Consider the following 72,089-nt stretch of genomic DNA (forward strand, 5'->3'; position numbering starts at 1 on the left):
CCCACCCTCCGCTCATGCCCATGTCTCTCTCCTGTTGCCCCCCACCCCCCGCTCATGCCCTGTGTCTCCCTGCTGTTGCCCCTCACTCCCTGCTCATGCCCCGTGTCTCTCTCCTGTTACCCCCCACCCCACGCTCATGCCCAGTGTCTCTCTCCTGTTACCCCCACCACCCGCTCATGCCCTGTGTCTCTCTCCTGTTGCCCCCCGCTCATGCCTTGTGTCTCTCTCCTGTTACCCCCCACCCCCTGGTCATGCCCTGTGTCTCCCTGCTGTTGCCCCTCACCCCCCTCTCATGCCCCGTGTCTCTCTCCTGTTACCCCACCCCCCCGCTCATGCCCCGTGTCTCTCTCCTGTTACCCCCACCCCCCGCTCATGCCCTGTGTCTCTCTACTGTTGCCCCCCACCCCACGCTCATGCCCCGTGTCTCCCGCCCCCCCCGCTCATGCCCCATGTCTCCCTGCTGTTGCCCCTCACCCCCCGCTCATGCACCGTGTCTCTCTCCTGTAACCCCCCAACCACCCTCTCATGCCCTGTGTCTCACTTGTGTTCCCCCCACCCCCGCTCATGCCCTGTGTCTCCCTGCTGTTGCCCCCCACCCCTGTTCATGTCCCATGTCTCCCTGCTGTTGCCCCCCACCCCCACTCATGCCCCGTGTCTCTCTCCTGTTACCCCCAACCCCCCTCTCATGCCCTGTGTCTCTCTCCTGTTACCCCCCTCTCATGCCCCGTGTCTCTCTCCTGTTGCCCCCCACACCCAATCATGCCCCGTGTGTCCCTGCTGTTTCCCCCCACCACCCGCTCATGCCCCGTGTCTCTCTCCTGTTACCCCCCACACCCCGGTCTTGCCCCGTGTCTCCCTGCTGTTGCCCCTCACCCTCCGCTCATGCACCGTGTCTCTATCCTGTTACCCCCACCCCCTCTCATGCCCTGTGTCTCTCTCCTGTTACCCCCCACCCCCCTCTCATGCCCTGTGTCTCCGTCCTGTTGCCCCCCCAACCCTCACTCATGCCCCGTGTCTCTCTCCTGTTACCTCCCACCCCCTGCTCATGCTCCGTGTCTCCCTGCTGTTGCCCCCACCCCCCGCTCATGCCCCGTGTCTCCCTGCTGTTGCCCCCACCCCCGCTCATGCCCCGTGTCTCTCTCCTGTTACCCCCCACCCCTGTTCATGCCCCGTGTCTCCCTGCTGTTGCCCCCCACCTCCCGCTCATGCCACGTGTCTCCCTGCTGTTGCCCTCCACCCCCTGCTCATGCCCCCTGTCTCCCTGCTGTTGCCCCCCGCTCATGTCCCGTGTCTCTCTCCTGTTACCCCCACCCCCGCTCATGCCCCGTGTCTCCCTCGTGTTCCCCCACCCCCGCTCATGCCCCGTGTCTCCCTGCTGTTTCCCCCCACCCTCCGCTCATGCCCCGTGTCTCCCTGCTGTTGCCCCTGCTCATGTCCCGTGTCTCTCTCCTGTTACCCCCCACCCCCGCTCATGCCCCGTGTCTCCCTCGTGTTCCCCCACCCCCCGCTCATGCCCCGTGTCTCCCTGCTGTTGCCCCCAACCCCCTTCTCATGCCCTGTGTCTCTCTCCTGTTACCCCCCACGCCCCTCTCATGCCCCGTGTCTCTCTCCTGTTGCCCCCACACCCAATCATGCCCCAGTGTGTCCCTGCTGTTTCCCCCCACCACCCGCTCATGCCCCGTGTCTCTCTCCTGTTACCCCCCACACCCCGGTCATGCCCCGTGTCTCCTGCTGTTGCCCCTCACCCTCCGCTCATGCACCGTGTCTCTATCCTGTTACCCCCACCCCCTCTCATGCCCTGTGTCTCTCTCCTGTTACCCCCACCCCCCTCTCATGCCCCATGTCCTCCGTCCTGTTGCCCCCCCAACCCTCACTCATGCCCGGTGTCTCTCTCCTGTTACCTCCCACCCCCTGCTCATGCTCCGTGTGTCCCTGCTGTTGCCCCCACCCCCCGCTCATGCCCCGTGTCTCCCTGCTGTTGCCCCCACCCCCCGCTCATGCCCCGTGTCTCTCTCCTGTTACCCCCACCCCTGTTCATGCCCCGTGTCTCCCTGCTGTTGCCCCCACCCCCCGCTCATGCCCGTGTCTCCCTGCTGTTGCCCCCACCCCCCGCTCATGCCCGTGTCTCTCTCCTGTTACCCCCCACCCCTGTTCATGCCCCGTGTCTCCTGCTGTTACCCCCCACCCCCTGGTCATGCCCCGTGTCTCCCTGCTGTGCCCTCCACCCACTGCTTATGCCCCGTGTCTATCTCCTGTTGCCCCCCACCCCCCGGTCATGCCCCATGTCTCCCTGCTGTTGCCCCCGCTCATGTCCTTGTCTCTCTCCTGTTACCCCCCACCACCGCTCATGCCCCGTGTCTCCCTCGTGTTCCCCCACCCCCGCTCATGCCCCGTGTCTCCCTGCTGTTTCCCCCCACCCTCCGCTCATGCCCCGTGTCTCCCTGCTGTTGCCCCCGCTCATGTCCCGTGTCTCTCTCCTGTTACCCCCCACCCCCGCTCATGCCCCGTGTCTCCCTCGTGTTCCCCCCCCGCTCATGTCCCTTGTCTCCCTGATGTTTCCCCCACCCTCCGCTCATGCCCCGTGTCTCCCTGCTGTTGCCCTCAACCCCCCTCTCATGCCCTGTGTCTCTCTCCTGTTACCCCCCACGCCCCTCTCATGCCCCGTGTCTCTCTCCTGTTGCCCCCCACACCCAATCATGCCCCGTGTGTCCCTGCTGTTTCCCCCCACCACCCGCTCATGCCCCGTGTCTCTCTCCTGTTACCCCCCACGCCCCGGTCATGCCCCGTGTCTCCCTGCTGTTGCCCCTCACCCTCCGCTCATGCACCGTGTCTCTATCCTGTTACCCCCACCCCCCTCTCATGCCCTGTGTCTCTCTCCTGTTACCCCCACCCCCCCTGCCCCCCTCTCATGCCCCATGTCTCCGTCCTGTTGCCCCCCAACCCTCACTCATGCCCCGTGTCTCTCTCCTGTTACCTCCCACCCCCTGCTCATGCTCCGTGTCTCCCTGCTGTTGCCCCCCGCTCATGCCCCGTGTCTCCCTGCTGTTGCCCCCACCCCCGCTCATGCCCCGTGTCTCTCTCCTGTTACCCCCCACCCCCGTTCATGCCCCGTGTATCCCTGCTGTTGCCCCCCACCTCCCGCTCATGCCACGTGTCTCCCTGCTGTTGCCCTCCACCCCCCGCTCATGCCCCGTGTCTATCTCCTGTTGCCCCCACCCCCGGTCATGCCCCATGTCTCCCTGCTGTTGCCCCCCGCTCATGTCCCGTGTCTCTCTCCTGTTACCCCCCACCACCGCTCATGCCCCGTGTCTCCCTCGTGTTCCACCACCCCCCGCTCATGCCCCGTGTCTCCCTCCTGTTTCCCCCACCCTCTGCTCATGCCCCGTGTCTCCCTGCTGTTGCCCCCCACCCCCTGCTCATGCCCCGTGTCTCTCTCCTGTTACCCTTCAACCCCCTCTGATGCCCTGTGTCTCTCTCCTGTTACCTCCACCCCCTCTCATGCCCCGTGTCTCTCTCCTGTTTCCCCCCACCGCCTGGTCATGCCCCGTGTCTCCGTGCTGTTGCCCCACACCCCCCGCTCATGCCCCGTGTCTCTTTCCTGTTACCCCCCCACCCCCTGCTCATGCCCCATGTCTCTCACCTGTTGCCCCCACCCCCGCTCATGCCCCGTGTCTCCCTGCTGTTGCACCCCACCCCCCGCTCATGCCCCGTGTTTCCCTGCTGTTGCCCCTCACCCCCCACTCATGCCCCGTGTCTCTCTCCTGTTACCCCACAACCATACGATCATGCCCCGTGTCTCTCACCTGTTACCCCCCAAACCCCGGTCATGCCACTTGACTCCCTGCTGTTGCCCCCCACACCCCGCTCATGCCCCGTGTCTACCTGCTGTTGCCCCCACCCCCTGCTCATGCCCCGTGTCTCTCTCCTGTTACCCCATCCCTCTCTCATTCCCCGTGTCTCTCTCCTGTTACCCCCCACAACCCTCTCATGCCCCGTGTCTCTTTCCTGTTGCCCCCCACACCCTGCTCATGCCCCTTGTCTCTCTCCTGTTACCCCCACCCCCCGGTCATGCCCCGTTTCTCCCTGCTGTTGCCCCTCACCCTCCGCTCATGCACCATGTCTCTATCCTGTTACCCCCCACCCCCCTCTCATGCCCTGTGTCTCTCTCCTGTTACCCCCACCCCTCTCTCATGCCCCGTGTCTCTCTCCTGTTGCCCCCCACCCACCGGTCATGCCCTGTGTCTCCCTGCTGTTGCCCCCCACCCACCGCTCATGCCCCGTGTCTCTCTCCTGTTACCCCCACCCCCCGGTCATGCCCTGTGTCTCTCTCCTGTTACCCCCACTCCCCTCTCATGCCCCGTGTCTCCCTCCTGTTGCCCCCCACCCACTGGTCATGCCCTGTGTCTCCCTGCTGTTGCCCCCCACCCCCGCTCATGCCCCGTGTCTCTTTCCTGTTGCCCCCCACCACTCGCTCATGCCCTGTTTCTCTCTCCTGTTACCCCCCACCCCCTGGTCATGCCCTGTGTTTCCCTGCTGTTGCCCCTCACCCCCCGCTCATGCCCCGTGTCTCTCTCCTGTTACCCCACACCCCCCGCTCATGCCCCGTGTCTCTCTCCTGTTACCCTCCCCCCGCTCATGCCCTGTTTCTCTCACCTGTTGCTCCCGACCCCCCGCTCATGCCCCCTGTCCCCCTGCTGTTGCCCATAACCCCCGCTCATGCCCTGTGTCTCCCTGCTGTTGCCCCTCACCCCCCGCTCATGCCCCTGTCTCTCTCCTGTTACCCACCACCCCCCTCTCATGCCCTGTGTCACCCTTGTGTTCCCCCACCCCCGCTCATGCCCCGTGTCTCCCTGCTTTTGCCCCCCACCCCCGTTCATGCCCCATGTCTCCCTGCTGTTGCCCCCACCCCCACTCATGCCCCGTGTCTCTCTCCTGTTACCCACGACCCCCTCTCATGCCCCATGTCTCTCTCCTGTTACCCCCCACGTCCCTCTCATGCCCCGTGTCTCTCTCCTGTTGCCCCCCATCCCCAATCATGCCCCGTGTGCCCCTGCTGTTTCCTCCCACCACCCGCTCATGCCCCGTGTCTCTCTCCTGTTACCCCCCACCCCCCTCTCATGCCCTGTGTCTCTCTCCTGTTACCCCCACCCCCGGTCATGCCCCGTGTCTCCCTGCTGTTGCCCCCACCCCCCTCTCATGCACCGTGTCTCTCTCCTGTTACCCCCACCCCCCTCTCATGCCCCGTGTCTCTCTCCTGTTGTCCCCAACCACCAGTCATGTCCTGTGTCTCCCTGCTGTTGCCCCCCACCCACCGCTCATGCCCCGTGTCTCTCTCCTGTTACCCCCCACCCCCTGGTCATGCTCCGTGTCTCCCTGCTGTTGCTCCTCACCGTCCGCTCATGCACCGTGTCTCTCTCCTGTTACCCCCACCCCCTCTTATGCCCCGTGTCTCTTTCCTGTTGCCCCCCTCGCCCTGGTCATGCCCCGTGTCTCCCTGCTGTTTCCCTCCCCACGCCCAGCTCATGCCACGTGTCTCTCTCCTGTTGCCCCCCACCCCCCGCTCATTCCCCATGTCTCTCTACTGATCCGCTCACCCACCGTTCATGCCCTGTGTCTCCCTGCTTTTGCCCCCCACCCCAGCTCATGCCCCATGTCTCTCTCCTATTACCCCCACCCCCCGCTCATGCCCTGTGTCTCTCTCCTGTCTGTTGACCCCACCCCCAGTCATGCAATGTGTCTCCCTGCTGTTGCCCCCCACCTCCCGCTCATGCCCCATGTCTCTCTCTTCTTACCACCCACCCCCCCGCTCATGCCCCATGTCTCTCTCCTGTTGCCCCCCACCCCCTGCTCATGCCCTGTGTCTCTCTCCTGTTGCCCCCACCCCCCGCTGTTGCCCCCCACCACCCGCTCATGCCCCGTGTTTCCCTGCTGTTGCACCCCACCCCCCGCTCATGCCCCATGTCTCTCTCCTGTTGACCCCCACCCCCCGCTCATGCCCCATGTCTCTCTCCTGTTGCCCCTCCAGCCCCCGCTCATGCCCCGTGTCTCTCTCCTGTTGCCCCCCACCCCCGCTCATGCCCCGTGTCTCTCTCCTGTTGCCCCCACCCCCCGCTCATGCCCTGTTTCTCTCTCCTGTTACCCCCACCCCCTGGTCATGCCCTGTGTCTCCCTGCTGTTACCCCTCACCCCCCGCTCATGCCCCGTGTCTCTCTCCTGTTACCCTCCACCCCCTGGTCATGCCCCGTGTCTCCCTGCTGTTGCCCCTCACTCCCTGCTCATGCCCCATGTCTCTCTCCTGTTACCACCCACCCCACGCTCATGCCCCGTGTCTCTCTCCTGTTACCCCCCACCCCCCGCTCATGCCCCGTGTCTCTTTCCTTTTGCCCCCCACCCCGCGCTTATGCCCTGTTTCTCTCTCCTGTTACCCCCCACCCCCTGGTCATGCCCTGTGTTTCCCTGCTGTTGCCCCTCACCCCCCGCTCATACCCCGTGTCTCTCTCCTGTTACCCCACACCCCCCGCTCATGCCCCGTGTCTCTCTCCTGTTACCCTCCCCCCGCTCATGCCCTGTTTCTCTCTCCTGTTGCTCCCGACCCCCCGCTCATGCCCCCTGTCCCCCTGCTGTTGACCATAACCCCCGCTCATGCCCTGTGTCTCCCTGCTGTTGCCCCTCACCCCCCTCTCATGCACCGTGTCTCTCTCCTGTTACCCCCCACCCCCCTCTCATGCCCTGTGTCTCTCTCCTGTTACCCCCACCCCCCTCTCATGCCCCGTGTCTCTCTCCTGTTGTCCCCAACCACCAGTCATGTCCTGTGTCTCCCTGCTGTTGCCCCCCACCCACCGCTCATGCCCCGTGTCTCTCTCCTGTTACTCCCCACCCCCTGGTCATGCTCCGTGTCTCCCTGCTGTTGCTCCTCACCGTCCGCTCATGCACCGTGTCTCTCTCCTGTTACCCCCACCCCCTCTTATGCCCCGTGTCTCTTTCCTGTTGCCCCCCTCGCCCTGGTCATGCCCGTGTCTCCCTGCTGTTTCCCTCCCCACGCCCAGCTCATGCCACGTGTCTCTCTCCTGTTGCCCCCCACCCCCCGCTCATTCCCCATGTCTCTCTACTGATCCGCTCACCCACCGTTCATGCCCTGTGTCTCCCTGCTTTTGCCCCCCACCCCAGCACATGCCCCATGTCTCTCTCCTGTTACCCCCCACCCGCCGCTCATGCCCCGTGTCTCTCTCCTGTTGCCCCCCAACGCCCGCTCATGCCCCGTGTCTCTCTCCTGTTACCCGCACCCCCCGCTCATGCCCTGTGTCTCTCTCCTGTCTGTTGACCCCCACCCCCAGTCATGCAATGTGTCTCCCTGCTGTTGCCCCCCACCTCCCGCTCATGCCCCATGTCTCTCTCTTCTTACCACCCACCCCCCCGCTCATGCCCCATGTCTCTCTCCTGTTGCCCCCCACCCCCTGCTCATGCCCTGTGTCTCTCTCCTGTTGCCCCCACCCCCCGCTGTTGCCCCCCACCACCCGCTCATGCCCCGTGTCTCCCTGCTGTTGCACCCCACCCCCCGCTCATGCCCCATGTCTCTCTCCTGTTGACCCCCACCCCCCGCTCATGCCCCATGTCTCTCTCCTGTTGCCCCTCCAGCCCCCGCTCATGCCCCGTGTCTCTCTCCTGTTGCCCCCCACCCCCGCTCATGCCCCGTGTCTCTCTCCTGTTGCCCCCCACCCCCCGCTCATGCCCTGTTTCTCTCTCCTGTTACCCCCCACCCCCTGGTCATGCCCTGTGTCTCCCTGCTGTTGCCCCTCACCCCCCGCTCATGCCCCGTGTCTCTCTCCTGTTACCCTCCACCCCCTGGTCATGCCCCGTGTCTCCCTGCTGTTGCCCCTCACTCCCTGCTCATGCCCCATGTCTCTCTCCTGTTACCACCCACCCCACGCTCATGCCCCGTGTCTCTCTCCTGTTACCCCCACCCCCCGCTCATGCCCCGTGTCTCTTTCCTGTTGCCCCCCACCCCCCGCTCATGCCCTGTTTCTCTCTCCTGTTACCCCCCACCCCCTGGTCTTGCCCTGTGTTTCCTGCTGTTGCCCCTCACCCCCCGCTCATGCCCCGTGTCTCTCTCCTGTTACCCCACACCCCCCGCTCATGCCCCGTGTCTCTCTCCTGTTACCCTCTCCCCGCTCATGCCCTGTTTCTCTCTCCTGTTGCTCCCCACCCCCCGCTCATGCCCTGTGTCTCCCTGCTGTTGTCCCTCACCCCCCGCTCATGCCCCTGTCTCTCTCCTGTTACCCACCACCCCCCTCTCATGCCCTGTGTCACCCTTGTGTTCCCCCACCCCCGCTCATGCCCCGTGTCTCCCTGCTTTTGCCCCCACCCCCGTTCATGCCCCATGTCTCCCTGCTGTTGCCCCCACCCCCACTCATGCCCCGTGTCTCTCTCCTGTTACCCACGACCCCCCTCTCATGCCCCATGTCTCTCTCCTGTTACCCACCACGCCCCTCTCATGCCCCGTGTCTCTCTCCTGTTGCCCCCCCATCCCCAATCATGCCCCGTGTGCCCCTGCTGTTTCCCCCCACCACCCGCTCATGCCCCGTGTCTCTCTCCTGTTGCCCCCCACTCATGCCCCCTGTTACCCCCCACCCCCGGTCATGCCCCGTGTCTCCCTGCTGTTGACCCTCACCCTCCGCTCATGCACCGTGTCTCTCTCCTGTTACCCCCCACCCCCTCTCATGCCCTGTGTCTCTCTCCTGTTACCCCCACCCCCCTCTCATGCCCCGTGTCTCTCTCCTGTTTTCCCCAACCACCAGTCATGTCCTGTGTCTCCCTGCTGTTGCCCCCCACCCACCGCTCATGCCCCGTGTCTCTCTCCTGTTACCCCCCACCCCCCGGTCATGCTCCGTGTCTCTCTGCTGTTGCTCCTCACCGTCCGCTCATGCACCGTGTCTCTCTCCTGTTACCCCCACCCCCCTCTCATGCCCTGTGTCTCTCTCCTGTTACCCCCACCCCCTCTTATGCCCCGTGTCTCTTTCCTGTTGCCCCCCTCACCCTGGTCATGCCCCGTGTCTCCCTGCTGTTCCCCCCCCACGCCCAACTCATGCCACGTGTCTCTCTCCTGTTGCCCCCCACCCCCCGCTCATTCCCCATGTCTCTCTACTGATCCGCTCACCCCCCGGTCATGCCCCGTGTCTCCCTGCTGTTGCCCTTCACCCACCGCTCATGCCCCGTGTCTCCCTGCTTTTGCCCCCCACCCCCGCTCATGCCCCTTGTGTCTCTCCTGTAACCCCCCAGCCCCCGCTCATACCCCGTGTCTCTCTCCTGTTGCCCGCACCCCCCGCTCCTGCCCCGTGTCTCTCTCGTGTTACCCCCAACCCCGGTCATGCCCTGTGTCTCCCTGATGTTGCCCCTCACCCACCGCTCATGCCCTGTGTCTCCCTGCTTTTGCCCCCCACCCCCGCTCATGCCCCATGTCTCTCTCCTGTTACCCCCCACCCACCGCTCATGCCCCGTGTCTCTCTCCTGTTGCCCCCAACCCCCGCTCATGCCCCGTGTCTCTCTCCTGTTACCCCCCAGCCCCCGCTCATGCCCTGTGTCTCTCTCCTGTTGACCCCCTCCCCCTGGTCATGCCCCGTGTCTCCCTGCTGTTCCCCCCCACGCCCAGCTCATGCCACGTGTCTCTCTCCTGTTGCTCCCCACCCCCCGCTCATGCCCCATGTCTCTCTCCTGATCCCCTCACCCCCCGGTCATGCCCCGTGTCTCCCTGCTGTTGCCCTTCACCCACTGCTCATGCCCCGTGTCTCCCTGCTTTTGCCCCCCACCCCCGCTCATGCCCCTTGTGTCTCTCCTGTAACCCCCCAGCCCCCGCTCATGCCCCGTGTCTCTCTCCTGTTGCCCCCACCCCCCGCTCCTGCCCCGTGTCTCTCTCGTGTTACCCCCACCCCTGGTCATGCCCTGTGTCTCCCTGATGTTGCCCCTCACCCACCGATCATGCCCTGTGTCTCCCTGCTTTTGCCCCCCACCCCCGCTCATGACCCATGTCTCTCTCCTGTTACCCCCCGCCCACCGCTCATGCCCCGTGTCTCTCTCCTGTTCCCCCAACCCCCGCTCATGCCCTGTGTCTCTCTCCTGTTACCCCCACCACCCGCTCATGCCCTGTGTCTCTCTCCTGTTGACCCCCACCCCCAGTCATGCCCCGTGTCTCTACCCTGTTACCCCCCACTCCACGCTCATGCCCCATGTCTCCCTGCTGTTACCCCCACCCCCCGGTCATGCCCTGTGTCTCCCAGCTGTTGCCACCCACACCCCGGTTATGCCCCGTGTCTCCCAACTGTTGCCCCCACCCCCCACTCATGCCCCGTGTCTCCCTGCTGTTGCCCCCCACCCCCCGCTCATGCCCCGTGTCTCTCCCCTGTTACCCCCCACCCCACGCTCATGCCCCATGTCTCCCTGCTGTTACCCCCACCCCCGGTCATGCCCTGTGTCTCCCAGCTGTTGCCACCCACCCCCCGGTCATGCCCGGTGTCTCCCAGCTGTTGCCCCCACCCCCCACTCATGCCCCGTGTCTCCCTGCTGTTGCCCCCATCCCCGCTCATGCCCCGTGTCTCTCTCCTGTTACTCCCCACCCCGGCTCATGCCCCGTGTCTCCCTGCTGTTGCCCCCAACCCCCCGCTCATGCCCCGTGTCTCCCTCGTGTTCCCTCCAACCCCCGCTCATGCCCCGTGTCTCCCTCATGTTGCCCCCACCCCCTGCTCATGCCCCGTGTCTCTCTCCTGTTACCCCCAACCCTCGCTCATGCCCCGTGTCTCTCTCCTGTTGCCCTCACCCCCCTCTCATGCCCCGTGTCTCCCTCGTGTTCCTCCACCCCCTCAATCCTGCTCTGTGTCTCCCTCTTGTTCGCCCCACCCTCCGCTCATGCCCCATGTCTCCCTGCTGTTGCCACCCACCCCCCGCTCATGCCCCGTGTCTCTCAACTGTTACCCCCCACCCCCTCTTATGCCCCGTGTCTCTATCATGTTGCCCCCGGCCCCCGGTCATGCCCCACATCTCCCTGCTGTTGCCCCCCACCCCTTGCTCATGCCCCGTGTCTCTCTCCTGTTACCCCCCACCCCCTCTCATGCCCGTGTCTCTCTCCTGTTACCCCCCACCCCCTTCTGATGCCCGTGTCTCTCTCCCGTTGCCCCCCACCCCCCGGTCATGCCCCATGTCTCCCTTCTGTTGCCCCCCCCGGTCATGCCCCGTGTCTTCCTGCTGTTGCCCCCCACCCCGCTCTCATGCCCCGTGTCTCCCTCGTGTTCCTCCCATCCCGCGCTCATGCCCCATGTCTCCCTGCTGTTTTCCCCCACCCTTGGTCATGCCCCGTGTCTCCCTGCTGTTGCCCCCCTGCTCATGCCCCGTGTCACCCTTGGGTTCCCCCAACCCCCGCTCATGCCCCAAGTCACCCTGCCGTTGCCCCCCACCCCGCTCTCATGCCCTGTGTCTCCCTCGTGTTCCCCACACACCCCGCTCATGCCCCGTGTCTCCCTGCTGTTTCCCCTCACCCTCCGGTCATGCCCGTGTCACCCTGCTGTTGCCCCCACCCCCTGCTCATGCCCCGTGTCTCCCTACTGTTGCCCACCACCCCCTGCTCATGCCCCGTGTCTCTCTCCTGTTACCCCCACCCCCACTCATGCCCCCGTCTCTCCCTCATGTTCGCCCATCCCCCGCTCACGCCCCGTGTCTCCCTGCTGTTTACAGCCCCGCTCATGACCCGTGTCTCCCTCCTGTTGCCCCCCAACCCTCGCTCATGCCCCGTGTCTCTCTCCTGTTACCTCCCACCCCCTGCTCATGCCCCGTGTCTCCCTGCTGTTGCCACCACCCCCGCTCATGCCCCGTATCTTCTTGCTGTTGCCCCCCAACCCCCTGCTCATGCCCCGTGTCTCTCTCCTGTTACATCTCAACCCCCGTTCATGCCCGTGTCTCCTTGCTGTTGCCCCCCACCACTTGCTCATGCCACGTGTCTCCCTGCTGTTGCCCCCCACCCCCGCTCATGTCTCATGTCATGTGTCTCTCTCCTGTTACCCACCAACCCCCCGCTCATGCCCCGTGTCTCTCTCGTATTCCCCCACCCCCACTCATGCCCCGTGTCTCTCTCCTGTTACCCCCCACCCCCCTCTCATGCCCCGTGTCTCTCTCCTGTTACCCTCCACCCTCCGCTCATGCACCGTGTCTCTCTCCTGTTACCCCCTTCCCCCTCTCATGCCCTGTGTCTCTCTCCTGTTGCCCCCCACCCACCGGTCATGCCCTGTGTCTCCCTGCTGTTGCCCCCCACCCACCGCTCATGCTCCGTGTCTCTCTCCTGTTACCCCCACCCCCCGGTCATGCCCCGTGTCTCCCTGCTGTTGCCCCTCACCCTCCGCTCATGCACCGTGTCTCTCTCATGTTACCCCCCACCCCCCGGTCATGCCCCGTGTCTCCCTGCTGTTGCCCCTCACCCTCCTCTCATGCCCTGTGTCTCTCTCCTGTTACCCCCACCCCCCTCTCATGCCCCGTGTCTCTCTCCTGTTGCCCCCCACCCACTGGTCATGCCCTGTGTCTCCCTGCTGTTGCCCCCCACCCACCGCTCACGCCCTGTGTCTCTCTCCTGTTATCTCCCACGCCCCTCTTATGCCCCGTGTCTCTCTCCTGTTTCCCCCCTCCCCCTGGTCATGCCCCGTGTCTCCCTGCTGTTTCCCCCCACGCCCATCTCATGCCCAGTGTCTCTCTCCTGTTGTCCCCAACCCCTTCTCATGCCCCATGTCTCTCTCCTGATCCCCCCACCCCCCGGTCATGCCCCGTGTCTCCCTGCTGTTGCCCTTCACCCACCGTTCATGCCCCGTGTCTCCCTCCTTTTGCCCCCCACCCCCACTCATGCCCCTTGTATCTCTCCTGTTACCCCCCAGCCCCCGCTCATGCCCCATGTCTCTCTCCTGATCCCCCCACCCCCCGCTCCTGCCCTGTGTCTCTCTCCTGTTACCCCCACCCCCCGGTCATGCCCCGTGTCCCCCTGATGTTGCCCCTCACCCACCGTTCATGCCCGGTGTGTCCCTGCTTTTGCCCCCCACCACAGCTCATGCCCCATATCTCTCTCCTGTTACCCCCCACCCGCCGCTCATGCCCCGTGTCTCTCTCCTGTTGCCCCCCAACGCCCGCTCATGCCCCGTGTCTCTCTCCTGTTACCCCCCACCCCCCGCTCATGCCCTGTGTCTCTCTCCTGTCTGTTGACCCCACCCCCAGTCATGCGATGTGTCTCCCTGCTTTTGCCCCCCACCTCCCTCTCATGCCCCATGTCTCTCTCCTGTTACCCCCCCAACCCCGCTCATGCCCCATGTCTCTCTCCTGTTGCCCCCCACCCCCCGCTCATGCCCTGTTTCTCTCTCCTGTTACCCCCCTTCCCCTGGTCATGCCCTGTCTCTCCCTGCTGTTGCCCCTCACCCCCCGCTCATGCCCCGTGTCTCTCTCCTGTTACCACCCACCCCACGCTCATGCCCCGTGTCTCTCTCCTGTTACCCCCCACCCCACGCTCATGCCCCGTGGCTCTTTCCTGTTGCCCCCCACCCCCCGAACATGCCCTGTTTCTCTCTCCTGTTACCCCGCACCCCCTGTCATGCCCTGTGTCTCCCTGCTGTTGCCCCTCACCCCCCGCTCATGCCCCGTGTCTCTCTCCTGTTACACCACACCCCCCGCTCATGCCCCGTGTCTCTCACCTGTTACCCTCCACCCCGCTCATGCCCTGTTTCTCTCTCCTGTTGCCCCCCACGCCCCGCTCATTCCCCGTGTCTCCCTGCTGTTGCCCACACCCCCCGCTCATGCCCTGTGTCACCCTTGTGTTCCCCCACCCCCGCTCATGCCCCGTGTCTCCCTGCTTTTGCCCCCCACCCCGTTCATGCCCCATGTCTCCCTGCTGTTGCCCCCCACCCCCACTCATGCCCCGTGTCTCTCTCCTGTTACCCCAGACCCCCCTCTCATGCCCCATGTCTCTCTCCTGTTAACCCCCACGCCCCTCTCATGCCCCGTGTCTCTCTCCTGTTGCCCCCCACCCACAATCATGCCCCGTGTGTCCCTGCTGTTTCCCCCCACCACCCGCTCATGCCCCGTGTCTCTCTCCTGTTGCCCCCCAGCCCCCACTCATGCCCCATGTCTCTCTACTGTTACCCCCCACCCCCCGGTCATGCCCTGTGTCTCCCTGCTGTTGCCCCTCACCCTCCGCTCATGCACCGTGTCTCTCTCCTGTTACCCCCCAACCCCTCTCATGCCCTGTGTCTCTCTCCTGTTACCCCCACCCCCCTCTCATGCCCTGTGTCTCTCTCCTGTTGTCCCCACCCACCAGTCATGCCCTGTGTCTCCCTGCTGTTGCCCCCCCCACCGCTCATGCCCCGTGTCCCTCTCCTGTTACCACCCACCCCCGGTCATGCCCCGTGTCTCCCTGCTGTTGCCCCTCACCGTCCGCTCATGCACCGTGTCTCTCTCCTGTTACCCCCACCCCCTCTCATGCCCTGTGTCTCTCTCCTGTTACCCCCACCCCCTCTCATGCCCCGTGTCTCTCTCCTGTTGCCCCCCACGCACCGGTCATGCCCTGTGTCTCCCTGCTGTTGCCCCCAACCCACAGCTCACACCCTGTGTCTCTCTCCTGTTATCCCCCACACCCCTCTTTTGCCCCGTTTCTATTTCCTGTTGCCCCCCTCCACCTGGTCATGCCCCGTGTCTCCCTGCTGTTTACCCCCCACGCCCAGCTCATGCCACGTGTCTCTCTCCTGTTGCCCCCCACCCCCTGCTCATGCCCCATGTCTCTCTCCTGATCCCCTCACCCCCCGGTCATGCCCCGTGTCTCTCTCCTGTTGCCCCCACCCCCTGCTCCTGCCCTGTGTCTCTCTCGTGTTAACCCCCACCAACCGCTCATGCCCCGTGTCTCCCTGCTTTTGCCCCCCACCCCCGCTCATGCCCCTTGTGTCTCTCCTGTAACCCCCCAGCCCCCGCTCATGCCCCGTGTCTCTCTCTTGTTGGCCCCACCCCCCGCTCCTGCCCCGTGTCTCTCTCGTGTTACCCCCCACCCACCGCTCATGCCCGTGTCTCTCTCCTGTTGCCCCCAACCCCCGCTCATGCCCCGTGTCTCTCTCCTGTTACCCCCCACCTCCCGCTCATGCCCTGTGTCTCTCTCCTGTTGACCCTCACCCCCCAGTCATGCCATGTGTCTCCCTGCTGTTGCCCCCCACCCCCTGCTCATGCCCCGTGTCTCTCCCCTGTTACCCCCACCCCACGCTCATGCCCCATGTCTCCCTGCTGTTACCCCCACCCCCCGCTCATGCCCCGTGTCTCTCCCCTGTTACCCCCCACCCCACGCTCATGCCCCATGTCTCCCTGCTGTTACCCCCACCCCCGGTCATGCCCTGTGTCTCCCTGCTGTTGCCCCCATCCCCGCTCATGCCCCGTGTCTCTCTCCTGTTACTCCCCACCCCGGCTCATGCCCCGTGTCTCCCTGCTGTTGCCCCCAACCCCCCGCTCATGCCCCGTGTCTCCCTCGTGTTCCCTCCAACCCCCGCTCATGCCCCGTGTCTCCCTCATGTTGCCCCCACCCCCTGCTCATGCCCCGTGTCTCTCTCCTGTTACCCCCAACCCTCGCTCATGCCCCGTGTCTCTCTCCTGTTGCCCTCACCCCCCTCTCATGCCCCGTGTCTCCCTCGTGTTCCTCCACCCCCTCAATCCTGCTCTGTGTCTCCCTCTTGTTCGCCCCACCCTCCGCTCATGCCCCATGTCTCCCTGCTGTTGCCACCCACCCCCCGCTCATGCCCCGTGTCTCTCAACTGTTACCCCCCACCCCCTCTTATGCCCCGTGTCTCTATCATGTTGCCCCCGGCCCCCGGTCATGCCCCACATCTCCCTGCTGTTGCCCCCCACCCCTTGCTCATGCCCCGTGTCTCTCTCCTGTTACCCCCCACCCCCTCTCATGCCCGTGTCTCTCTCCTGTTACCCCCCACCCCCTTCTGATGCCCGTGTCTCTCTCCCGTTGCCCCCACCCCCTGCTCATGCCCCGTGTCTCCCTACTGTTGCCCACCACCCCCTGCTCATGCCCCGTGTCTCTCTCCTGTTACCCCCACCCCCACTCATGCCCCCGTCTCTCCCTCATGTTCGCCCATCCCCCGCTCACGCCCCGTGTCTCCCTGCTGTTTACAGCCCCGCTCATGACCCGTGTCTCCCTCCTGTTGCCCCCCAACCCTCGCTCATGCCCCGTGTCTCTCTCCTGTTACCTCCCACCCCCTGCTCATGCCCCGTGTCTCCCTGCTGTTGCCACCACCCCCGCTCATGCCCCGTATCTTCTTGCTGTTGCCCCCCAACCCCCTGCTCATGCCCCGTGTCTCTCTCCTGTTACATCTCAACCCCCGTTCATGCCCGTGTCTCCTTGCTGTTGCCCCCCACCACTTGCTCATGCCACGTGTCTCCCTGCTGTTGCCCCCCACCCCCGCTCATGTCTCATGTCATGTGTCTCTCTCCTGTTACCCCCCAACCCCCCGCTCATGCCCCGTGTCTCTCTCGTATTCCCCCACCCCCACTCATGCCCCGTGTCTCTCTCCTGTTACCCCCCACCCCCCTCTCATGCCCCGTGTCTCTCTCCTGTTACCCTCCACCCTCCGCTCATGCACCGTGTCTCTCTCCTGTTACCCCCTTCCCCCTCTCATGCCCTGTGTCTCTCTCCTGTTGCCCCCCACCCACCGGTCATGCCCTGTGTCTCCCTGCTGTTGCCCCCCACCCACCGCTCATGCCCCGTGTCTCTCTCCTGTTACCCCCACCCCCCGGTCATGCCCCGTGTCTCCCTGCTGTTGCCCCTCACCCTCCGCTCATGCACCGTGTCTCTCTCATGTTACCCCCCACCCCCCGGTCATGCCCCGTGTCTCCCTGCTGTTGCCCCTCACCCTCCTCTCATGCCCTGTGTCTCTCTCCTGTTACCCCCACCCCCCTCTCATGCCCCGTGTCTCTCTCCTGTTGCCCCCCACCCACTGGTCATGCCCTGTGTCTCCCTGCTGTTGCCCCCCACCCACCGCTCACGCCCTGTGTCTCTCTCCTGTTATCTCCCACGCCCCTCTTATGCCCCGTGTCTCTCTCCTGTTGCCCCCCTCCCCCTGGTCATGCCCCGTGTCTCCCTGCTGTTTCCCCCCACGCCCATCTCATGCCCAGTGTCTCTCTCCTGTTGTCCCCAACCCCTTCTCATGCCCCATGTCTCTCTCCTGATCCCCCCACCCCCCGGTCATGCCCCGTGTCTCCCTGCTGTTGCCCTTCACCCACCGTTCATGCCCCGTGTCTCCCTCCTTTTGCCCCCCACCCCCACTCATGCCCCTTGTATCTCTCCTGTTACCCCCCAGCCCCCGCTCATGCCCCATGTCTCTCTCCTGATCCCCCCACCCCCCGGTCATGCCCCGTGTCTCCCTGCTGTTGCCCTTCACCCACCGTTCATGCCCCGTGTCTCCCTCCTTTTGCCCCCCACCCCCGCTCATGCCCCTTGTATCTCTCTTGTTACCCCCCAGCCCCCGCTCATGCCCCGTGTCTCTCTCCTGTTGCCCCCCACCCCCCGCTCCTGCCCTGTGTCTCTCTCCTGTTACCCCCACCCCCCGGTCATGCCCCGTGTCCCCCTGATGTTGCCCCTCACCCACCGTTCATGCCCGGTGTGTCCCTGCTTTTGCCCCCCACCACAGCTCATGCCCCATATCTCTCTCCTGTTACCCCCCACCCGCCGCTCATGCCCCGTGTCTCTCTCCTGTTGCCCCCCAACGCCCGCTCATGCCCCGTGTCTCTCTCCTGTTACCCCCCACCCCCCGCTCATGCCCTGTGTCTCTCTCCTGTCTGTTGACCCCACCCCCAGTCATGCGATGTGTCTCCCTGCTTTTGCCCCCCACCTCCCTCTCATGCCCCATGTCTCTCTCCTGTTACCCCCCCAACCCCGCTCATGCCCCATGTCTCTCTCCTGTTGCCCCCCACCCCCCGCTCATGCCCTGTTTCTCTCTCCTGTTACCCCCCTTCCCCTGGTCATGCCCTGTCTCTCCCTGCTGTTGCCCCTCACCCCCCGCTCATGCCCCGTGTCTCTCTCCTGTTACCACCCACCCCACGCTCATGCCCCGTGTCTCTCTCCTGTTACCCCCCACCCCACGCTCATGCCCCGTGGCTCTTTCCTGTTGCCCCCCACCCCCCGAACATGCCCTGTTTCTCTCTCCTGTTACCCCGCACCCCCTGTCATGCCCTGTGTCTCCCTGCTGTTGCCCCTCACCCCCCGCTCATGCCCCGTGTCTCTCTCCTGTTACACCACACCCCCCGCTCATGCCCCGTGTCTCTCACCTGTTACCCTCCACCCCGCTCATGCCCTGTTTCTCTCTCCTGTTGCCCCCCACGCCCCGCTCATTCCCCGTGTCTCCCTGCTGTTGCCCACACCCCCCGCTCATGCCCTGTGTCACCCTTGTGTTCCCCCACCCCCGCTCATGCCCCGTGTCTCCCTGCTTTTGCCCCCCACCCCGTTCATGCCCCATGTCTCCCTGCTGTTGCCCCCCACCCCCACTCATGCCCCGTGTCTCTCTCCTGTTACCCCAGACCCCCCTCTCATGCCCCATGTCTCTCTCCTGTTAACCCCCACGCCCCTCTCATGCCCCGTGTCTCTCTCCTGTTGCCCCCCACCCACAATCATGCCCCGTGTGTCCCTGCTGTTTCCCCCCACCACCCGCTCATGCCCCGTGTCTCTCTCCTGTTGCCCCCCAGCCCCCACTCATGCCCCATGTCTCTCTACTGTTACCCCCCACCCCCCGGTCATGCCCTGTGTCTCCCTGCTGTTGCCCCTCACCCTCCGCTTATGCACCGTGTCTCTCTCCTGTTACCCCCCAACCCCTCTCATGCCCTGTGTCTCTCTCCTGTTACCCCCACCCCCCTCTCATGCCCTGTGTCTCTCTCCTGTTGTCCCCACCCACCAGTCATGCCCTGTGTCTCCCTGCTGTTGCCCCCCCCCACCGCTCATGCCCCGTGTCCCTCTCCTGTTACCACCCACCCCCGGTCATGCCCCGTGTCTCCCTGCTGTTGCCCCTCACCGTCCGCTCATGCACCGTGTCTCTCTCCTGTTACCCCCACCCCCTCTCATGCCCTGTGTCTCTCTCCTGTTACCCCCACCCCCTCTCATGCCCCGTGTCTCTCTCCTGTTGCCCCCCACGCACCGGTCATGCCCTGTGTCTCCCTGCTGTTGCCCCCAACCCACAGCTCACACCCTGTGTCTCTCTCCTGTTATCCCCCACACCCCTCTTTTGCCCCGTTTCTATTTCCTGTTGCCCCCCTCCACCTGGTCATGCCCCGTGTCTCCCTGCTGTTTACCCCCCACGCCCAGCTCATGCCACGTGTCTCTCTCCTGTTGCGCCCCACCCCCTGCTCATGCCCCATGTCTCTCTCCTGATCCCCTCATCCCCCGGTCATGCCCCGTGTCTCTCTCCTGTTGCCCCCACCCCCTGCTCCTGCCCCGTGTCTCTCTCGTGTTACCCCCCACCAACCGCTCATGCCCCGTGTCTCCCTGCTTTTGCCCCCCACCCCCGCTCATGCCCCTTGTGTCTCTCCTGTAACCCCCCAGCCCCCGCTCATGCCCCGTGTCTCTCTCCTGTTGGCCCCACCCCCCGCTCCTGCCCCGTGTCTCTCTCGTGTTACCCCCCACCCACCGCTCATGCCCGTGTCTCTCTCCTGTTGCCCCCAACCCCCGCTCATGCCCCGTGTCTCTCTCCTGTTACCCCCCACCTCCCGCTCATGCCCTGTGTCTCTCTCCTGTTGACCCTCACCCCCCAGTCATGCCATGTGTCTCCCTGCTGTTGCCCCCCACCCCCTGCTCATGCCCCGTGTCTCTCCCCTGTTACCCCCACCCCACGCTCATGCCCCATGTCTCCCTGCTGTTACCCCCACCCCCCGGTCATGCCCTGTGTCTCCCAGCTGTTGCCACCCACCCCCAGTCATGCCCCGTGTCTCACAGCTGTTGCCCCCCACCTCCCGCTCATGCCCCATGTCTCTCTCCTGTTACCCCCCCAACCCCACTCATGCCCCATGTCTCTCTCCTGTTGCCCCCCACCCCCGGCTCATGCCCTATGTCTCTCTCCTGTTGCCCCCACCCCCCGGTCTTGCCCCGCGTCTCCCTGCTGTTGAACCCCACCCCCCGCTCATGCCCCATGTCTCTCTCCTGTTGATCCCCACCCCCCGCTCATGCCCCATGTCTCTCTTCTGTTGCCCCTCCACCAACCGCTCATGCCCTGTGTCTCCCTCCTGTTGCCCCCACCCCCGCTCATGCCCCATGTCTCTCTCCTGTTGCCCCCACCCCCCGCTCATGCCCTGTTTCTCTCTCCTGTTACCCCCCCATCCGCTGGTCATGCCCTGTGTCTCCCTGCTGTTGCCCCTCACCCCCCGCTCATGCCCCGTGTCTCTCTCCTGTTACCCTCCACCCCCGGTCATGCCCCGTGTCTCCCTGCTGTTGCCCCTCACTCGCTGCTCATGCCCCGTGTCTCTCTCCTGTTACCACCCACCCCACGCTCATGCCCCGTGTCTCTCTCCTATTACCCCCCACCCCATGCTCATGCCCCGTGTCTCTTTCCTGTTGCCCCCCACCCCCGCTCATGCCCTGTTTCTCTCTCCTGTTACCCCCACCCCCTCTCATGCCCCGTGTCTCTCTCCTGTTGCCCCCCACCCACTGGCCATGCCCTGTGTCTCCCTGCTGTTGCCCCCCACCCACCGCTCACGCCCTGTGTCTCTCTCCTGTTATCTCCCAAGCCCCTCTTATGCCCCGTGTCTCTCTCCTGTTGCCCCCCTCCCCCTGGTCATGCCCCGTGTCTCCCTGCTGTTTTCCCCCATGCCCATCTCATGCCCAGTGTCTCTCTCCTGTTGTCCCCCACCCCCTGCTCATGCCCCATGTCTCTCTCCTGATCCCCCACCCCCCGGTCATGCCCTGTGTCTCCCTGCTGTTGCCCTTCACCCACCGTTCATGCCCCGTGTCTCCCTCCTTTTTTGCCCCCCACCCCCACTCATGCCCCTTGTATCTCTCCTGTTACCCCCCAGCCCCCGCTCATGCCCCATGTCTCTCTCCTGATCCCCCCACCCCCCGGTCATGCCCCGTGTCTCCCTGCTGTTGCCCTTCACCCACCGTTCATGCCCCGTGTCTCCCTCCTTTTGCCCCCCACCCCCGCTCATGCCCCTTGTATCTCTCCTGTTACCCCCAGCCCCCGCTCATGCCCCATGTCTCTCTCCTGTTGCCCCCCACCCCCCGCTCCTGCCCTGTGTCTCTCTCCTGTTACCCCCACCCCCCGGTCATGCCCCGTGTCTCCCTGATGTTGCCCCTCACCCACCGTTCATGCCCTGTGTGTCCCTGCTTTTGCCCCCCACCACAGCTCATGCCCCATATCTCTCTCCTGTTACCCCCCACCCGCCGCTCATGCCCCGTGTCTCTCTCCTGTTGCCCCCCAACGCCCGCTCATGCCCCGTGTCTCTCTCCTGTTACCCCCCACCCCCCGCTCATGCCCTGTGTCTCTCTCCTGTCTGTTGACCCCACCCCCAGTCATGCAATGTGTCTCCCTGCTGTTGCCCCCCACCTCCCGCTCATGCCCCATGTCTCTCTCCTGTTACCCCCCCAACCCCGCTCATGCCCCATGTCTCTCTCCTGTTGCCCCCCACCCCCTGCTCATGCCCTGTGTCTCTCTCCTGTTGCCCCGACCCCCCGGTCATGCCCTGTGTCTCCCTGCTGTTGCACCCCACCCCCCGCTCATGCCCCATGTCTCTCTCCTGTTGATCCCCACCCCCCGCTCATGCCCCATGTCTCTCTTCTGTTGCCCCTCCATCCCCCGCTCTCGCCCCGTGTCTCTCTCCTGTTGCCCCCACCCCCGCTCATGCCCCGTGTCTCTCTCCTGTTGCCCCCCACCCCCCGCTCATGCCCTGTTTCTCTCTCCTGTTACCCCCCATCCCCTGGTCATGCCCTGTGTCTCCCTGCTGTTGCCCCTCACCCCCCGTTCATGCCCCGTGTCTCTCTCCTGTTACCCTCCACCCCCGGTCATGCCCTGTGTCTCCCTGCTGTTGCCCCTCACCCCCCGCTCATGCCCCGTGTCTCTCTCCTGTTACCACCCACCCCACGCTCATGACCCGTGTCTCTCTCCTGTTACCCCCCACCCCACGCTCATGCCCCGTGTCTCTTTCCTAATGCCCCCCGCCCCCAGCTCATGCCCTGTTTCTCTCTCCTGTTACCCCCCACCCCCTGGTCATGCCCTGTGTCTCCCTGCTGTTGCCCCTCACCCCCCCGCTCATGCCCCGTGTCTCTCTCCTGTTACACCACACCCCCCGCTCATGCCCCGTGTCTCTCACCTGTTACCCTCCACCCCGCTCATGCCCTGTTTCTCTCTCCTGTTGCCCCCCACGCACCGCTCATTCCCCGTGTCTCCCTGCTGTTGCCCACACCCCCCGCTCATGCCCTGTGTCTCCCTGCTGTTGCCCTCACCCCCCGCTCATGCCCCGTGTCTCTCTCCTGTTACCCCCCACACCCCTCTCATGCCCTGTGTCACCCTTGTGTTCCCCCACCCCCGCTCATGCCCCGTGTCTCCCTGCTTTTGCCCCCCACCCCGTTCATGCCCCATGTCTCCCTGCTGTTGCCCCCCACCCCCACTCATGCCCCGTGTCTCTCTCCTGTTACCCCCGACCCCCCTCTCATGCCCCATGTCTCTCTCCTGTTACCCCCCACGCCCCTCTCATGCCCCGTGTCTCTCTCCTGTTGCCCCCCACCCACAATCATGCCCCGTGTGTCCCTGCTGTTTCCCCCCACCACCCGCTCATGCCCCGTGTCTCTCTCCTGTTGCCCCCCACCCCCCACTCATGCCCCATGTCTCTCTACTGTTACCCCCCACCCCCCGGTCATGCCCTGTGTCTCCCTGCTGTTGCCCCTCACCCTCCGCTCATGCACCGTGTCTCTCTCCTGTTACCCCCCAACCCCCTCTCATGCCCTGTGTCTCTCTCCTGTTACCCCCACCCCCCTCTCATGCCCTGTGTCTCTCTCCTGTTGTCCCCACCCACCAGTCATGCCCTGTGTCTCCCTGCTGTTGCCCCCCACCCACCGCTCATGCCCCGTGTCTCTCTCCTGTTACCACCCACCCCCCGGTCATGCCCCGTGTCTCCCTGCTGTTGCCCCTCACCGTCCGCTCATGCACCGTGTCTCTCTCCTGTTAACCCCACCCCCCTCTCATGCCCTGTGTCTCTCTCCTGTTACCCCCACCCCCTCTCATGCCCCGTGTCTCTCTCCTGTTGCCCCCCACCCACCGGTCATGCCCTGTGTCTCCCTGCTGTTGCCCCCCACCCACAGCTCACACCCTGTGTCTCTCTCCTGTTATCCCCCACACCTCTCTTTTGCCCCGTGTCTCTTTCCTGTTGCCCCCCTCCCCCTGGTCATGCCCCGTGTCTCCCTGCTGTTTACCCGCCACGCCCAGCTCATGCCACGTGTCTCTCTCCTGTTGCCCCCCACCCCCTGCTCATGCCCCATGTCTCTCTCCTGATCCCCTCACCCCCGGTCATGCCCCGTGTCTCTCTCCTGTTGCCCCCACCCCCCGCTCCTGCCCCGTGTCTCTCTCGTGTTACCCCCCACCCACCGCTCATGCCCCGTGTCTCCCTGCTTTTGCCCCCCACCCCCGCTCATGCCCCTTGTGTCTCTCCTGTAACCCCCCAGCCCCCGCTCATGCCCCATGTCTCTCTCCTGTTACCCCCACCCCCCGCTCCTGCCCCGTGTCTCTCTCGTGTTACCCCCCACCCACCGCTCATGCCCCGTGTCTCTCTCCTGTTGCTCCCAACCCCCGCTCATGCCCCGTGTCTCTCTCCTGTTACCCCCCACCTCCCGCTCATGCCCTGTGTCTCTCTCCTGTTGACCCCCACCCCCCAGTCATGCCATGTGTCTCCCTGCTGTTGCCCCCCACCCCCTGCTCGTGCCCTGTGTCTCTCCCCTGTTACCCCCACCCCAGGCTCATGCCCCATGTCTCCCTGCTGTTACCCCCACCCCCGGTCATGCCCTGTGTCTCCCAGCTGTTGCCACCCACCCCCAGTCATGCCCCGTGTCTCACAGCTGTTGCCCCCCACCTCCCGCTCATGCCCCATGTCTCTCTCCTCTTACCCCCCAACCCCGCTCATGCCCCATGTCTCTCTCCTGTTGCCCCCCACCCCCTGCTCATGCCCTGTGTCTCTCTCCTGTTGCCCCCACCCCCCGGTCTTGCCCTGCGTCTCCATGCTGTTGCACCCCACCCCCCGCTCATGCCCCATGTCTCTCTCCTGTTGATCCCCACCCCCCACTCATGCCCCATGTCTCTCTTCTGTTGCCCCTCCACCCCCCGCTCATGCCCTGTGTCTCTCTCCTGTTGTCCCCACCCCCGCTCATGCCCCGTGTCTCTCTCCTGTTGCCCCCCACCCCCCGCTCATGCCCTGTTTCTCTCTCCTGTTAACCCCCATCCCCTGGTCATGCCCTGTGTCTCCCTGCTGCTGCCCCTCACCCCCCGCTCATGCCCCGTGTCTCTCTCCTGCTACCCTCCACCCCCGGTCATGCCCCGTGTCTCCCTGCTGTTGCCCCTCACTCGCTGCTCATGCCCCGTGTCTCTCTCCTGTTACCACCCACCCCACGCTCATGCCCCGTGTCTCTCTCCTGTTACCCCCCACCCCACGCTCATGTCCCGTGTCTCTTTCCTGTTGCCCCCCACCCCCCGCTCATGCCCTGTTTCTCTCTCCTGTTACCCCCCCACCCCCTGGTCATGCCCTGTGTCTCCCTGCTGTTGCCCCTCACCTCCCGCTCAACTCATGCCCCTTGTCTCTCTCCTGTTACACCACACCCCCCGCTCATGCCCCGTGTCTCTCTCCTGTTACCCTCCCCCCCGCTCATGCCCTTTTTCTCTCTCCTGTTGCCCCCCACGCCCCGCTCATGCCCCGTGTCTCCCTGCTGTTGCCCACACCCCCCGCTCATGCCCTGTGTCTCCCTGCTGTTGCCCCTCACCCCCGCTCATGCCCCGTGTCTCTCTCCTGTTACCCCCCACCCCCCTCTCATGCCCTGTGTCACCCTTGTGTTCCCCCACCCCTGCTCATGCCCCGTGTCTCCCTGCTTTTGCCCCCCACCCCCGTTCATGCCCCATGTCTCCCTGCTGTTGCCCCCCACCCCCACTCATGCCCCGTGTCTCTCTCCTGTTACCCCCGACCCCCCTCTCATGCCCCTTGTCTCTCTCCTGTTACCCCCCACGCCCCTCTCATGCCCCGTGTCTCTCTCCTGTTGCCCCCCACCCACAATCATGCCCCGTGTGTCCCTGCTGTTTCCCCCCACCACCCGCTCATGCCCCGTGTCTCTCTCCTGTTGCCCCCCACCCCCCACTCATGCCCCATGTCTCTCTACTGTTACACCCCACTCCCCGGTCATGCCCTGTGTCTCCCTGCTGTTGCCCCTCACCCTCCGCTCATGCACCGTGTCTCTCTCCTGTTACCCCCCAACCCCCTCTCATGCCCTGTGTCTCTCTCCTGTTACCCCCACCCCCCTCTCATGCCCTGTGTCTCTCTCCTGTTGTCCCCACCCACCAGTCATGCCCTGTGTCTTCCTGCTGTTGCCCCCACCCACCGCTCATGCCCCGTGTCTCTCTCCTGTTACCACCCACCCCCGTCATGCCCCGTGTCTCCCTGCTGTTGCCCCTCACCGTCCGCTCATGCACCGTGTCTCTCTCCTGTTACCCCCACCCCCCTCTCATGCCCTGTGTCTCTCTCCTGTTACCCCCACCCCCTCTCATGCCCTGTGTCTCTCTCCTGTTGCCCCCACCCACCGGTCATGCCCTGTGTCTGCCTGCTGTTGCCCCCCACCCACAGCTTACACCCTGTGTCTCTCTCCTGTTATCCCCCACACCCCTCTTTTGCCCCGTGTCTCTTTCCTGTTGCCCCCCTCCCCCTGGTCATGCCCCGTGTCTCCCTGCTGTTTACCCCTCACGCCCAGCTCATGCCATGTGTCTCTCTCCTGTTGCCCCCTGCCCCCCGCTCATGCCCCATGTCTCTCTCCTGATCCCCTCACCCCCCGGTCATGCCCTGTGTCTCCCTGCTGTTGCCCTTCACCCACCGCTCATGCCCCGTGTCTCCCTGCTTTTGCCCCCCACCCCCGCTCATGCCCCTTGTGTCTCTCCTGTAACCCCCCAGCCCCCGCTCATGCCCCGTGTCTCTCTCCTGTTGCCCCCACTCCCCGCTCCTGCCCCGTGTCTCTCTCGTGTTACCCCCCACCCACCGCTCATGCCCCGTGTCTCTCTCCTGTTGCCCCCAACCCCCGCTCATGCCCCGTGTCTCTCTCCTGTTACCCCCCACCTCCCGCTCATGCCCTGTGTCTCTCTCCTGTTGACCCCCAGTCATGCCATGTGTCTCCCTGCTGTTGCCCCCCACCCCCTGCTCATGCCCCGTGTCTCTCCCCTGTTACCCCCACCCCACGCTCATGCCCCATGTCTCCCTGCTGTCACCCCCACCCCACGGTCATGCCCTGTGTCTCCCAGCTGTTGCCACCCACCCCCCGGTCATGCCCCGTGTCTCACAGCTGTTGCCCCCACCCCCACTCATGCCCCGTGTCTCCCTGCTGTTGCCCCCAACCCCCCGCTCATGCCCCGTGTCTCCCTCGTGTTCCCTCCAACCCCTGCTCATGCCCCGTGTCTCCCTCATGTTGCCCCCACCCCCTGCTCATGTCCTGTGTCTCTCTCCTGTTACCCCCAACCCTCGCTCATGCCTCGTGTCTCTCTCCTGTTGCCCTCACCCCCCTCTCATGCCCCGTGTCGCCCTCGTGTTCCTCCACCCCCAATCATGCTCTGTGTCTCCCTCTTGTTCCCCCGCCCCCCGTTCATGCCCCATGTCTCCCTGCTGTTGCCACCCACCCCCCGCTCATGCCCCCTGTCTCTCAACTGTTACCCCCCACCCCCTCTTATGCCCCGTGTCTCTCTCATGTTGCCCCCCACCCCCGGTCATGCCCCATGTCTCCCTGCTGTTGCCCCACACCCCTTGCTCATGGCCCGTGTCTCTCTCCTGTTACCCCCCACCCCCCTCTCATGCCCGTGTTTCTCTCCTGTTACCCCCCACCCCCTTCTGATGCCTGCGTCTCTCTCCTGTTGCCCCCCACCCCCCGGTCATGCCCCATGTCTCCCTTCTGTTGCCCCCCACCCCCGGTCATGCCCCGTGTCTCCCTCGTGTTCCTCCCATCCCGCGCTCATGCCCCATGTCTCCCTGGTGTTTCCCCCCACCCTTGGTCATGCCCCGTGTCTCCCTGCTGTTGCCCCCCGCTCATGCCCCGTGTCACCCTTGGGTTCCGCCCACCCCCGCTCATGCCCCGTGTCACCCTGCTGTTGCCCCCAACCCGCTCTGATGCCCCGTGTCTCCCTCGTGTTCCCCCCACCCGCCGCTCATGCCCCGTGTCTCCCTGCTGTTTCCCCTCTCCCCCCGGTCATGCCCCATGTCTCCCTACTGTTGCCCACCACCCCCCGTTCATGCCCCGTGTCTCTCTCCTGTTACCCCCACCCCCAACTCATGCCCCCGTGTCTCTCTCCTGTTACCTCCCACCCCCCGCTCATGCCCCGTGTCTCCCTCCTGTTGCCCGCCAATCCTCGCTCATGCCCCGTGTCTCTCTCCTGTTACCTCCCACCCCCCTCTCATGCCCCGTGTCTCCCTGCTGTTGCCCCACCCCCCGCTCATGCCCCGTGTCTCCCTGCTGTTGCCCCAACCCCCCACTCATGCCCCATGTCTCTCTCCTGTTACCCCCACCCCCCGTTCATGCCCCGTGTCTCCCTGCTGTTGCCCCCACCTCCCGCTCATGCCACGTGTCTTCTTGCTGTTGCCCCCCAACCCCCTGCTCATGCCCCGTGTCTCTCTCCTGTTATATCTCAACCCCCGTTCATGCCCCGTGTCTCCTTGCTGTTGCCCCCCACCTCCCACTCATGCCACGTGTCTCCCTGCTGTTGCCCCCAACCCCCGCTCATGCCACGTGTCTCTCTCCTGTTACCCCCCAACCCCCTGCTCATGCCCCGTGTCTCTCTCGTATTCCCCCACTCCCCGCTCATGCCCTGTGTCTCCCTGCTGTTGCCCCCCACCCCCACTCATGACCCGTGTCTCCCTCCTGTTACCCTCCACCCCCCTCTCATGCCCCGTGTCTCTCTCCTGTTATCCTCCACCCCCTCTCATGCCCCGTGTCTCTTTCCTGTTACCCCCACCCTCCTCTCATGCCCCGTGTCTCTCTCCTGTTTCCCCCACCCCCTGGTCATGCCCCGTGTCTCCCTGCTGTTGCCCCCCACCCCCCGCTCATGCCCCGTGTCTCTCTCCTGTTACCCCCCACCCCCCGCTCATGCCCTGTGTCTCCCTCCTGTTGCCCCCCACCCCCGCTCATGCCCCGTGTCTCCCTGCTGTTGTCCCCCACCCCCCGCTCAAGCCCTGTGTCTCCCTGCTGTTGCCCCTCACCCCCCGCTCATGCCCCGTGTCTCTTTCCTGTTACCCCGCAACCATACGATCATGCCCCGTGTCTCTCACCTGTTACCCCCAATCCCCAGTCATGCCCCGTGTCCCCCTGCTGTTGCCCCCCACCCCCCGCTCATGCCCCGTGTCTCTCTCCTGTTACCCCCCACCCCCCGCTCATGCCCTGTGTCTCCCTCCTGTTGCCCCCCACCCCCGGTCATGCCCGTGTCTCCCTTCTGTTACCCCCCACCTCCCGCTCATGCCCTGCGTCTCACTTCTGTTACCCCCATCCCCCTCTCATGCCCCGTGTCTCCCTCGTGTTCCCCCTACCCCCCGCTCATGCCCCGTGTCTCCCTGCTGTTGCCCCCACCCCCGGCTCATGCCCCATGTCTCCCTGCTGTTGCCCCCCACACCCACTCATGCCCCGTGTCTCTCTCCTGTTACCCCCCACCCCCTCTCATGCCCAGTGTCTCTCTCCTGTTACCCCCCCAGAACCCTCTCATGCCCCTTGTCTCTCTCCTGTTGCCCCCCACCCCGATCATGCCCCGTGTGTCCCTGCTGTTTCCCCCCACCCCCCGCTCATGCCCTGTGTCTCTCTGCTGTTGCCCCCCACCCCCCGCTCATGCCCCGTGTCTCTCTCCTGTTACCCCCCACCCCCCTCTCATGCCCTGTGTCTCCCTCACGTTCCCCCACCCCCCGGTCATGCCCCGTGTCTCCCTGCTGTTGCCCCTCACCACCCGTTCATGCCCCGTTTCTCTCTCCTGTTACCCCATGAACCTCTCCTGCCCCGTGTCTCTCTCCTGTTGCCCCCCACCCCCGATCATGCCACATGTGTCCCTGCTGTTTCCCCCCACTGCCCACTCATGCCCCGTGTCTCTCTCCTGTTACCCCCACACCCCGCTCATGCCCCGTGTATCTCCCCTGCCACCCCCACCCACCTCTCATGCCCTGTGTCTCTCTCCTGTTGCCCCCTATCCCCTGCTCATGCCCTGTGTCTCTCTCCTGTTACCCCCCACCCCCTCTCATGCCCCGTGTCTCTCTCCTGTTGCCCCCACCACCGGTCATGCCCCGTGTCTCTCTCCTGTTGCCCCCCACCCCCGGTCAAGTCCGTGTCTCCCTCCTGTTGCCCTCCACCCCCCAGTCATGCCCCGTGTCTCCCTCCTGTTGCCCCCCACCCCCCGCTCATGCCCTGTGTCTCACTTCTGTTAACCCCCACCCCCTTCTCATGCCCTGTGTCTCCCTAGTGTTCCCCCACCCCCCGCTCATGCCCCGTGTCTCTGTGCTGTTTCCCCCACCACCCGCTCATGCCCCGTGTCTCTCTCCTGTTACCCCCCCACACCCCGCTCATGCCCCGCGTATCTCTCCTGCTACCCCCACCCACCTCTCATGCCCCGTGTCTCTCTTCTGTTGCCCACCACCCCCGGTCATGCCCCGTGTCTCCCTGCTGTTGCCCCCCCAACCCCCGCTCATGCCCCGTGTCCTCTCTCCTGTTACCCCCCACCCCCTCTCATGCCCCGTGTCTCTCTCCTGTTACCCCCACACCCCTCTCATGCCCTGTGTCTCTCTCCTGTTGCTCCCCACCCCCGGTCATGCCCCGTGTCTCTGTGCTGTTTCCCCCACCACCCGCTCATGCCCCGTGTCTCTCTCCTGTTACCCCCCCACACCCCGCTCATGCCCCGCGTATCTCTCCTGCTACCCCCACCCACCTCTCATGCCCCGTGTCTCTCTTCTGTTGCCCACCACCCCCGGTCATGCCCCGTGTCTCCCTGCTGTTGCCCCCCCAACCCCCGCTCATGCCCCGTGTCCTCTCTCCTGTTACCCCCCACCCCCTCTCATGCCCCGTGTCTCTCTCCTGTTACCCCCACACCCCTCTCATGCCCTGTGTCTCTCTCCTGTTGCTCCCCACCCCCGGTCATGCCCCGTGTCTCCCTTCTGTTGCCCCCCACCCCTCGCTCATTCCCTGTGTCTCTCTCCTGTTACCCCCCGCCTCTCATGCCCCGTGTCTCACTCCTGTTACCCCCCACGCCCCTCTCATGCCCCGTGTCTGTCTCCTGTTGCCCCCCACCCCCGCTCATGCCCCGTGTCTCCCTGCTGTTGCCCCCCACCCCCGCTCATGCCCCGTGTCTCCCTCCTGTTGCCCCCCGCTCATGCCCCGTGTCTCTCTTCTGTTACCCCCATCCCCTCTCATGCCCCGTGTCTCCCTAGTGTTCCCCCCACCCCCGCTCATGCCCCGTGTCTCCCTGTCTTTGCCCCCACCCCCCTCTAATGCCCCGTGTCTCCAACTGGTCCCCCCTACCCATTCCCTGATGTGTTTTCTTTATACACCCCGCCTTCCCTTTCCATGGTGTCCATCTTGGGAAAAGATTTTCCTTCCTACACAGGGATGCCGCAGGCGTTCCTGTTTGGGAAGAAAAATCTTTTTTTTACCACCTCGGGTTCCCAATTTGAGAACCTAGGATGCTCGTGGTCTTCATCCATTGAAAGGACGTTATGGTTACATTGCACTAATAAAAAACTATGAAATTCAATGAAAAAACTTTGTTAACGGGACGTTATAGTTAAGTTGCACTAATAAAAACCTATTAAAATCAATGAAAACACTTTGTTAAAGGGACGTTATGTTGTGCTATTAAAAACCTATGAAATTCAGTGAAAAAACATTGTTAAAGGGACGTTATGGTTAAGTTGCGCTACTAAAAACCCATAAACTGGAGGTATGAACACTTTTTCTGCAGTATGTTTATCATTGTGTTATAAGTGCCTCTGGCACGGTATCTGCCACTGAGCATCATTATGTTCTTTAAAAGCATATTGTCTTTTTTCCCCATCCCCTACCATCAAGAGGCACTTCAGTGGAATGTATTTGCAATGTTTTCATTTACCCATACCATACATTGAAATATCAAATCAGGAGCTCTCTACTTTTCTTTGCGTCAATGCTACAAACTGTTTTCCCCACTAACCCAGCTACTACATAAATCGTGAAGTTACGCCACCATAAGCAGCACTGCATGTACCTTACCAACCTAAAGCAAGTTTCCAAAAGGTCACTGCCTGCACAGCTGTGCTTCTGGCTAGCCTGCACTATTGCAACAGGCTCTTTTTAAATCTGCCCGCTTTACTCTCCACCCTCTGAAACACATCCAGAAGAGGACTACATGACTTGGGATGGTATCTCCTCTGCATCGAAATGTCTGCAATAGCCCACAGTGTCTGCAAGGAATAAGGTGAAAACCCTCTGCATCATGCACAAGGCCTTCTGGGCCCTGGGACCTCAATAAATTCAACTCTCACTAACTATATATCTCCGTGCTAGCGCTCTTCCCTCATCCGCCTCCAACTCCCTCAGGGTCAGTCGCTTCTGCAAGCAAACAGATGTTTTTTTTTCGGCTGGAGCCTCCCTCTGCAACAGCCTCCCTGCCTCCCTGAAACTTGAAGAGAACCATCGCCGGTTCCGGAAGCAGCTCAAAACCTTTCTCTTTGTGTCGGCTTCTCCTCCTGTCCCCAGCTGACTGCCTGGCATAAACTGATTCTGCGCTGCTTAGCTGTTGACTCTGTGATGTCGGGCCCATGCCACCTCCCCCTGCCAAGCAAACCCCTGCACTGCCTTACTAGCAAATCCCACACTTTGGGACTGTTTTCTGTATCCATAACAGTTCCTGCACCACCTGATGTGTGCACTTATCCTTGCACTTGGCAAAATTGACCCCTATTTTTACTTATTGTCATATTTTCTTCTATCCATGTACTGCACCTTCCCCTCGCCCCATCCATGAACTTGGGCGATGTAAGTCACACCTGGCATAGTAGGTTTGCTGTCTCTGTCTCCTCTCTGTTCCACCATCCCTTGTCTTGTTGCACTTTGCTAAATGTGTGTATAGGCACATCACATCATATCATACATATAATGCATTCATTACAGTAGTATGCCAGCCACTTACCTTGTACACTGCATAGGTTTTTTTTGTCTGCAGTACCCAACTTACTGCACACATTTCAAAAATGATAGCTCCCAAACAGTTCATGCATACACCCAGGATGCCTGGCCATTACCTTTCCCACTTCTACCATAGTCTTCTGCACTTCTTCGTACAAAGCGGCAATCGACGACACTTTTTGCGTACACACCACAACCACAAACCTCATTGAGGAGTGTCTTTCGCTCCACAGTCCCATTTCCATGGATCCCATCCTGAAAATGGCAGGATGTGGCACGTAGAATCCTGAAAGTACAGCATAATCCGCAGAGTTTTCGTGCAAGGGGGGGATGGGAAACAGGGTAGGCGATTGCGTCTTTAGTGGTCCCTCAGAAAAGGTTTTATTTTTTCTTTGTTTTTGTGTTTTTTACATGTTTTATTTTTGTTATTTACATGCTTGAGAACCACCTTTTTTTATTTTTTCTCTTTGTATGCCTTTCTGTTTGCTTCTCTTCCTTCATTTTTTACTGAATTAAGGGCAACGCTTCTTGCACAGTGTACAAGACAACGGAAGTGGCAATGGCGGTCAAATAAATGCCATTTGCATTAAAGCAGTAAGTGTTTTGGAAATGCATGCTCTCATGGTGGGTTGACAATATGCCATCCGGGCACATAAATGCAGACATGCTTCTGGTCATAAGACACTTCATAGCTGTGGCTGGGGGCAAATTACATCGCATGGTCCCATACTCCTTTTGGGGGAATGGGTGCAAAAACGACCTTGGCAGGGGAGAAAATCCACATCACCGCGGTCACCAACTTCTTCAGGTGATGGGGCAAACGTCCATACGACATGTAACCCAAATATAGACCTCTATAATGCACCACAACTACTTCACCAGTAATGATGGAGGACACATATCTGCAAAGGTGAACCATCCCACCAAAAGTGCAGTCATAGAGACTGGCCCACAAACCGTCCACTACTTCCTACTGGAAATTAGCAGCAATGCCTCTTTGCACAGCATACCTCTACAGATCTTGTACACATATATCACCCACAATCAGCACTGTGCGTCTCTCCATGTCCACCAACCTCATTACACAGAGAGTATTGGGAGAAAGTAGTACCACCCTTTCCGGTGAATCACACCTTCGACACATGAGTCCCTAACACACACAGTTCCATTGGCATGGCCACCATGCTGCGAATGGCAGGATGTGGTGCGTGCGCTTTCTCAGCTACAGCGAGGCCTGCACCTGAGTAAAGCAGAGGCACTCCTTCTCCCCTCTCCACTGTTCTTCTTCACGCACTTCCTCAATGAGGATTGTGAAATATTCACGCATACATGCACCAATCACAGCCAAGAAGTATGCCAAGAAGTCAACACTGTCATATCTGTGCAGCACTCCATATTTCCCATTCAATACTCTGAATACATGTAACATGTGCTTCCAAAGCACCTTTCGTACAAAGGTGTGGGAAAAAAACACAATGTCAGCATCCAAAATCGTCCAGAGCGTCACCCATCACGCCTTTCACCATGCACAGAAGAGTCTACTGCTTGCCGACACCCATCACAACATAATGGAGCCATGCATGAGAACATGTGGCCATAAACCACAATCCACAAACATAACATAGCCAGCAGCACTTCTACCCAACCCCAGCACCATAACACAGAGTTACACAGTAAGCAGATTCCACAAACATGCCACTGCCTCCGCCACCCCTACCCACTTCCATGCACAAAATATGATGTCACTGGCAACCAAACCTCACAATCCTCACACCATTGGGCCTAATCCCAGGAAGCTGCACAAACCAGAATGTCCAAGCACATCGTATATTCACTTCAACCCTACTCTCTTGTATACTGAAAGTGTTCCAACACTGCATCCAGTGGGCACACTGCAAGATTCTTTATTGCACAATCTGCAGCCACACACTGAAAACCATAGGATGTTCCAACAATGACCGCACCCATGGAACCAACAATGTATGCATGTCAGTGCACTTCTGGTGCCCTATGAAGAGTAAAATGCGTTACAAAAGTATTCTGTGAAGGTGACCACCCTCTGAGAGATGCAGTCAAAACTGCATTGCTGCAGTGGGTGTGGTGAAGGCCTTGGCTTTCGGTGCATGGCCTATAGCCTACAGCCTTTGGCCATGCACCCGATAGTCTAGGCCTTGGTCACACCCACTGCAACATAATGCAGCCTTGCATGGCAACTTGGCATCAAGTACCACAATCCCCACACATGACATAGCCACCGGCACTTCTACCCAAGCTCGGCACCGTCATACGGCTATGCATAGAAAGATTCTGCTTTTACCAGAATATACAAACTTAACACAGCCTCCCGTGCCCCTTACGCACTTTCATTCACATACGATGGTGTTACTGCCAACCAAACCAACCAACAGCATTTTCATGTCAGCTGACTTCTGGTGCTCTATCAAGTGTATAATGTGCTCCGCAACCATTCTGTAAAGGTGAGGAGTCTGTGACAGATGCAGTGTAAGCTGCATTTCTACGGGGGGTGGGCAAGGCGTAGACTACTGGGTGCATGGCCTGCGGCCTACAGCCTTTGGGCATGCATCCAATAGTCTAGACCTTTCCCACACCCACCGCAACATAGTGCAGGCATGCATACCATCATGTGCTCACGAACCACACTTCACACATGTACCACAGCCTCTGCCACTCCGTGAAATGGACATGACACAATCCGATGCAATATGCAGTTTAGTCCATCTCCACTGTTCACTCCACTAGCTGCACCCATGTATTAAACACTGTAGGATGTGCTAAGGAGCACCACACCTATGCAATCAACCATCTATGCAATGCTGACATACCACACACAGTAGGGAACAATGTGAAACCTACTTCCAACCAGGGCACCTAGTTGTCGCTGCAAGGTCTCCATCCTTGCAACACACTGCAGTAAAAGATATCTTATAATGTGCATGTCATGTGCACTGCACTGCCCTTCTGCAATTCAGCTCCCAGCAGTCACCACGGAAATAGGTCCCCGCACAAGCTATCATGCCACAACAATGCCTGCCTGCATGCAGCACACATGCAAGGCGGCTGTGCAGAGACCCACAATGTGGCACTGTACGCAAGGACACTGCAGGCACATTCACATCTTCGTCCACCTACTGACTTATCTCAAATGAATCTCTTCTCACTCCCCCACCCTTTCCATCTCTTCTTCTCACCACCACATGGCGTAATATATGTTTTGCAATGCACACCCTGTCTGCTATTCAGGTACCACCAGGCAGCATGGTAAGATTTTGCCGCACACGCTATCGTGCCATAACCAAGGTGTCCTGCATTCGCCACACATGGTTGGGGCCTGTGCAGGGACCGCTGAATTGGTGCAGTACGCATGGATACGGCAGGCAAACCAACATCTTCGTCCACCTAATAATGACATATCTCTGATGAAGCACTTCTCTCTCCCCCACCCTTTTCAACCCCTCTTCCCACCATCACATGCGATACATTATATCTGTCAGTCCTTTTCGGCGTCGCACTGTCCCCCGATTCACCATTGTGGCATTTCCCAAAAAGCTTTGAAGCACAGCACGCTTCACTCCAGCCAACCATCAGCCATGTCCAAAGTTCGTCACCAGCACGGCGTACTGCAAGCCAATGAGCCTTCTGTCCACGGAGCAAACAGGGAAATGGGTCTGCGCAGCGGAGCCAGATATCACACATTTTTGGAGACGTACATTTCAGTTCTTTGGTACAAAAGTACTGGTCAGATTTCCACCAAACACACAAAAGCATGCTTTCTGACCCAAGCCCCCACGCCTGCCACAAATTTTGTGAAAATTCGTCCATCCGTTTGGCCTGTAGCCGTGTGCAAAGTTTTTCCCCTTTCAATCTATGGAAAATAGTTTGGCACACCCCCTGTAACTTTGCCCCCCCTGCACGAAACCTCACCAAACCAAAGAAATTCAGAGCGGGCCATATACTTGTTTTGCAAAGTTTGGTGAGGATTTCTCCAGGTAGAGCGAAGTTATAAGCCGCCGAAAAAGTGGTCTTCCTATGGGTTTAGAAACTTAACCATAACTACACAGCCGCTATTGCGGGCCGTGTAATAAATATATATATTCAAGGAAACAACTTTAGTTGCAGTGACGTTAATGTGAGACCTTAATGCAAAAAAAAAACTGAAATTCAGCTAAAGCCACCTTAATTTTGTGGCCCCTGTTGTGCAGCCTTTGACCACAATGATGACATCACAGATCACATCACTAATTACATGTTGAAAGGGAACACTGATAGCATCAAAAATTACATCACTGATGACATCACTGGTGACAACACTAATGACATTGTATATAACAGATTACATCAATAATGGCATTAGACATAACATGATTAATATGTTAGCTCATAAAAAGTTTGATTTTCTTAATAATAATTTAGGCCATGGACTTGGCCATGGCTGTGGTCACTGGCCACCACCAAAAACCATAGCTATTGGTCAGTTAGTGCTGCAAAATACTAATGTGAATGGTTAAAAGCCATTTCTATTGGTCTGTACTGTTTTCAAAAATACCATGGGAGATGTGTAAAGCTGTAGTCATTGGCCATGTCTAAAGACCATAGCTAGTGCCCATTAATATGTTAAAAAGTACAATCGGCATAGCCACAGATTGTGGGCACTGGCTAGTATTGTGTTGAAGTCCATGGTTAGTGGCTGGCTAGTGTATAGAATAGTGTTGTATAATACACAATGGGCACGGGTGAAGGCCATCACTTATTGCATTTTATTATTTTAAAATATACAGTGGACATGGCCAAAAGATGTACAAACAGCTCAAGGTCAAAGACCATGGCTAGTGGCCCATTTATATGTTAGAATATATAGTTGGGACAGCCAAAGACTGTGACCACTAGCCAGTATTGTGCTAAAGTCCATGGCTAGTGCCTGACCAGTGTATATAATATACAGTGGACACAGTTGAACGCTTTATCCACTAGTAAAGGGCAAAATCTATGGTTGGTGGCCTTTTAGTGTTTTAAAATATTTTGTGTTCATGGGTGAAAACTGTGGCCAGTGTCCATGACTGAAGGCCATGAATAGTACACATTCATGTGTTCAAATATATTTAGCCATGCACATTGACCATAGTTGAAGGCTATGCTTAACACAGGTTACTGTTGTAACATAATTAGTGATGTCATCAGTGATGTGATTTGTGATGTCATCATCTGTTTTCTAGCCGTATCTACCAAAGATGCATGTGTGGCTAAATGTGGCAAAGACTGGAATAACCACAGCAATAATGAAATACTTAAGGGTATGTCATTTTTTTACACACACTGTATTGAAAGGTTCAATTAAAGATCTTTGATCCATATATACAGTATGTGCTTTATTGTCTATTTTTATAACTGGAAACTTGGCCCTGAAAAGGGCTGTTTTGGGAATAAGGAAAAAACAGGTAGGAACTGGGAAGAGAAAAACACTAGGATTCATACATTTAACAAACAATAGTGTTAAACAAAATTGACACTTAAAAATATACCTAGCATTGGCAATTGGCTGTATGTTCTAAAAGACCCTTACCCAAAGCATCCAAGGTGCCACCTCCCACCTCGATCAAGCTGTGACAGGTGTTGCACATTACGATAAAGTTAGAAAAATCAGGTGCAGGCAGATGGACTGAGGTTAGGTGTTACATGGTGGAACATAGTTAGTAATTGTGCTGGATGTCTGTGGCACAGATCACAAATACTGCTGTGCTAATCTTGATCCATGTGATTTGACCTTATGGTTCACATGAGCCTTCATATAATGATTTATCCACTTCATCCCAATGAACATGGACAAGATGTTGAATTAACATCGATGACCCCAAGCTTTGTGATGGCTTGTGTGAAGGTCCCCTCCCCAAAACCTTTTCCTCAGAAATTACACATGACCTCTTTGATCTCCTTTTTGCTGTGTCGGGGAAATATTGCCAACTGTCAGATATGTTTTTTTGAAACCATTGCTTCTTCTGTGGCATAAAAGTTGAAGCCACCCACACCACCTCATCATCACTGCTGGTTGGTGTCATATTGAAATGCAAGATCTTGGAGGAAAAATAAAAACTGTAAAAATACTCAACACAAAAAGGACACTGCCACCCACTGTCAAAAAACGTTACAAACAATGATAACAAGGTAAAATGACCAAAAAACGAACAAACTACAAAGCACAAGACAAAGGACAAAGGTATAGGAAGAAGAAAGGTAAAAAATTAATGAACAAATCAATCTACTGCTTTTAAAGGTTTCTGAGGGCTCACAATGAAGTTCACCCACCAAGAAACAGAAAGCAATAAAAGAAAACATGAATAAGGTTCTTGGGATAGGGGTATAACCGCGATATAGCCAGCCGGGATTTGTTTTCCATAGGCGCAGGTATGGCTAAGCGCAATGACATGTTTGCTCCTGAAGTATTAACCAGTCACTTTGCCCAATGAGGAGTAGGGCCAGCACGTGGCAGTAGCCGTGTCAATGGAAGGCCCAAACACTTCAAATATCACATTAATACCACTTTTGCCTGTTTTTTAACAGCAATCACATTATGGGCAGCGGTACCCTATTAACCATATAAAAAAAACTAGCCAATGGCACACTGCAGTGTATTGACCGTGTCTATGCACACGCCATTTGACAAAATTCACACGTGTGTTGAAACCCAATAGGACTTCGAGCTCCATCAACGTGGCTACGGATCTTCACGGCTGATGCACCAGCCAATCATATCACATGATGCGACTCCGTGCATAGACGTGACTTCTAGCTGCATTAGCAGAAATTCTTATCACACGTTGTGATTTATTGATGCGGCTACGCCCATGCCATATGACAAAATCTGCATGTGCAAAATGACCCACCAGGATGTCAAGCCAATTCAAAGTGGCTACACATGTGCGAGCCTCTTGCGCCAGCCAATCATATCACACACAGTGGCTCCGCACCTCCATGTGATTCTTATCTGTGTCAACCAATGGTCCAATCACACATTGCAATGTATTGATGCGGCTATGCCCATGAATAATCAGCCCACCCAAAAGAAAATATATTTACATTGATCATTGCTATCAATGCTTGTTAGTGAAAGGTTATCTAATTAACTGCAAGAACCTTTAGCACTTTAACCCTTTAATCGTTTTTTCTTTTTATCCACTTTTCACCTAACCCTCTTTCCCTTGTCTTGTGATTGGCCTATTTTTTCTTTTCTTTTCTTTTTTAAAAACTTATTTTTATTTGTTGTGGCATTGTCTTTTTAGTGTTGTAATTTTTGTTTTTTTACATATTCCTCCCCAGTGGGACATTCCAACATGTCCAACCATGATAGCAGCAGCAGCAGCAATGGCGATGTCACCTTGATCCCCAGCCCATCAGAATTCAGGAAGAAAGCAATTGGAATGATTACCACTGCAGACAGTTGGCGATACTTCAAGGTGAAAGAACACTTCTAAAAAAGAGGCGGAGGACATACTAGCCACATTGTGCAAGAAAACACTAAGATGTGGCCCTTCTAATGTTCCGTCACAAAGCCTAGGAACATCAATCATGATAAATCACCTGGTGCAAGGGATGATGTGGCTAGTACGTATTGGAAATCAAACGAGCACCACAAAATAAGTGGCAATTTTACCCCCTTTTTAGAAAAATAATAAAAATGAAGACATGCCCCCAAAAAAGATGTTCTTTTTTATTTTAATTCCCTTTGTTATATGTTTCATCCTTATGTGTTCTAGTCCCCTGGTCCACCACTCTGTTCCCCAAAAGAAGCACTTTTAAGGGCCACCCTTTAAATTACAAAAATACATTAAATTGAACAAAGACTGCAAACATATATAACATTATCTATTGTAATTTATTTTATGCAGTTTGAGTGTCTAAAATCCCCCAAAATATTTGTTTGCAACCACAGTTACAATGTTAACAGGGTGCATGTGGCCGAGGATAGACCACTCCAGTCGTTGCTCGCCTTAGCCATTCCTGCCTATACCTGCATCTCATTGGCTGATGCTCCAGCCATGGCTAAAAATAATATCCAAAAATATACAAATCTGTTTGTATACTTTGTGCATTGTACATATAAACATCATATTTATGAAATGTCTTACCTAATACCTTCATATGTGTCGTCTTATTTCTTGAATATTAGTAACTCTAAAACGGAATGAAATGTTTTTCATAATAAAATAAAAACAAGAAAATGTATTTTTTTTCATAATGGTACTGATACTGAATGTTTTGCTAGTACACAACCAATAAAAGGTTGAAAACATTAATCATGCTACAGAGGAAAAAAATTGGAGAGAAATAAACCTATTCACCTTCTACAAGTATATATAAGTTAAATAAAAATGTTACTAATTGTGTAAAATAAACATTGTATCGAAAAAAAACTTTAAAAGAATAGCACTTTCAAAATGAAGGGGTATCTACAATGTAGTATAGAAAAAATAAATGGTGGATAATTACCTCAACTACACTCATTATTTAGTTAACTATGAACATAGTTTTGCACCAGCAAATTCTAAATAGAAATACCCACATTGTAAATAGTGGTAATGTCCCAAAATGTCGCCTTCATACTTGTGAGGCCAAAATGTCAGACTTTTTTTTTAAAACCCCTTACACCACACATATGTGTGGGTGGGTATATGATATAGTAATATGCGGGATGTGGTGTGAAGGGGGATAATTAAAACATTGTTTTTAAAAAGTCAGCATTTTCAGCCATCACAATTATCAGGGTTGCAGTGATCACATAGATCCGAAATAGTTTGTGCACCTATAAAGACATCTTACTACAATGAAGATAAGTTACAATACTGTAAAAACATTAGTTAGTATTACATGATGACACATTTTCAGATGAATGTATGGAACCTTAACCAGGAAACCAAGACATGTAACATAACCATGTCTTCAGTTTTACAGATAAATGTATGATGACATGCAAACATTGTAACATTATTTTGAGTATAAACCTTTTTAAAGTGTAGTCATACCAATATTTCAAATAATAGGTAGACAATGAAAACATTTGTGCATGCACATGTATTAACACTTAATTAAAGCTACACTAAGAACCTAACTAATGTAATTTTCAGACCTCTCGTCTAATCTGTGTGCATCCTTTGTTTAGCCATGTACACACATGAGAAGTTAATAAATAAATATTTAAAAACTCGGAAATGTTATTTAAACTTTTATTTGCACACATAGTTTTGTGCAGTGTGGAATACTTGTTGTAATGAATTCAAACTTCATTTTAAATTGTAAAAAAATATGTCTACATTGCCATTACAATACTTTGTCTTCATTCGTGTGTGCCCTATTTTTGGCCACCTTCACACTTACGAAGCTAATGACAATTTTGTATAAACTTCTATAAACAAACACAGCACGTCCACAGTGTAATTACTGAATGCATTGTATTATTTTCTTAAATCTTCCACACTGCAAATAAAACATCTTTAGACATTGAACAAACTAACACTTAAAGTGAGCTGTTTTTGTTGATTAATTTAATTGAAATACTTATTTTAAACATAGTGTATGTCCCTATTATGGCCACCTACACACATGACAAGTAAACACAGTATATCTAAATCCTTTCATCAAACTCTTATTAGTACTTAGATGTCATTTATTTTACAAACATTGCACTTTATTGTTTTTGTATCTACATCCTATCATTTACCTGTTTCATATGTAAACAGCCATGACCTTCTACACTCCCTGACACTCAAAATAATTTACATGGAACCATATATGTAACCAAGCACTTATAGGGAACACCTGTACATATTTACATATACCCAGCTGTACACAATAAATCAAAAGTAGAAGATTGCAGAATGCTATTTTCTCTTCTAATTTTTATCATATTAAGAATAGTACTGATACTAATTTTGAAGTACACCCTAGTAGCAATTCATCTTCTACTTTACATAAAACACGTATTACACTATTCATCCATTTCAAAGTTTTACTTTACATGTTTATATTCCCAAAGAATATAAAACATATTTTAAAATGTTGGTTCTAACAACATTAAACAAGCATTCTTTAAACCCTTTGGCAACCTAGCTTGATGTGTGACTATAGAGTCATTGCAAACAAGCCAATCTACTTCTGTATGCACCTATGTTGTGAAATGTCCACAGTAAATGGATGCCCCCTCATGGAAAATAATTGCACATGTCTTAAAAGTTGTCTTACTAATAGAAACGTGACTAGGTACAAAATTAATTACTGATATTTTAATGTTCCTGCTGTCTACACTGTATCCTTAGAACCTAATCAATACATACTTATTAAACATTTGATGTTGCAGTGTTGATTGTAAATTACAACCACAGTCACTTCATTGCATGTAATGGAATGCTTTAATTAGCAAATCAGAAAAATGTACACTTTTCTGATCAGGAAAAGAAACATATACAAATCTTTCAGAAATATTTGCAGTAGTGTAATCTTTCTTACAATGTGGGCACATATGATTTGACTCATAACTCATTTCTACATAACTATCTGCACTAACAGTTTACTGCACAAATTAATCGAAGACAGTCATTAAAAAGTCTTGACTATCTTCCTGTGTATTTTGAGAAAATTGGTGATTTCCACTTGCAACAGCTACTACATTTCAGATTGACATTGCCGAATGTGTACTGTGTGATTTTTCAACTATAGATATTTAAAGAAATTAAAGTTCCACCCATAGTTGCTTGTCTGTATTGGAAGCTATTTCTTGCATCAATTGTGCCATTTGAAACAACATACACAAAACTGCATTAGATTAGCATTCAACTCATATTTCATTACTTAAATCTGCAATGAGAATATGTCATAGTTAAATGACTCTCCAACTCTGGTATATTCTGTTGTTTTTTTTTCTTTTAAGAGGAATGATTTTACTAAAAGGTATTTTCACTGACTCCATATGTTTCCTTGCTAACTGCTTAGCAGGTACAGATATAAGATTCAGGTGAGGAGCATACAGTACACGAAACCTATTATATTCTTCATTGCAAGAAATGTCAGCTGTCACTTTTCTTTCATCAAGTGTATTAAAAATAAACCTTAAATATTTTTGACACGTGACCGAGCTACATATGGCATTCCTTCTTTAAACACTGTATGACCAATGTCCATAAGTGCCGCTTCTAAAGTGAACCCTTGTGATTTATGAATAGTAAATGCAATTGCAGAACACAATGGAAATTGTGCTCTCTTCACAAAGGTATCCTTAAAAAAGCATGAAACATGCAGAGGTCAGAGAAATAAAATGAGTTTCCCAAATTCAAGTTCCTCTTTGACATTACTTGTGCATTGATGCACAGTTTCAAATCTGCATTTAGACCTGCTGTTTTAGAAATTGAATTCTCTGGTTGAACTAATTGTGTTTATGCTCTCTTATTCAACTCTAAAGGCATAACATGACTACCTAAAACATTGCACAATTTTATCTCCACAATATATTGCTTCTCTGTCATTTGCATTGTAGAGTTAAATGTGTTACACTCTGAAAGTTTGCACAACAAAGCGACACAATAAACCATTCTTTCCTGAAGAGTCAACATGACATTAGAAAGACTGCAATCTGTATGAAACATGTTAGAAATCAGTCGTCCCTTTAAGACTGCTTTTTCATTCTCCCCAAGAATACATGTAGAAATGTAATTAAGCATTTCTGCATACACCAAGTCTGCAGATTGCCTCATATTAATGGTAAGTTCCTGGAATTCAAAACAATTCTAAAGGTTAAAATTACCAATACTTCCTATATCTTTTTGACAATCCTGAGATTGCAGAATTTCGAAAACTGGTTGACCTTTCACAGAAGTTAATTTTAACAAGTGTCTGAAAACAAGTACATGTTTACCTCCAAACAAAACATTGTAGTCAGTCTTCAAAACCTCTTACGTTTGCAAGTGAATGAAAGCTAGCATCAAGTCAGACACCATGCTCACTTCATTTACAATCAAAGTATTTAATTTTCTATGAAATGTTCCTACTTCTTGTTCTGCACTACATACAAGTTTACGATACTCTAGTGTATTGTCATGCTCCACTGGTAGCATCAACAGTTGATATAAAGTAACACCTCCTACATTGACTGCTGCTAAACCTGTAGGAACAGTTACAATACATGACAAAGACCAATTAGTTACATTTTGAATCATAGCTCTCATTGTATTAATTAAACAAGATGCATCTGTTCCTGCTTGTCCACTAACATACAAGAAGACAGGCTTGAATTGGGAACAAAAACATTCATGCTTGCAATGCTGTAAAACCACGTAAGAAAATACGTTTGATTTTATCATAAACTTCTTTTTGCGTTATATTATGTTTTCTAACTATTTAATCATAATTTACATCTGCAACTTTAGTTTGTTGCATTGCACTTTCTGCTTCTTCCATGGCAAGCTCAACATCAGTTTCAATAGATGGCTCACCAAGCATAATTTGACTTTCTGCTGCAGAATCTTGACTTCCCTCAGGAGTCTCTTTTGCCATTTCAGCTGCCAAAAGTTATTCTCGGTGTAGTTTTTTCTCCAGTAACTCCAAGTACTGCTCACATTTGAGATTTGTAAATAAGCAAAATATTATTCAAAAGTTTCAAAACTTCCAAGCAAGTCACTCTCTGTACACCATGCGAAGACAACTGCAAACCACAAAAGTGAAATCATTTTTTTTTATCTGCAGTTTGACAAGGCAGTTTCATGTGGTTAATGAGACTTGCCATCTCATGTCTCACTAGAAAACCACTTTAAACCATCCTCTGGCACTGTTTGCCTCAATATTTCAATATGAGTAGTGTTCTTCTACTTCATATAAACAAAGAGCATCCAACACTGCAGATCAATTTGGATAATATGTATCAATCAAGTTAGTTTTCAGCATCTCTGTACTGTCAAGAACTGTTTCAGCTAAATGCTGAATTTCACTCAAAGGCTTCTGTACCCAATTTCTAGTACTAACTTCTCCAAGACTTAACTACATTAACGCTGCGTCCATACAGAAGCAAACTAGTTAGCCGATCTGCAGATTCGTAGCTTCCACACTCTCTATGTGAGAGCACCTTCAGACCAAAGTTTAGAAGTTTCTGACTAAGGCTTTTGTCTGCTCATAAATCTGCCCATACCTCAGCTGCATTGCTCTTTTCAGCTTTTGTCATGTATGTTGTAACATAACAAGCAACAGCTGTTATATTGTAATATATACTGTCAGCAATATACTATACATCAGTATTTGCATTCCAAAGCCGAGCAATGACAGGATTGTAATGATTAATGAATTTGAATTCCTTATCTCTTTTTAAATAATTCGTATTTCTTGGTGACTTACCATTAACATGGTGTCAAACAGATGCCATCAAACTATTCCCTCAACAAACTGGTGTCACAGACCTTGGAAACCCGAATCTACACTGAGTGTAGTACTTGTCTTTACTTTTGAATTTTCTCTGACAGTATTTTCCACATTAGTGCCTTTGAAATCTTTCCACCTTGTTCTGTAGATCAACATTCAAATGCTGAGCAGGAATGGAACAAGTAACATATTTTTCTATGAACTCCATTACACAGCAATCACTTTATTTACCAAACTGAGGAGCAACTTTAATCCACAAAAGCAGATGCATATGTACAGCTCCACATGCTTGTACTCTCCAAAAGAAATGTTACTGAGTGCCGAGTGGACCATTTTCTTTTATTTATTTTTTATTTTATTAACATATGGGGCCTCATTACAACCCAGTCGTTAAGGATTTAACGGCGCCGTCGGCGCCGTTAACCCTTAACGCCTGATTACCATTTTAACGTCTGCTTTTAGCAGCCGTTAAAATGCAAGGTGCTAACCTGCCTTGGTGCTAATTACAGCAACGTAATTTACGGTGCCGTAATTAGCGCCTTCCCCACTCCCATTATGCCCTATGGGGCAAAAATGGGAATGGGGAAGGGTAAATGGGGAATGGGGATTTACCGCCCCACTCACCTTGGAATGGGGCGGTAAATCCGCCATCCACCATGGTGTAAACAGAGTTTACACCATGGTGGTAAAGTAGGGAACTTACCGCCTGGGTTGTAATGAGGCCCATGGTTTCCAAATGAAACATTTCAGCTTTTACAATTCAGACAATTAGAGTTGTTACAAAATATAACATTATAAAACATTGATTAAACTGATTAGATACAGATCCAAAGTAAATCAGATAACAGACTCCTTCCTTGCTTCAATTTTCCCAAAAATTATTGACACAAATTCCAACAAGACAAAGGTTAGAGAAATCCTAGTCCCCTGCATCATCTGGAGCCAACTGTCCCTTTCTGTTAAGATTCGGTTTTCAGCAAAAAAAAAAAATTCCCATCAGATTAGATCTAGTATCACCAACATGAGGACAACTCATAATCAGATGGTGCAGAGATTCTGATGTATGGCTACAAAGTCTGCAGTGATAGTCTCTCAGGGGGTAATTCATAGAATTCGGCGCACAAGTGGGGCACGTGGCTGGCGCACATGGCTGCCGCACAGTGTGCGCGTGCGGCTGTCTGCGCCAGCCGCGTGCGCCAAAACCCATTTCAGCACACAGCGTATTCATGGATTTCAACATCCATAAGAAGCCGTGGTGCAGAGTGGTGCAACGACCCTGCAGCAGCGCCAGTTATGCCCCCAACCCCGCCCTCTATGCCATGACCAGCGCACAAATCCAGTGCATGGCTTAAAGGCTAGTGGACCAGCATACAGCCCCCCCAACCACAAAAACGCATGTAAAACTTCCGGCGCACGCCCCACAATACACGTACCCCTCCCGAGGCAGTGAAGACACATGTAAAACTCCTCACGCACCCCTCAGAATACACGTACCCCTCCTGTGGCAGCGAAAACACATGTACAACTCCTGCGCACCCCTCTGAATACATGTAACCCTGCTCGTGCCAGGTAAATAGCGTAGAAAAACACCCCCCCTGTGGCGTGGGCTGCCTGTGGGGCATGACCAGGGTGGATGGGGTGCCTGCGTGAATTTGAGGGGGTGCGCGTGAAGTATCAAACGCGATAGGCATTGGCCGAGCGGGGTACGTGTATTCAGAGGGGTGCACGGGATGTTTTACATGCGATAGGCCTTGTGTGAGTGGGGTACGTGTATTTCGGGGGTGCGTGTGAAGTATCACACGCGATAGGCTTATTGCGTGCGGGTACGTGTATTCTGAGGGTTGCACAATGAGTTTTACATGCATTTTCTCTGCCGCGGGAGGGTTATGTGTATTCTGGGGGGGTGCGGGATGTTTTACACACGATAGGCCTTTGCTGAGCGGGGTATGTGTATTCTGAGGGGCGCGTTGGGAGTTTTACACACGTTTTTGCTGCCGCGTGAGGGGTACGTGTATTCTGGGGGTGAGCAGGATGTTTTACATTCGATAGGCCCTGGGCGAGCGTGGTACGTGTATTCTCAGGGGTGCGCAGGGAGTTTTACGTGCGTTTTCACTGCCGCAGGAGGGGTACGTGTATTCTGGGGGTGCGCAGGACATTTTACATGCGATAGCCCTTAGGCGAGCGGGGTACGTTTATTTTGGGGGTGTGCGTGACGTTTTACACACGATAGGCCTTTGCCGAGCGGGGTACGTGTATTCAGAGGGGTGCGCAGGGAGTTTCACATGCCTTTTCACTGCTGCGGCCCTGCAGGCAGCCCACAGCACAGGGGACTACCCTGCACCCCTGGCCATGCCCGGCAGGCAGCCCATCCACCCTGGCCATGCCCCCAGCCAGCCCACATGTCACCATGCACAAGTGAGCACCGACACATGTTCCCCTGCACACCCATCCACCCAACAGTGACAGGCACCTGCCAGCAGGCCCGACTCATGTCCCATGACCCACTCACCCACCCAGCAGTGACAGGCACCTGCCAGCAGACCCCAACTCATGTCCCCCCACCCACTCACCCAGTAGTGACAGGCACCTGCCAGCAGGCCCCGACTCATGTCCCCATCCACTCACCCACCCAGCAGTGACAGGCACCTGCCAGCAGGCCCTGACTCATGTCCCCCCAAGCAGTGACAGGCACCTGCCACCAGGCCCCGACTCATGTCCCCCCACCCACTCACCTACCCAGCAGTGACAGGCACCTGCCAGCAGGCCCGACTCATGTCCCCCCTACACGTCTTCACGATCCGCAATCATGGGCCTTATGGCCACCCAAATTACACCCCACACCACCCCAGTCCAAAAACACAACCAAGTATTACATCCACCCCACATTGAAATCCCCATCACGATACATCCCAAATGGCAAGTATGCACATCAACACATTTTCCTCACACACACACAATGGGTGCATGTGATTGAGAAAACACACATCGTGACATGCATGAAACCAAAGAGAGAATACCACACAAGTATGAAATAAAAATGTATTAAACACAAAAGCAAGGGAATGAAATGAAACACACAATAATGGAAATAATAAAGAAAAAGCTGCATGTCCAAAATATAAAATAAAAATGTGTGAAAGCAGAATCCAAATCAATCCAAAAGCACATGGGTCCAAAGTGTCTGTCCGTCAAAACAAATCCAAAGTGAAAAAATAAGACAAAACCATTGATCCATGGAACAAAAAAAAAGAAGTGAAATCCAGTGTTGAACTATATACAAAGTACAAATCCAGGATCCATGAGCCCAACTATAGAAAGGAAACCTACAAAAAACCCTACCTAATGAACAACTATACACAAAAAGGTGGGGCATTGTCCAAGCACCCCAAAAGAAATAAAAACAGAAAGCAAACCTAACACTAATTAACTTTATACAATGGCAGTGGGCAAGTCCTACGGCTCACTCTGTGATTTCCCGGGCCAGGGCATCATCGAAATCCATGTCGATGTCCCGGAGGCGGTCCTCTCCCCTGGCCCGAGGTCTCGCAGGGATGCAGTCATGGCCTGTTCCAACTCCCTACGAGTTGCCTCGAGGCACTCAGCCCGCCTCAATGCCCTGCACATGGAGAACTCTGCCCTGACCATAGAAAGCCGTGCCTCTTCCACCCGCCGCCGCTCCGCATGTATCCGCTGGCCCAACCGCTGCCACACGGAAGACACTCCCATTCCAGGGTCCTCCTGCCCTCCGGCCGATGCCTGCCCCTCTGATGTTGATGGCCTCGAGCCATCATCGCTTCCACGTTGAGCTTGCTGCTGTCCATGTGCCCTGCCCGATGATGCCGGCACATCCTCAATCTGCTAGTCTCCAGTTGGTGGGGTGTCCAACCCTGCTGGATCTCCGACTCCCGACTGTGGCAGGGATGTGATCTCCATCAAGCTGGCTGCATTGGTCGGGTCAGGTCCACAGGGGGCCCTGGTGGAATCTGGGCCAGAAGATGGCAGGGGGAACGACTAGCGCATAGTCTCCACAGAGGAGGAGAGGGCCGCCAGAGTGCTTGACACATGTAGGAACCCTCCGACCAGAGCCCCTCCCAACTGTGCCTCGTTGCCATGCAGTTCTTCATGATGGCATGCATGGTCCCCCCAGGAAGCACGCACGTCATCACCAATCAGGACAGACCCCATACGGTCATGGGTTTTCTCGTCCGCAGGTAGTGGAGTCCCAGATGACGTGGGCCTCCCCCCTACATGCAGACGGGCCTGGAACGGGGCATCCCTGCTGGTGCATGGTGGTGCAGTCACAGGGTCAGGGACAGTGACTTGCACAGGCCCCTCTGCTGTGACCTGTGCTGCCTCCTGCCCCTAGCCCTGGACTGCACCACTTGCACCAGTGGTACCACCCCCACCAGGCCCCATATGCAGCTCAGTAGCAGCCTCCTCCTCCTCTGTGTAGACCACCAACCTGGATGGCTCTGCACCGTCTTCTGCCAACGCAAGCCCCTGTGGCGGCTCACCCGGCCCTTCCGCTGCAGCCGTAGTGGCAGACACGGCACCAGTCCCCTCACTACAGGATGATGGTAATTCCTGGGAGGGTGCTGGGCCTTGTGTCGCCGGCCGGTGGAGGTATCCCCGCCACTTTGTTCCACGGCACTGTCTCCGCCCTCTTCTTCACTCAACGCTGTGTAGAGGCAGACATAGAACACAAGCATCAGGGTACTGTACAATAGTCCCCTAGACAGGAAGCAATAGCACATGAGTGGCACTGTCAAACGTCACTTCCATCCTGTCCCTCCACAACACATGGGTCAATGCAGGTAACACACATGCAGAAACAGGCATGGCACATGCAATCAACATTAGCATCCATGTACAAGGGCCTCTATTGACATAAATGTTGTCTTCAAACTCACATGCATCATGGGTCATACTGATCCCATGCACACACATCACCGGAAGCTCATGCATCTGGCTTCGTACACCACAGACACAGTGGATACAAGAATGACTAGACTGCATCAGTGAATCAACACATTGTCACGGACATGTGTCATGCATCCATGGCATTTCAAAGTCACACACACGCTACTCAGACGCACAGACATGTACACCATATATGTCCATGACAGCAGAACCCATCTCTCACACCCCATCCATGTCCAAGAACAGAGACAGGCATGCATTCATGTGTGTATTGCGCATGCTGCTCTCCATGTTGCATTGTAACACATGCACCATCCACGTGGTTCACGCATGACTGGTCTCACATGCAGCACCATGATGTCCCTGCACACACACATCCATACATGGCCTATGTCACACATACAGGCAAGTAGATGACGACCAGCACACTGCAACATGCCCTGTTTCACACAGCAATGCATGGCCACTTACCGCTAAACTCCAGACGGGTCTGCCTCTGAAGGATCTGGACGTGGAGCACTGAGCTTATGCGTTCCAGGAACCTCGTCTGGATGTTGGTCAGGCTGACCCAGCACCCCTCTGCATCTTCTGCCTTCAAGAAGCGCCGGGCCTTGCTGAGGGTCCTGGACCTGAAGTCCTCCCAACGCTTCCGGACGTGTTTGATGTTGCGGGTTGCCACTCCCACTGCGTTGATAGCAACCACTACGTCTTCCCAGATCCTCTCCCGTCCTTCCTTGTCGGCACGCGATGGTGTGAAGAGGGCATCATAATGCCCCAGAAATTGCTCCACCAGGATACCAACTTCCTTATCGCTGAAGCTGGTAGCCCTCTGCCTCTCTGGCTGGGAGTCGCAAATGGTCTCAGATGGTGTTTGCCCCGTCATGGTGACCCCCGAGGCAAGTGTGGGTGGGCAACTGAGTCCTGGGGCTAGGCTGTGGAGCGATGGTATACCAGTCGGGAGAAAGCACACTTGCGCCTGCACTACTTTGCACCAACGTTGGTGAAAGAACGATTCTCATTCAAGATTGTTGGTTTTATCCGTTTTTATTTTGTTTGGAAGTTTTAGCTCTTTTTGGATGACACGTGTTTCGGCGTTTACACTCCGCCTTTTTCAAATCCAGGCCTTTACAAGTTTGCGATTCTCCCTCTAATGGGTATAGTTCTGAAATCCTGGGTTCAATCCCAACTGCAAATTATATTGTTCCTGCTTCACTCGTCGTGTTCTGAGAACCAGTCGGGAGTCTTCAGTTCCAGCAGGGGTGGACACAGCAACTGGACCCCTGCAGATGGCTGACATGCAGGCACCAAATAGCAGGGCACGTGGGCAGCAGTCAGGCAGCAGCAGATGGCAGATGGGAGCGTGCTCTGGGCTTTTGGGGGGCAAGAAAATGGCCTTCTGGGCAGAAGCGTGGTCTTCCGTGTGTTGTTGCGTGGCCAGCTTGATATGGAGTGATTTGGCACGTGAAAAAAAACTGCACGGCAGCGTGTAATTCGAGGAAAGGCCCTTAGCGCATAAGCGCGTCTGTGACATTATGCGCACGGGCATTTCCCTCGTGACGGAGCACGTGAAAAAACAGCACGTCCGCGTGTTCATGTTTGTAATCCGAGGAAAGGGCCTAAGTGCGTAAGTGATGTGATGCGCGCTGGCATTTCCCTCAGCACGGGTTAAAGGTGAGCAGGGCCAGCAGTTCACTGTACGTGCCTTTTGTGAAGACTGACGTGTGTGTTGCTACTTCGTGTTGTTTTGCGTGCCATCACAACTTCACAGCTATCAAGAACGTATCTCTTCTTTTGGCGGGGGTATTGGCTATGCATGTTTTTCATTATCACGCTAGTCTGACAGTGAGTCGCGCATGCTATTTTTCCCACTGCGGGTGCACCTGTGTATCGCGTACACATTTTCGAGGTCATAGTAGCCTGCGTGTCCCACGCTTACATGTTTTTCGTGTCCCTGGGTGCCACCTCGTACTGCGGGAGGTTAATTCCACACACGTGAGGTACCGGGGGTTGCGTACATGGTTTTACTGCAATTTTGGGGTGCCTGAGCATTGCGTGACCAGTCACTTTATCACAGGGGTCACATAAAGCCTTGCAGGTGCAGGGGTGCTGTTAACATCTTGTATCCCACCCCCTTCACCCCAATTGCCCAGGACAATTGTTGTGTACACCTCCCATTGGCACTACTCCATCTGTGCCATGGCTGGGAGGCCACGAAAGTTGAGGGGCACCTCAACTGGGTACTCCACGCCACGTGATGGGACGTGGTCATGGATGTGGCCGGGGTGACCAGGGAGTAGGGGGACTCCAGGATGTCCAGGGTGGCTGCAGAGGGGGAAGAGGCAGGGGTGCAGCAGCTCAGCAACATGTAGTGCCACGTGTTGGTGCAGTCATGCCACCACCCCCTGCGGCTCCAGGAGATGCCATTCTTGCATCTGACACTGGCGCCCATGGGACCCGGCAGTCCGTTTCATCGACTGCCACGGGCCCAAGGATAGTGGTAGCTGCAGGTGCAGCTGTGGACACCACCTCCCAGGCTCAAGGTCTGCAAGCGAAGTCCATGGCAGAATCCCAGGTGGTCAGGAGGCACACTGTCGGTGCACGCAGAGCTGCCCTGACCGAGGCACGTGTCCCTGGGGCAGCAATGTCATCGGCTGCCCCCACCAGCCGGGTGTTGGCAAGTGCAGGGGCAGATGCAGCTGACAACACCCCTGTTGTGATTCTACCAACCAGGACAGTCCCGGTCAATGACCCTGGCACACCGGATGTTGCTGCACAGGGTCCATTCCAGGGCACCCAGCAGCCACTGACGCAAGTCAGGGCCTCACTCCATGTTCCACCTGCCACTCCCTCGGCTCATTCCACCAGCGCCACTGCCCATACCGATCAGGGCGGCATTTGCCAGCCAGGGTCCAGACCAGCGTCCAAGAGGAGGAAGGTTGCACCTGCAGTACAGGCTGGGACCCCAGACACAGCTACGGCCTCGGGCATGTCAAGGAAGAAGCCTTTCGGCAAGCAGGAACTGGACTTCCTCGTGGACTATGTGCGGGACCACAACCGTGACATGCTAGCAGGGCCAAATTGTCAAACTACTGCTGCCCACCGTGATACCCACTGGAAGCAAGTTGCAGAACGTGTGAGTGCATTCGGCCATGAGGTGCGCATGGCGAAAGAGTTCAAAAAGCATTGGAATGACCTCAAACACAGCGCTAAGGTGAAGCAAGCCTCAAATTAAGACCTCACTCCACACGAGTCACTCATTGCGGAGTTCATACCACCAGAATTGTTCAAAGGAGTGGGAGAGATGCAGGACTTTGATGCCCAGCCCAGTGAGTGTTGTTGCATGTTTTTCGAGGCCATGTGTATTTTACTTGTGTGATGTGTTGTGCATGACTGGCACTACATGTCATGTGTACATGGTTCTCATTTGCAAGTCATGTAATGCTTCACTGATGCATGCCTGCTGTGCAGGATGGTGGACATGTAGAGCAGACGGGGACTGTCCTCCTCACCACACTTGCACCCTACTCACATGCTAGTCACCCGGATGCCCCTCCAGTCCATGTTCCAGTTCACTGGCCCTTCTGCATGTAGCCTGGGGTGTCCTTCCTCTCAGCACTGGGACTATGTCATTGCATGACTGACGTGCATGTGTCCTCTGCCTGCATGCGGGTACTCCACGTAGGCATGCTCCCTTGCCCCTCCACCCCCCCTGCACCACAATTTCACCATTGCACTGGTGTGCATCATTTTGCTGTGATGCACTGCCCTGTTCAACCCTCCTGTGTACATGCAAACTTCCACCAGCCAACCCTCCAGACACATGCAGTGGGGTACATCCTCCGTCCTTCATGCAGGCTGTCTCACTTGGACTGTGCTTATGGCAGATGCTCCGCAGGGACATGAGTGCCCATTCATGCTCCATGTGTATTCCATGCATGCCCCTATGTGTCCTTGACTGGATGATCATTGTAGTATGGGTCCAGGGTGACCTACATTTCATGCCATTTCATCACCCTTCCCATGCCCACTCTGGCTCAGTCCTGCGTCCCACACATGTTTAGAGCGTGCAGTCTGTGTGGGGCACAGGCATCACCCTGTTTCAGGCCCACTGACTCTGTCCAACTGGTGTAGTGTCTTCTGCACACATGGGTGTACTACTGAGGGTTCATCATGTGTCCTGCTTACTGTCCCATCATCATCTGCTGTGTTGTCAGATGACTCAGATGATGCAATTGATGCTAGTCAACACTGTCTGCCAATACACAGGTCTCTGGTCATCATTTTGATACCATGCAAGCCATCCCTGCATTTCCACTTAGGGGGAGGGGTGGTTTGCTTGTAGCCATGCAACCCATTGCATGCACATTGCACATGATGCCTGAACTTGCCCTTGCACTGCCTTCACATATGTTGATGCACATCATGATGCACTTGTTCATGTAGATAGTGGGTAACGTACACATGTACTGCACTGCATCAACCCACTTCTGAGCTGCGTTACACCGTTCTACATGCCTACTCACTGATGCCATGTCAAAGTGACCTTGCATGCATGGCATGTTCTCAGTTGTGTCTGACATGTCTGCTTGATGTGTTGGCTGTCTGTGTGATGTCTATGTGTATGTGTGTTATGTGCTTTTGACATGTGTACTGATGTTATTTTTCTCCACTTTTCAGATGATGATGCAATGGAGCCAGAGGATGGTGTTGTCATGCCAGGCACAGGATTGTTATCACAACAGCAACCCGGCACAAGTGGGGGTCGTGGAGTGGTAGACCACAAGAACCCACATGTGTTACAGACCATCTTGTCTATGGCTGGCAATGAGTCCAGCCCAGATGACCACTCTGACGTCCATGTCGAGTTGGATGTGCATCAGGTCCATTTGTCAGGGGTGAGTGATTCTGATGTGGAAGCTCCTCTGTCCGCAACACCTGCACTGAGGGGCCAGACGGTGGTGGGACCTCCGTCTGTGGTGGATCGGGACACAGGGTCACCCTCCACACCAGTCACTGATGTGCCTGGGACATCACGTCGATGGGGGAATGTAGTCCTGCAGCCGCGGGCGGTGCCCACCCAACAAGAACGGCCGGTCTTTGGGACCCGCAGCTGTCAAGCCCAGCAACTGCCACGCGCCACAGAAGTATACTGAGTGGGAGCAAGAAATGACTGCCAATTCAGAACGACAGGGGGCAGCAATGGAAAACATTGCTGTGAGCATGGAGCGTGTGGCCCAATCCATGCGCCCCACTGCTAGACAGGTGCTTCTCCAGCAGCGGGCAACACAGTCCACGGCCCGCTCGCTCAGGCTGGGCATGGCGGCCTCAAACAGGGCACACTAGGCTGAATGTTGTCTTTGCATCAAGCAATTGCTGCTCACGCAGAGGCAGACATGGAGGCCCTGAGGGCTGAGTATGAGTCCCTCAGATCCACTCTGGGTGTCCTCTTGATGTCCCAGAGGGTGCGGTCAGAGGAGAGGTTTGAGCAGCTTGAGCGTACCATCTCGGCTGAGCTACATGCTTGCCAGGAGATGCATCAGTTGTCCAGCCAGGCCACACAGGAAGATCTCAGTGTTACACGTGTTACCTTGCAAGAGGAAGCACGTGTATCACGAGAGGTTCTGCATGCTGACCTACATGTAATCACCACACAGAACCAGGCTCACCCGTCCGGCAGACTTGCTGCCGATGAGGGGCAAGCTGTGCCTAGGCGTGGCTGGGCTCCTGTGCCACATCAACCTTTTCAGGAAGAGGCTGACTCGGATGACTAGATATCTCCCACACAGGTCGGGCTGTGCAGGTGGTGAGCCCACGCAGTTTTTTTTTTTGTCGCAACATCATCGCATGTGGGTGTTGAGGTGCACCCTGTACCTCCCCCTACTGGGAGCCCCCCCGGGTCATATGTGGCCATTTTTGATTTTAGTTTAGTTAATATTGACTATTTGATAGTTATTTTAATTAGGTTATGTAGGTTGTTCATTGTTAGTTTAATTAGTTAATATAGTTTAATATTGTGTGGCTATTGTGCATTCATGTGACAGTGTGGTGCTTTGTGGCTTTTGAAAGCATCTACTGTCTGTTCCAGCTGGGTCCTTCAAGCTTGTCTCGTGTATGCGTTTGCAGCTTGGGGTCCTGACTCACATAGGCCACTCCTGCTTCCCTTATCCATGGGCTTGCTAGGATGGTTCGGTGTAACAAACATTTACACAAGGGCTTTGGACTTTCGTCATAACTGTGGCCTGTCTGCTGCTGTACTACTTGTGTTACCACACCTAGTGGGGATTTGTAGGGTTTTATCCACCCCATATCTGTAATCAATTTGGGTGAGTACGTGATTGATGTCTCCATTAATTGATGTGGATTGTGATGTATGTTATTTTCTTGCCTGTATATGTGCTTGATGGCCTTCATGCTGTAGACAGTAGCTTGCACCCTTGGCCTGTCAAAGTCACACTGATGGTGGGAGGAGTTTAGATGTAGGTCTGTAACCTGGCCCAGAGACAACCAGCATGAAAACACACACACAGGGAACTTTCAAGCTTTATTAATATCTTGTAGGCCCTTTCTGCAGGAAAATGAGCCTCCACACTACCTTTGACAGCAGACACAGGGTCTAGTAATCCTGATGACTTGCCACGTTCGGTGGTGCAGACGTGTGCATGTGTGCGCAAGCAGAAGCACAGGGCTTGTGCTCAGATGTCCGACAGAAGCAGATGTGTTTCCAGGAGCTCCAGGCAAGGTGAGCAGCACAAGGGCCCACACCGCAGCCAACCTTACACCAGGCCACTTGCACATGCATGCAAAGTAGCACCAGTGCTGGGGAGCTTTGCCAGGCATTGTTGGAGAAGCGTACAGTAAAGCTGACATGCGTTGAGGGACAAATACAAAGTGGCTTTACAAGTTGTCAGGGGCACACGCAGGGGCCATTGAACATATCCTCGAGTACCTCCTGCTCCATTGAAGCAGAGTTATTAGGACAGTAGTGTTCCTAGCCAGAAACTGATACAGCGCACAGGGACACCCTGCGAGGCACAGACTTGTGTGCAGTGCATATCATTTGGATGTGCAAATTGCCACCTGCACTACCTATTGAAATCTGTGGCTGCCAGAACACAACTTGTACTGAAGTTCGGAGACCTCATCCATGAACAAGAGCTCATGACATTTACTGACCTCTGCGAGTCCACGGGCCTGCCCACGGGCCAGTTCTTGCTCCACAGAGCAGTAATGAAGGCCCTGAAGGAGAGATGGCTAGAGGCCGCCAACCAACTCATGGAGAATGAAGCCATCGAATCATTGCTGGACACTGCCGAAGTAGGCCACGAAACCTCCAGAATCTATGAAGCTCTACTGCAGAGCACGACAAAGGACGCACTAAAATGCAAAAGTAGATGGGAGAGTGAAATGGGCCTCGAATTTGAGGACAAAGCATGGGAGAAAATAACCCATTACCATAAAAAAGTCTCCAGAAATGCTCGCCTCCAACTTATTCAGCTGTACATCACCAATAGAGCCTACCTTACGCCCGACGCCATATCTAAGTTCAAAGGAGCCACGATCCAGACATGTCCCAAATGTCACGGGCCAAGGGCGGGTATGACCCACATGTTTTGGAGCTGCCCGATAGTCCAGAGATTCTGGGCCCGAGTGAAAGAAAAAGTGGCGACAGCTGAGATTGAGGTGGAGATTCAGGAGCCAGCAGCCTGCATATTGGGGAGTTACAAGCGAAACAGCAAGAATAAGCCCCTAAATAGACTCACTGACTTGATATACATAACAGCAAAAAGGCGCATAGCCATGGGTTGGAAGAGCGCAGGGGGGCCGAGCGAAGCCCTTTGGTGGGACGACCTCAAGAGATGGATAGCCGCTGAGACTGCGGCTTGGGAAACGGCGATTCAGGGACAAAGGCTGGACTCCAGCGCAGACCTACTCCGATGGGTAGCGCTAACGGTGCCACTACTCCACCCACGACAGCGCCTCGAACAGCACTGACAGTCCCGACCCGGCTCGTGCCTAAGGAAATCTGAGGACTTCTCTGTGGTCTCGGGGGGAGGGGGGAGGGGCGGGAAGGTTGGGTACGTTAAGACATGTTGTTCCAGATTCATACATATTGCATTGTCTAACCACTGTTTCATATGTGTTGAAAAACCAATAAAGAAATTAAAAAAAAAACTTGTACTGAAGTTGCACCTCGCTATACGCGTGTGGCAGCTCACCCAGGGACCATTGTATCATTTGTGATTCTTGACACATTGGTCTTCCATTTCCCGCTCACCCACCTACGCCTGCCTTACTGCATTGACAGTGTATGAACCATGAGGGGGCCAAGCTAACGTGTGGGTACAAAGCAGCAGACAGGAGTGTTTGTTTGTGGAGGAGTCACTTACTTTGGGGCATGGATGGTGCTGTGTGTGTGTGTTGTTAACACACATTCAGATTAGTAACTCACACTCTCTTTGCAGTATTGAACTTATCCTGTTACCAGACCTGAGAGTGCGCAGGCAGGAGGCCAGCACTCACCCCAGAGATAAGTCTCTCTTTGGCTTGAATTTGACTCATTTGTTACAATGTGCATGATGAACATGTTTTCTCAGATTGAGTATGTGTTATTGTGAATAGTATTTTTTTGTATTTTGACTACTTTCCCTTGCCAATCTGACTCCCCTCTCCTGCCCCTCTTTCCGGTTATCCTGCATCCCAATGCCTGTCCAAACAACATATCCCTGACCCTCCTTCACCGCTGGGGTCTCAGAGGCCTGTGTAAGTTTGACCTTGTAGGCACTCAGACCAAGGAGGGGGTGGTTGGTTAGTGCCACTCCTGCGCCTGGACACCGGAGCTGTGACATTACCCATCAGTTATTGCATCCTCATTGCATGTTATGTACCGTAAATGGTACCCATCCTGTAGGACCATTGTTCAACTGTGCTACCTTGGTTGTTTTATCATTGTGCTTATACATATGCTTTGCCATTTCCTGCTACTTCAAGTCATCTACTGGAGACTCTTCCTGGGTTTTTTGGTGCCTACAGGATTTTTCCCTGGTTTGTGGGTTTGGCTCCCTGGAGTTCTCTCCGATTTGGTATTTTTACCAGTCAAGGTGGCCTCGGAGGGGGCTGGACCCTATTTACACGCAAGCTGGAACATGGAGACCAAGGGGTTAAGTGATCCTGTAGCCAGGTAGACTTGAAGGAAGAAGGCTACATACCCCAGACACAGTTTCTTCTGAAGGTCACAGTGATGTGTAAATGGGGGAAGGCCTTTTGTTGTTGGTCAGTTGGGCTGGGCTACAATGTTTTGGGCACTCTGACATTGTAATTGTGGGGTACTATGTACATGATGTGTTGTGCTGGTCAATGCCTGTTCCTGTGTTGTCTTTGCTTTTCAGGTGTCAGGGGATTGGTGTGGTTTGACATGCTGGGGTGTTCACATGGGCAATGTTCACATGTGATGTGTACAGGACACTGAGGGTCACTTTATTTCACATGCATATATTGAGTGCGTGTCCCTAATGACACACACAGTTGCACAATGATCCACCACACGTACAACCACACTTCCATGGCCACAGGTGCACACAGATTGCATTCTCGGGCCCGCTGTGTCCCTGCAGCACATGATCTATTACCATTTGGGTATCCTGTACTTGCGTCATTTGGTTATTGATTTGATTTGTCATTTTCATGTGATGCTCAAGGTGTATCTGCAACACAATGGCTGCTCAATGTGCTGTGTGCTGAGCAGTGTGTTGCAGGAGACACACACAGCACACGGGAATGTGAACAGGCATTCAGTGTTGTGTTCATGGTACGACTTGTGGAAAGCATTTGTGTCTGACTTTGTATGTGTGGGAGGTTGTTGGTCAGTCATTTCATCTGATTCCATGTCAGGCATCATTGTCTTGTGCCAGTTTTCATTTATGACATGTCACTTTGTATCTTATTGGTCATGTGTTGGCATTTTGCTTTTGCATGCCATGTCATGGTGTGGCAGACAAGGGTGATGTGGGTTGGGAGGGTTTGGGTGACATACCAGGGATTGTGATGGCCTGTTTTGCGGGGGGGGGGGATACACAACTTGCATGTGTTCCTTTTGGTCACACAGGATTGGTTATGTTTAAGTAGCTAGGGATGCACACAATGTAGCACTTCTGTGGCAACATTCTCAGGGTGGTAAGGTTGTGACAGTTGACTGTCTCTTTGTCATCATCGATTGTCACCTGGTATGTGCCAGGCCTGTGTGCACTCCGCAGGGGTCGGAGTTTAGGTGAAAAATGTGGCCACAAGCTGGGTCCAGGCTGCCTCTCCATGTGCCCTTTCCCCTCCCATGGACAGCGCTTGTGCCTGTGGTTGGGATGTAGGGGCACCAACATGTCCACTGGTACGTCCCGCCGTGTTGCAACACTGTTGAGGACACATGCTGCCAAAATGATCCTGCACACTACTGGGGGTGCATATAGTAGCTGGCCGCCAGAGCGGTCAAGGGAGCGGAGGCGTGACTTGAGCACTCCGAATGTGCGCTCCACTATGCCCCTGGTTGCAATATGGGCAGTGTTGTATCTTAGCTGGGGTGGTGTGGTGGGGTTCCGGATTGGCATCATCATGTGGTTGCTCAGAGGGCAGGCACTGTCCCGTGGGGAGGTGATAATGGTTGTAATTATTGGGATTTGTGTATTTGTCTGTGTGTGACATTCATGCATGTGCACAGGCATTTTTACTCACCTAGGAGCCATGTGTCGCCATGCTGCCCAGCTTCCAGGGCCCGGCTCAGGGTGGACATTCTGTATATGAAACTGTCATGCGTAGAGCCAGGGTAGTTTGCATAGACAGAGGTGATGATTCCCTTTGCATCGCATACGACCTGCACGTTGATGGAATGCCAGTGCTTGCGGTTTCGATAGATGTGCTCAGTGGCTCTAGGTAGACATAGGGCCACATGGGTGCAATCTATGGCACCGAGCACTTTGGAGAAGTGTGCCACCCTGTAAAAGTCCTGGACCATGGCCTGCCTTTCTGTGGGTGTTCCGGGCATGTATATGTGCCTGCGGACTGAGGGGCGCACATTGATGACTGCCAACACCTGGTGTAGGCAGCGTGACTGCGTAGCCTGTAAGACCCCCCCCACTATGGCAGTTGTCCGCTGAAATGACCCAGTGGCCAAAAAATGCAGGACATTGAGCACCTTCTCCAAGGGGCTCAATGCTTGGGAGCACAGGGTGGGTGATGTAAGGTCAACTTCCCACTCCCTAACCAGGTCTAGGATGATACGGGGTGGAAACCTATACCTGCCATGGACCTGGTCGTCAGGCATCCCAAAAAAACTAGTCTGGAGAAGAAAATATGGTCCCTGGCTATTGTCCTCCTCCTGAGGTGTCCCACGATCAGTGCTGCGACAAATGGGGCATTCATCGTAGCGGGATATACGTGTTTGTTGTTTGCGTGCACTTTTATATTGTGTGCGGGACACACAGTATCTGAAATTGTTCTATCATACCATATAAACACTGCACAAGTTCAAAAAGCAGCACATAAACACATTTCATGTAATAATAAATAAGCAGTGGAACCTACATATATAACACATTAACCATCCATTTAAATAGCATATGTAATAAAATGGATTATACCATAACAAAAAAGATATGCCTCCAACATATTTACCTCACAGAAACTGTAGAGCTAGAAGCAACAGTAAACCTACACAACACTACGAATACAACTTACTAGAAACTAGCAAGTAAACTTCATTTTTCTTATATATTTCTAAACTTTCTGTATGAGGTACAGTATAATTAATATATTTTTGTTTTTCTCACAGAAATGTGCAGTACTTTGGAGTGGCTTGAAGAAACTTTTCCACGTGACGAAATGTCTGAAGACAGTGATAATAATGGTAGACACCTCTCTATATAAGCAAATTAATAATCATTACTTTATGTGTACTTATCATATATATATATTTATTTTTAACAGACCATACAAACATTGAAAATATTACATCAAAAAACACGTTGAAAAAGACTCTGCAATGCATGGAACAGAAAATCGACACGCTCAAGGAAAATTACAATGGTTTGAAACAGTTACTGGAGGACCACATAAAAGAAAAAAATAAATACCATTGTCCGACCTGTACCTGTTCCCCCTCTCCATGTCCCAGTGAACTATCCCAAACCCTCAACACCAAGATAAACATTTTTATGAGACTTCCATCCCTTCATCCCCTCCCATCCATCCTCTCCAACCCCTAATTCCCCTGTATTTGTATCAGTTTCTGCTACCCCCTCTCTTTCATAAATTGTGTATATGTATATAATAAAAAAAAATGTTATGTTTCTTTTAATGAAATTCTTTGTGTCTTATTTTTTTTAAAAAGCAGTTAAAATGTCCGCAGACAACATGCCTGTCCGTCATTAACAAAATGTGGATGTCCTAAGAACACTACACCTGTCTGTACCATTCGCAACCAAGATGGGAATGTTCTTAGAACACACCAGGTGTCCGGGATGTCCGTAAATGAACAAAATGGGGATGTCCTAAGGACACTATACCTGTCCGTACCGTTTCACAACCAAGATGGCCCTGAACACTGTCCATAGAACACCCGCACACATGCGTATGACCGTTCCTGTGCATTTGGTGTCCCGCGGACACCCGTTCCCTTTGCAGACATGTTCCCGACATCATCATGTGACCTCACACAGGCTGAGCGTGTGTCCTAATTTGCAGACTCTGTTCGGTTCCCCAGCATTTTAAAATAACTTATTCAGAAGATCCAAATTGATTTACAGAGATAATTCACCATTTCACATGTCCCAGACAATGGCCCTGGCTTTCCACATACTTTTTGTAACTTTTTGAACCTTTTTGGGTGTTCAATATGTTCGCAAGGCGCACCCCTCCACCCCTATAAAAGGCCACACCCCAGAGCTGATCTTCATTGTACTTCTGGCTATTGCAGATTGACTTTTGCTGCCTTTGCTGCTCTTGCTGAGGTTATCTCATCAACCCTAATGGCATCCATGGCTGCTGTTGCTACATCTGCCTCAGCACCACCCCCAAACCCTCCACCACCACCATCTCCCCAAGGGCCTGCAGAGGGAACACGCGTGAGGATGTAGAGAATGAGGATGAAGAGAATGAGGTTGAGGAACTCCCTACTACTAGCACTCGCTGGGAGTCTTGGTTGGCGTTGTTTACCGTTTATGGTAACGTACCAAAAGCACGTGCGAACAAGGTCACCTGTAACTAGTGCAAATTAATGCTGAGTCATGGGAGACGTGGTTTGTACAGCTTTGGTACGACATCGATGGAGCGACACCTAACTTGGTTCCACAGTGCGGACATTCACAAGGTTGTACCTTGTGATAAACATAGTAGGTTGAGTTCCTCTACAGCATCCTCCGTTTCCGCTCTTCTCACCACAAGAGACACTCCTGTGGGAGAGGGCATCCCTCCAGCTGCTTCACAGGCCATTCGCGATGCTGTTGACCCTTACCTTTCGAGGGTCACAATATTGTTTATGTACTGCGACGCAGTACTCGGCAGGGGGGAAGAGTCTTTGAAGTGCTTTTGAGACTACGGTCACGGACCACCAAAAGACCTGCTACCTACCTAGGTAAGGCTCACCCTACATCTTCCTCTCTCCACCTTCCCTTTCTTATCCCCGTGGTTGGTGTCCCTTCCTTACCCTCCTTTCCCCTCCTCTCCTGGTGTGTTGTGTGTAAAGAAGTGTGTAAAAAACCAAAAAAATATAAAACAACAGAAATAAAAAAAGGCTCTTTTTAGAGCCACCATTCACAGATTAAAAATAGAAGTGTCAAATAAACAGTGCAGGGACCTGTGAATTTTTTTAAAGTGCGCGGACAGTCCTAGGGCATATAAAATGTTAGGGTGCTGCCCTAGCAAAAACAATGCACTTTTCTCTGGGAAGAAGTGGTGGCTCTGAAAAGAACCTTTTGGTGGTGTTTTTGTGTCTTTGAAAAACTTGAAATCGTCAACATCTACCGCAAAATAGGTCACTCTAATTCCAAAAAAGTTTGCAATGCATTTTGTACATTTATCAGAAAAATCTGATTGCCAGCATAAGTAAGATGGACTCCATCTCTGCGATAAATGTATGTGCTATGAAGCATAATGTTTTCATTGTGAAAAGAGGACATGCCAACATCTCTTAGAAAGGCACAAACAGCCTTATTGACATTGCACCTCGCTTTCTCCATTTGTGGACCAAATAAAGAAGAACGCAGCCACATTTGTCTTAGCACAATACGAGAAAAACTTACTTGCAAATTTGGAAACATGTCCATGACCTTCTCAAGTCCTTCTTTCATTGCAAATTGCAAACAAATTCCAGACACATATCCTAAACTGTTCCCTCCATAATGAATTATGTCTGGATGATGCTCTGTCTCAAAAGTAGCACAGAGAGGTACCAAGTCCAGCCACTTCATTCCACGCAGTCCATGCCATTGCACTTCCACGTGAGGGAATCCAAGATCTGCAGCTACTCCACAACTTTCTGCATGCCCCTCCAACCAATGTATCCATGAGCATCCCAAAATCCAGATAATCTGTTTTCAAAGACACACAGCTATAGCTTTCTGTTCTTCTCTCTGGAAAAAGAAGTTCTCACAAAATCTCTCCTTACACAACACACTCACTAAACTTTACTTACCAATCCCTAGCTCCGCTCATTCTCATTTTCATGCCTCTCCACCCGAGAATCCCCATATGTAATACATGCTGTCCGCAGACTACCGCCATGTCCGCGAACATATCGAAGATCTGAGCGTGGTAAATGTACGTTTAAATAGGGTGCCCATTTCCCCTTTGAGGTGGGCTCTGAAAAGAGCAGTTTTTTGGGGGGGGTTTGCAGATGCCCGACAGACACGTGTTATTTTGTATTTTTTGGAGTTTTTTTTCTTCTTACTTTACAACTAAAATCTTCACATAAACTTCTCCATAGCAACCTTTACATTCCAAAACAACATGGCATTTCCCAAAAAAGATAAAGAAATACCATCTTCTTCAAAATAAACAGCATTGCTCAAATCAATATTCTCATTATTACAGAAAAACATACCAGCTCTAAGCATGAAAGCACACATGCCTCGATTGATTGCACACCTAGAAATGTTTTGCTGAGGACAAAAAACAGAACTTTTGTCCCATATTGCCCTAGGTAGTAATCCAGAAAAAATTACTTTTGCATTTGGAAGGATGTTCATTACTGCTTGAACCAACTGTTTCAAATCTGCCAACAAAGTAGGGGCAATCACGTAGCCAAAAGGGAAAGCACCATAGTGCAAAACTACCAGATGGGGACTGTTCATCCTACGCATATCTTCACAAACTTGTAGAATTCCCTCTACATTGTAATCAGGCACAGCACTCCAAACCACCTCCACTCCTTTAACATCGAAATTGTTTGCCACATGCCTGCATTGAGCATACTGCTGTAAACCATGGACAAACATATCTCCGAGCACCAATACCCTGACTTTCTCCACCTCTGCCATCTTCACTACACTCAGTCTCTTTCTACACAAATCCACAAAGTCAACATCTGATTGCCTGATTCCTACAGTCCACTTTCCATACTGGACACTCATGCACACAGCACACATACATTGCAGAACGGGCCAACCCATACCTTCTTTTTTTTTTTTTAACAGACCCCAAAGAATGCCTACCGAAAAAACAACTCCGTAGAAAGCAACGCAGAAATAGAGAAAATGAAAATAAAGTGTCCAAAATAAGCATCCATCTCTACCAGAGTTTGTACAAAGATTAAAACAAAACAGCTACTACAGTCATTTAGCGAAACAAAACAAGCTTCCAGTACAGAAACTTTGCCTCCTCTATCAAAATGTAAAATGAAACAAAAAATGCTTAACAAGAATTTGGCTACCACTACTGCTAAAACTGCTCCTATAAATCTTGATATACTAGCAAGTAACCATAGCAAAAAAAGTATTTTAGCAAAAATGTTCCGTCACATAGTCCTTCAGAATCTTATAAAAACGGGCGACAAATCATGCACAACCCTTCAAACCTACCGTAGAAAATTAATCTTAGAAGCTTTAATAGACAGTGCAATCCTTCTCAAAAGAAGTTATTCATTTTAGTGTTAAACAGAATGAAAGCACTAACAAAACTATAAAATTACAAAAAAACCATCTCAATAAACGACATGTCAACACAAATAACTTCTTAAATATCTGTCGAGGTGAATGGAATCACACCACAAACACATAACCATATTTTAATGAAGAAGCATACAAACAAAACCAAACAAACACAATTGCCATCCATAGCAGTGGACGAAGTTATGAAAAAATGAATAATACCATAATGGAACAAGAAATACTGCTTACAAAAATATCCCCAGAAAACTCAGAATTACCTCTCCATTCGACTGAACCAGAACGTCCAGTATACAAATGGCCATGCACGTCAATGTGTAACATTCCCAAAAAATCTTTCAAATCTTTACGCCAGTTCCTCAATCAGTATGTGAAAGGCAAAGACAAAATCAAAATGAAAGTGCTGCAAAATATGGATACCTGTCCAGTGCACAAATACATAGGACTACAAGGACATTTATTAGCCTGCATTTCAGGACCTATTTGCAAAAGCACCTTCCATTATATCAAAAGGATATCAACACATTGTTCAAGTATAAGAAATCTAGTCTATAAAATGTACTATGCTAAAAGTCCTGCTTTAGCACTAGCCAATTTAAATAACACTCTTCTACATGGTACACCTAAAGACCTAATCGAAGAAATCAACCATATCCAGAAAAAATATTTATGAAGTGAAAGCCACTTACAAAATGCAATAGCTTTACAACAGACTAGCAACAATTCTGCACATAGAAACCTTCTACTGCACACATACAAAAAAGAAATACGGAGCAGAGTTGGGTGAGGAGAGTTGAGTCTGCTGGAGTCTCTCTCCCCTGTCTACTACAGCGTGTGGGAGGGCTTAAAAACCCTGCACCCAGAGCGGAGCCGTGAGCGGAGTTGGTTGAGGAGAGTTGAGTCTTCTGGAGTCCATGGGAGTCCGCGGGGGCAGAGGCAGACGCAATATGGACGCAGCCCAGAAATCTGAGAGACCACCGTTACATCAAGGGCGGAAAAATACCAGAAATGAAAAATCGGAGGAGGTCATAGCAGATTCAGATACTGACAACAGCAAACGGCATCTAAGGAGTGTGAAATCGCCAGCCAGGCGGTTGAAATCCAAGACGCCTCTCAGTGAAGAAACTGCCCACGAGGGAAAAAAGGATCTACATACTCCGAGGACTCGTTATAACAGCGTGAACAACAAGCTCAGAGAGGCTTGCACGACGGCAGCCTTGTGTGTCTTCGAACTAGAGGCGGAAGACGCACAAGTAACAACAGAACTACAAGAACCGCAAATAAAACCAAGCGGTGAAAGAAAACAAGACCTACCAGGATCCGAGGTGACCAATGCCCTGCACACCGCCGTTAAGGCGAGTGGGTTTCTGGGAAGGGCAGCCGGAGGGCAGCCAATGACGGACCCTCAGCAGGAGCGCCGCAACGCCGAGGACCGTAGGGAGAAGAAATCACCGGAACAGCCAGCAAACCGCAGAGCAGGACAGACAGGCTTGCCTGACCCAGGGGGGGCCGGGAGGAGCCCCACGCGGATGGGGAACACGGAGGGGAGTGGCCTAGAGAAACGCCGTGAGAAAGTCTGAGGTCAAACAGATAGCCCCAACGAGCATACCAAAGAGACGCAGATAGCGGAATTGGCAAAGAGCCAGGCTAATAGTCTGACTGCCACTCAAGAAAGGGAAAGTGTGGATGTGGACAATTTACCACAAGAGAATGAGGAAGGAAGTAGGCCGGACTGGCCACAAGAGAAGAATCCCAAACCAGTCGTACAAGCAATCCAGGGTCTGCTGACATTGTTGAGGAATTAGGCATAAGTGAGAACGCCATAGGAGAAGAGGCAAAACAAAGGGAGGAAAATCGGATGCAAATGCCACTCAATAAATCCATCAGGCACGAAGGGAAAAAAATCAGCACAGAAGAAAGTTGGAGAGAAAGTGAAACGGGGACGTCAGACTCAGATTCGGAAACGGAACTGAAGAAAATAGCCCTAGAAGCAAAACGGAAAAAAAGGATAACTACCAATAAACCAACAATGCAAAGAAAAAATCAAGAAAAGACGAATATAATGAAAACAGCAAAGAACACCCAAGAAAGAGGATGTGCACAGCTAGGAAAAACAAAAACGACAGGAGAAAATATAAAAAAGAAACCTCAAAAAAAATGAGGGAAAGCAAAAAGGACCATTGCCAGTATCCTTGTCAGGAACATTGAAAGCATTTTTCTTTAACCAGCAGAAACAAAAATTAGACCCGGAAAACGATCTATCGGACGCAGAACTGCTGGAAGCGGTCTAGGTAAATTCCGGAGGGGATAGCCAACAGACCCCCGGGGTCACCATGGGGCTAGAAGGATCACCAGCTATAGGTTTGTCGCAGCTCTTGCAGGAAAAAAGGAATGCGGCGAAAGCAATCCGGCGGCAAATAGAAGAAAGAGAAGAAAGACGGAAGCTAAGCACCTTAAAAGAACATCAGGAGGCACCCTCTGAAGGAGGGGGGAATACCTTAAGAACTGAAGACGACACCCAAAGACAGGCCCTGGCCCGGGAGAGGGTGTTCCAACTAAAAGACCAACGTCAAAACGCGGCTTGCCCAGATTGGGCAAAAGCACACCCGAATTTAGACCACCTACTTCGTACCCCGGAGAAAGCAAGAGATCTACATGGAGTGAACCAGCAAATAGAAACACAGAAAGAACAACCTAAGTGCGCAGGGACAGAGGAAAAATCACACAGAACCAGGTTAAGCGATAGCCTATTTATGGAAGCAATGGCAACGCCAGGGAAAATAGCCATCACACCGAAATCGCTGAAAAACAGAAGGATAAGTGAAATAGGCACGCCGCTACAAAAGGAGTCCCCAAATAAAAAAACGGATCTACTAACAATCATGTCTGCAATAACGATCGCACTGGCCCCATATTGCAAACTGTACGAAACAATAAAAGAAGGAATACAAGATAATACATCAATTCTGGCCTCTATGTCCACAAAAATCACAAATATAGAAGGATACATCACAGCTGTAGAAGAAAGAAATGACGCCTACAAGAAAGGGTGGGAAAAAGAACTGGAGGACTTAAAGAAACAAATTGAGTGCTTATAAAGGGGGACGGAGGAGGAGGATCAGAAAACTAAAAAATCGGAGTCGGAAAGTAAGAAGGCTGCAACCACAGATAGACACAAAGGAGACCATGAGATAAAGGAAGTGATGGAGGAAAGGTCAAAACCCCCACAAATATACCCAATCAAATCGGGACTCCGAAATCATCCTCAGAGAAAAGCTCCAGTGATATTGAAACTAAAGAATAATGACAAGGTAGAGAAAGCTCCACCGAAAGAGAAGGCGGAGCAGCAGGAATCAGAAAAACCAAAAGAAAAAAAAAAGAAGGAAATAGAGAGGAAATAGAGAGGAAAGTTCAGAAAACAGGCCGAGAGAAGGGAAAAGAGACAAAACGAGAAGCTCTCCCCTTTCGGTTGAAGATTTTATGAGTGATACAAGCTTGATGAACTTATCCCAGCACTGGCAGACCGCCTCCAACAACTCAGTGATTGAGGTGAACACAGATCAGCAAATACAAAAACAAAAAGAATCAGAGAAAGAAATAGAAATTAGACAAAACATGAAAGCCCAAACACCAAAAAGAAGCCAAGAGGCAAGTGAGACCCAAAAGAGGATAGAATTGGAGATACAAAAAAAGAACAGAGAAGAAGAACGAAAGCCCTCAAAAGAGCAAAGAATAAGTGAGCGGTCACCAACACACCGACAACAGGTGATAGAAAGCTCAGAGAACTGGTATGTCGAAAGCTGAAAAACAGGAACGCATATTCAAACTTGAGCAACTAGATCCAAAAAGAGGATATATGATCCTAAATAGGAAGACGATTTTGATATTAATGAGCAAAATGAACGTGCTGAAAATGATAAAAACAGAAGACATCACGTTAGTAGAGCCTTACCATAGAGGAAAGATCGCAAAGGCATACATTCACGTGAAAGAACCAATCCGGCAAGACACGGAGGCAAACGCAGCTATTGAAATAGGCCAAAATGGGTTTGGGTTGACAGAAATAAAAAGAGAAATACAAAAAGAAAAGAAAGAGCATCAGTACGATCAAAAAGAAAAAAGGCCACACCATTTTACTTCACGGACAGAAGAGCGGTATAGATTTAATAGAATAGGAAAATATAGAGAAGAAAAGGGTACCGACTTGGAATTGGAGTATGGACGAACGGAAGACAGAAAAGATAACCGAAGATACCACAAGGACGGAAAACAACAACAAAACACGCAGTCAAGGAAGGAGCACCAGGACATGGGCTCAGAATATCATAACCTACACCGGAGAGCGGAACCAAGACGCTTTCAGAGACATTTTAGCCCAGAGAGAATTGGCCGCCACAGTAGAAACGAGAGAACAAAAAAATCACCCCTGAGACAAACAAAGGAGACATCAACGGACACTGGTCCGCTAGCATGGCTTAAAGCAGCCTTAATGTGCAAAACAGAGAACTAGCAATTAACGCGGTCACCGGCACCTACGTGGGATGAACAAAGTAGTGGTGACCAAAAAGAAAGCAAGAAAGGTTTCATCCTAGGGTCATGGCACACAAGAGGATACACTCATTTAACCAGACCGGCCGACGTGGACTTAGGCGCACTAGACATCATATGTCTACAAGAAACTTGGTTAGATGGCTATGTAGTGAAAATAGCACCTGCAAGCAAGGGCTTGTTAGGCCGACCATCCTTAGGTCTGTTGACAGCAACGAAAATGGGAGTGGGACTGGCAACACCGATAAAACTGCATGAATCATATGAGATGCTAGTAATACTGACCACATGGACCAATGAAGGAAAATCAAAGAGTAAGGTGATTTGCAACCAAGTCATCATAATAAACACGTATTGGAACCCCCAAAAGATGACAAACAAAACGTACTGCGCAAAAATGGCAGAGATGATAGACGAAATCAAAACAGAACACATGAACGCGGACATCATTGTGTGTGGTGACTTAAACGTCGACTGTAGGGAGGGGAACGAAGAAACAAAGTTGGGAAAGTGTCAAGGCACGACCCGAGAGAGAGGTATCGCCTGGGAGACCTTGATTAAACCAAGAAATCTTCATAACATTGCAGCCCTATTTCCGAAGCAAAAGAACATTCCAACTTGGGAGAGCTTGAATGCAAAAGCTACCCTAGATTACATCTTCGTGTCGACAGAATTCCTACCCAGAA

This window comes from Ambystoma mexicanum, chromosome 10 (genome assembly GCF_040938575.1).
Source record: "Ambystoma mexicanum isolate Mex_15411 chromosome 10, UKY_AmexF1_1, whole genome shotgun sequence".
In the NCBI taxonomy this organism is placed as follows: Eukaryota; Metazoa; Chordata; class Amphibia; order Caudata; family Ambystomatidae; genus Ambystoma; species Ambystoma mexicanum.